Here is a 72,089-nt window from a genome sequence, read left to right as displayed (position 1 = left end):
TCAGAAGTTTGATTGCAATGCAGTGTGCAGTGATGTGATGTGTGTCATATGTTTGCCATAACGCCGGCATGTTGTATCTGAGGACAATGTGGCTGCGAAAGGGTCTGTAAAACATACTTTACGGCATCTGGTGGTGGGAAGAAGGGATGGAAAGAGTAGGAGTGAGAAGTGGTTCATCTGATATATCTCATTAGAAGAAGACGGTGGTGTGCCAGCGGTATCGATGCCTACTACGCCAATTTGTGGTTACCTCAACAGACAACAACCATGCGTGGTGATTGCAGACAGCCTTCGTTATGGCATGACAGCTCCAGCTGCAATCTCCTTCTGTGATGAGTGGTGGAAAGCTGAATTGCAGAAGGGGAATGCTTTCCACATGACATGAACATATAAACGTAGCGTGTACTATGGTGTGTTGTGTGTGGTAAGTCCGCTGCCTCTTCAATGCGTGGCTGGAGCCCTTGCACGGAAAAGTATGTCCACTGGTTGAAAAGGTATGTCCACTGGTTGCAAGTAGGTTTCACATTGTTGCTTTGAGTGTGCGGTTTGGCTGCATTGCATATATTGTTAGTTCCATGGGTGTGGTGATTGTTAGAATATCTTACAGTTGTCGGTGCATGGTTGGAGATACTGCAGTGAGCAGTGCTGCTGCGTGTCCAGTGGGTGCAGTGTTGGAATACTGTACGTATAGAAGAGGGTATGGTTGAAGTGGATGCCATATGTGCTTGTGTAGACTGCATTGCGCAGATTAGTAAGTGTTGTACTGCACTCTGTACTATTGCTTGTATGCAGTTACTTCTTACAGTTGTCGCTGCATGGGTGGAGATGCTGCAGTGAGCAGTCCTGCAGTGTGTCCACTGGGTGCAGTTTTGGTATAGTGTCCATATAGAAGAGGGTACGGTCGAACTGGTTCTTATATGTGCTTGGGTAGTCTGCATTGTGCAGATTAGTAAGTGTTGTACTGCACTCTGTACTTTTGCTTGTATGCAGTTACTTCTTACAGTTGTCGCTGAATGGGTGGAGATGCTGCAGTGAGCAGTCCTGCAGTGTGTCCACTGGGTGCAGTTTTGGTATAGTGTCCATATAGAAGAGGGTATGGTTGAACTGGTTCTTATATGTGCTTGGGTAGTCTGCATTGTGCAGATTAGTAAGTGTTGTACTGCACTCTGTACTATTGCTTGTATGCAGTTACTTCTTACAGTTGTCGCTGCATGGGTGGAGATGCTGCAGTGAGCAGTCATGCAGGGTGTCCACTGGGTGCAGTTTTGGTATAGTGTCCATATAGAAGAGGGTACGGTTGAACTGGTTCTTATATGTGCTTGTGTAGTCTGCATTGTGCAGATTAGTAAATGCTCTACTGCACTCTGTACTATTGCTTGTATGGAGTTACTTCTTACAGTTGTCGCTGCATGGGTGGAGATGCTGCAGTGAGCAGTCCTGCAGTGTGTCCACTGGGTGCAGTTTTGCTATAATGTCCATATAGAAGAGGGTACGGTTGAACTGGTTCTTATATGTGCTTGGGTAGTCTTCATTGTGCAGATTAGTAAGTGTTGTAGTGCACTATGCAGTATTGGTTCTATGCACTTACTAGAGAGTTGGAGCAGGACCAATGTTGTCAAGATTTTGTTGTTTGGTTGCCAGTAATACAATGCTTTGTGAATGGAAGTGGGTAGCGGTGCCAACCACAGTGGTATGTTTGTGGAATATGGTAATTGGAACATGTCTGCTTGCATCCCTGTAATATGGTTCAGCGGTTGGGTAGAAGTGCCGGTGCCTATGTTGCCTTTGTGAATTCTGCCACATGGCTACATGATGACCTGCATGGCTCTGCTATGTTGTGGTGGGTGTGGGCAAGGCCTAGACTGTTGGATGCATGGCCGTAGGCCGTAGACCGTAGGCCATGCACCCAAGAGCCTAGAACTACTCCACAGCCACCACAGCATAATGTAGCCATGTAGTCGTTGTAACTCTGCATGTCTTTGAAGGCGGGGAACTTTACACAATGGTTGTGGAGGACATTGTAAACTTGGTAGAACAGCAGAAGTGAGCTGCTATGTGTACATTAGCATATGGTGTAGGTCATTGCATGTGTTGCACATTAGGGAATCCCATGTGACCATTTCCGTTTGCTAGGGTTTGCCCTTTATAAGACTCTTCCTATGTTGTCAAGATTTTGTTGTTTGGTTGCCAATAATACAATGCTTTGTGAATGGAAGTGGGTAGCGGTGGCAAACACAGTGGTATGTTTGTGGATTATGGTAAATGGAACATGTCTGCTTGCATCCCTATATTATGGTGCGGCGGTTGGGTAGAAGTGCCGTGCCTATGTTGCCTTGTGAATTCTGGCACATGGCAACATGGTCGCCTGCGGTTGCCAGTCAAAGGATCGAATCTAAAGAGTCGACAGATCAAAGTATCGACACCAAAGGGTCGACAGGTCAAAGGAGCGGATATTTTTTTTTTTTGTTCACATATTTTTTTTTTTTTGTGGGGGTTCCCCCCCCATCCCCCTTTTTTTTGCTAAAAAACACTTTTTTTACCTAAAGGAAAACCTAGAAAAAAATATATAATTTTTTTTAAAAATCAATCCTTTGACCTGTCGACCCTTTGGTGTCGATCCTTTGACCTGTCGACCCTTTAGATTCGATCCTTTGACTAGACACCGTCGCCTGCATGGCTCTGTTATGTTGTGGTGGGTGTGGGCAAGGCCTAGACTGTTGGATGCATGGCCGAAGGCCGTAGACCGTAGGCCATGCACCCAAGAACGTAGGCCTTCACCACAGACACCACAACATAATGCAGGCATGCAGTTGTAACTCTGCATGTATTTAAAGGTGGTGACTTTTACACAATGGTTGTGGAGGACATTGTAGACTTGGTAGAACAGCAGAAGTGAGCTGCTATGCGTACATTAGGATATGGTGTAGGTCATTACCTGTGTTGCACATTAGGGAGCCCCATGTGACCATTTCCGTTTGCTAGGGTTTGCCCTTTATAAGACCCTTCCTATGTTGCGTTGGATGCATGGCTGAAGCCTTTGCACCGACAAGTATGTCCACTGGTTGCAAGTAGGTTTGACATTGTCGGTTTGTGTGTGTGGTTTGGCTGCATTGCATAAATTGTTGACTCCATGGGTGTGGTGATTGTTAGAACATCTTACATTTGTCGGTGTCTGGTTGGAGATTCTGCAGTGAGCAGTCCTTCAGCATGTCCACTGGGTGCAGTGTTGGAATACAGTCTGTATAGCAGAGGGTACAGTTGAAGTGGATTTTATATGTGCTTCGGTAGTCTGCCTTACACAGATTAGTAAGTGTTGTATGGCACTCTGCAGTATTGCTTGTATGCAGTTACTAGAGTGTTGGGAGCAGGTCCAATGTTGTGAAGATTTTGTGGCAGGGTTGGCAGTAATACAATGCTATGTGAATGGCAGTGGGTAGAGGTGCCAAACAGCGTGGTATGTGTGTGGATTATGGTAACTGGAACATGTTTGCATGCATCGCTGTATTATGGGGCGGCGGTTGGGTAGAAGTGCCGGTGCCTATGATGCCTTTGTGAATTCTGGAATCTGGCTACATGTTCGCCTGCATGGCTCTGCTATGTTGTGGTGGGGGTGGGCAAGGCCTTAACTGTTGGATGCATGGCCGAAGGCCGTAGGCCATAGGCCATGCACCCAAGAGCATACCCCTTCCCCAGATCCACCACAGCATAATGCAGGTATGCAGTTGTAACTTTGCATGTATTTGAAGTTGTTGACTTTTACACAATGGTTGTGGAGGACATTGTACACTTGATAGAACAGCAGACGTGAGCTAACATCAGCATATGGTTTAGATCATTGAACCTGTTGCACATTAGAGAGCCACATGTGACCATTTGCATTTGCTATGGTTAGGCCCTTATTAGACCCTTGCTTTAGGAAGTGCTTTAAGGTATTGCGTCATGAAAGGAAGTGCTGAGCATCACACATGTAACATATGGACAATGTACACAGCCACCTACATACTGTTCAGCACACCCAATGCAACGTTATGTAGCCATGCATGGAAAAATGTGGCCAGGATGAAAGCTGGCAGGCTCATTTCCTGAAGGGGAGTGCATTGCATATGACATTAGCATTTAAAGACAGGGTGTACTATGGTGTGTTGTGTGTGGTAATGGCCTATCACCTTGGCTGCATGGCTAGAGTGGAAAGGGAAGAAGGACTGTCCCTGCTTTACTGGGGTGCGGCCCTCGCTGTAGCTCAGAAAGCATACGTGTCACATTCTGCCCTTTTAAGCATGGTGGCAATGGAAATGGAACAGTGGGAATTAGCCAATGAGGTGTCGAGGGTGTGTCTCACAGGAAGGACCACTACTACTTTTTACCCATTAGTATGTGTAGTCATGGTGGCAGGCAGAGATGGAGAAACGCTGAGTGCTAATAGTGGGTGATACGTGTGTGCACAATCTGTATAGGTAGGCCGTGCAAAGAGGCATGGCTGCTCATTTTGTGTTGGAAGGAGTGGAGGCTTTCTGGGGGCACGGTCTATGAGGGTAATTTCGGCTGTATGGGTGACCTTTGCAGATGTGTGGCCTCTGTCGGTACTGTAGATCAACACTGTAGATGTTGTTTTACTACATTATGGAGCTCTACATTTGGGGTACATGTTGTGTGGATGTTTGCTCCGTCGCCTAAAGAAGTTGATGGAAGAAGTGATGCAGATTTCTCCCACTGCCAACGTGGTTTTCTCAAGCATACTACCAAGAGGAGCATGGGACCATGCCGATCTAAATTTTCCCCAGCCAGAGGTCGGAAGGTGTTTCATTAACAGAAGCATGTGTCAATTTATGTCCACTGCTGCAATGTTCTCCACCAACTATAACATCATTAATGATCAGAATTTGCAGTGGTTTCATGCAAATGGAATTTTTTGACCAACATTGGCAATGCTGTTTTGTTTTACACTGTGCAAAAAGTGTTGAAGACAACCCTGTAACAATGTAAGGAGACAACCAAAAGAGAAACTCAGATAAAGAGCAAAAACAAAAAAAATAATATTTGTAAGCACGCAAAAAACAAACAAAAAAACACACAAAAATAAACTTCTTTTCTGAGGGAGCACTAAAGATCCAATCCTCTAACCAGTTTCATACTTCTTACACCCACTCCCCCCCTTCCGAGCACGACAACTCTATGGGTTCTGCGGTAGTTTCAGGATTACATGTGTCAATCTGGCCCTTTTCAGGGTGGATGGTAGCCATGGAAATGGGACTGTGCAGGCTAAGGGATTGTTCAATTAAGGTTTCCGGTTGTGGTGTGTACGGAAAACCTGTGGCAGAAGGTCTCTTTGTACAGCGATATGCAGAAGGCTATGGTGGAAGTGTGCAAGGTAAGGGGCAAGCATCCTTTTCAAATGCATGCATTGCATGTACTTGTTTGAAGTTGCTAACATACACTTTGTGTTGCTTTTGTGCAATCATTTTTCATAAGTTTGTAGTAAGTGGGGTGCTGCGGAAAATAATTCTGTGAAGTGTACAAGGTATGTGGCAGGTATCCTGTTAGCATGAATGCAATGTGTGCATGATATGATATTGTATGATATGCCATTTGTAGTGCGCATATATACATGTTTTTGAAGGTGCCACGAGGCAAGGGAGGGGGAACAGAGGGGAGACAGAGACAATGAACCTTCTAGGCCAGGTGTCACTCAGATCACCCAAGTGCATGGGGAGAAGAAAACATGACAATAAGTAGAAATAAGGCCCAATGGTGGCAAGTGCAAGGCTAAGTGCAGACATCATGTGGTGGTGGAACTGTTAGGGATACAGAAAAAAGTCCCCAAGTGCTGGGTTTGCCAGAAAGCCAGTGCAGGGGTGTGACTGGCGGGGGGTCGGTGGTATGGGGCCCTGATCAGAGGGTGGCCAGGTAACCAGTGCAGAATCAGTTTCAGACAGGAAGTCAGCAGCGGAGAGGAGGACAAAAAGCATAGTGAAAGAGAAAGGTTTTGAGGTGCTTCCGGATTCCACAATGGTTCTTCTCAAGTTTCAGGGAGGCGGGGAGGCTGTTGCACAGGGAGGCCCGAGCCAAAGAAAGAGATCTACCACCAACTGGTTGCTTGCAGAAGCAACTGACCCTGAGGGAGTTGGAGGCAGAAGAGGGAAGAGCTGGAGCATGGAGATATTTAGGAAGTGAGAGTTGCAGTTATCGCGGCCCCAGGGCCCAGAAGGCCTTGTGCATAATGCAGAGGGTTTTGATCGTATTCCTCGCAGCTACTGGGAGCCAGTGCAGACATTTCAGTTCCAGAGAGATACGATCCCTCGACTTGAGGCCAAGGACAAGATGCACAGTCATCGTCTGGATGAGTTGCAGAGATTAGAAGCAGGCAGAGTTTGAAAGAGGCTGCTGCAATAGTCCAGCCTAGAGAGAACCACAGCTGTGGAGACAGTGTGCTTTTCAGAACTTGCTTTCGGTTGGTAACATACATTCAGTGCCGGTTTTGGTGTCATAATTTCACAATTTATGTAGGAGATATGTTAGTGGGGGAAAAAGTTGTCGTATTGTTGAAAGGAAAGAAGAGAGTTCCTGTTTCGAAATTACAATGGTTTATATGGGTAAATGGAAACGTTGCAAGCATATCCTCCTAGACCTATCTGCGGCGTTCGACTTGGTCGACCATGACAAATTTTGCGCTACCCTAAACAACAATTTCAATCTATCCAAAGCCGCCACAGATTGGATTAAATCATTCCTCGCAGACAGGAACTCAAGAGTGGACGTTGGGAAAGAATCAGCAGATCCCATACCAGTCCCAATAGGCGTCCCGCAAGGCTCCTGCCCATCCCCGACATTATACAATGCCTACACCAAATTGCTCTTCGCTGCCCTGAATGCCATGGGTGTCATCTACACCAACTTCGCAGATGACACCCAGATCCTCATTCCACTAACAGGCAACTATGAGCAAGATACCTTACTCATCAATAAAATCTATTAATTAATCCAAAATTGGATGGCCAATAATAGCCTATGCCTTAACGACAACAAAATAGAGCTACTCATACTAGGCTCCTCATCCAAAATTGCTTCCCTGCAGCCTGTCTACGCATCGTTCATCATTGACGGCACCACAATACCAGTTATCAAACAAGTTTAAACACTTGGGTGTACCTTGACGCGACTCTAACCATGTCTAAGCAAGTAAAACCTTAGCCTCATCCACCTCCTACACAGCCAAGCTCATATATCTCAGTCGCAAATTCCTAACACCAGAAAACTGCATCACTCTAGCACGAGCACTCATTCTCTCAAAGCTCGATTACTGCAACATCCTGGTCCTAGGAATGTCCAACACTAACCTATCCAAACTCCAACTCATGCAGAACAAAGCCCTCCATGCCGCACTGGGCATAAAAAAAATCCCAGCATATGTCCAACATCAGGAGGCAACATCACTGGCTGCCCATAAAAGCTAGAATACTTTTCAAAGCCCTCAGCATCACCCATAAATGCATTACCCTCAAAGCCCCTAAATACCTCCTCAGCACAATCACTAAGAAAACCCAGACCAGACTCCTTACACCCAACAACAGCGACAACCTCGAAATCCCACGATACAAGAGAGAAAAAGCAGGGGGTAGCAGTTTCAAAGTACTCGCCCCTAAGCACTGGAACGCCCTACCCATCAACATCACAAAGGAAATCTCTTTCCCACACTTTAAAAAATTGCTCAAAACAAGGTTATTTAACCAATTTTAACACAACCCAGTCTCCCTTCTCCCAGACTATCGCTGTATCCTCACTGTATATAAATGTAAATAACTGTATATTTTTGTAGAAATGTAACCAAAACTGTACTTCTTCGTTGGAAAGAGCACTATTATTACTGTACCTGATTTGACTGTAACTACTCCGTGATACCTCAGGGTCTGGGCGTATTATAAATGTAATAAATAAATAAATATAAATAAATAAATAAATATACAATTGAAGTGCCACTTGATGGTAGTGGATGGGAGGAAAAACAGTAAGATTTTTAAGAACGTAATGGACGCTCAGTAGCAGATACCGTGTGCACAGGCACTTATAACAGAGCAGTAAACATGCTGCAGAAAAAGTATTCATACCTCCACTTTGTGGTGATGGGTGTTCATGTGGATGAATGTTGATGCACACATCTTGCATTCTTTAACTGAACATTCTACTGGATGTGCTTTCAAATGACATGACACTTGGAGGCTGAGTGTGTAACAGTAAATAGGAAGTGTTGTACAGAAGTGACAGTGTTAGATGCTAACATCTTGGATGCCCTTGGTGGATGCGTGTTTGACTATTTAACAGTACCCAATGAGGTAGTGATGGACAGAAAATAGTGGAAAGGGAAGAAGGACTGCTCCTGCTTTGCTGGGGTGCAGCCCTCGCAGTACTTGGGGAAGCGCATGTGCCACATTCTTTGCTTCTCAGTATGCTGGCCAATGGAAATGGGACTGTGGGGATTGTCCAATCAGGCGCTCAGGGTGTGCGTCACAGGAAAGGGTGGGAATATTTTTTTTCCATTACTCTGTTTAGTAAGGCTGGCAGAGATTGAGAGACACACAGTTTTCATCAAGGGTGATGCCTTTGTGCTAGATCTGTTCCAATATGCCATCGAAAGAGGCTTTTATGGCAATTTTGATTTGGAGGGAGTGGAGGCATTGTGGTGCGGTGTAGATGTCTGCATTTTCGGCGTTGTGCTTGCAGAATGTTGACGAGTGGCCACTTTCACAGCTGTACATATTGTGGTCGTACACTACGAAGCCTTACATTTGGGTTCCATGCCTTCTTCACGTGTGTACCTGCAACTGAAGAAGTTGATGAAAGAAAGCAGTGAAGTGCATTTTTCCCAGCGTGAAGGTGATTTTCTCATGTATACCACCACGAATAGTATGGGACTAGAGGTCGAAAGGGGTCTCATCAACAGAGGCATGTGTGACTTCTTGAGTGCTGCTGGGATGTTCTCTTGTGAGAATGACAACAATGGGCCTTGATATGTGCACTTTTTCAAGGCAAATGGCATTTCTTTGATGACCAGTGGCAATGATATTTTGTTTTACAATCTACAGGCTACACTGAAGACGCGGCTGTAAGAAGGTGAGGCGAACTACAAAAAACAAAAAAAACTTATAAAGACCAGAAAAAATGTGTTTCTATGGAAGCAGCTTTTTTTTTTAAAAAAAAAAAAAGGCTCTTTCTGAGCCAGCACTACAAACTAAACCCCTACTCTGGTTGAAATTTCTTCTCCCACTCCTGTGCACACAGCAAGATAAGTCCGCGGACATCGCGATAGTTGCAGCATTGCACGTGTCACATCTGGCCCTTTTGCAGATGGTGGCCACAGAAATGGCCCCGTGGAGGCTATGGGATGGCCCAATAAGGTTTCTGGGTGTGGTTTGTACGCAGAGACTGTGGCACACAGTGTATTTGTCGCCAAAACTGCAGAAGGTGTGGTTATGGCTGTGTGGTTCACAAGCCACAGCATACGGGTTTTGGGAGAGTTCTGAATACATTGATTTACAGTGAATAGAAAACACTGTGCAGTGGTTGCTCATTTTGGATTTTATCATGTGGCTTTGTACAGATATGGAGTACCTGCAATGCAGTGTCTGAGTTTGGTTTGTCTTTGTGAGACTTTGGTGACGCACGATCATGCCAACATTATTGTTCTTCATTGTGGAGGGAAAAGTTTACAACATGTTACCGGGTTTTCAGTGCCGTTTTCGATGAAGGAGGCACTTGCCCACCTCATGCGTATGTTTGCGATCTCTTGCATAATTTTCTATCACATTACGCATGTCAGAAGGTGCTCAGGTCCTAGGCGCAGGAGCGACGCTGTACCAACCACCCCCTCAATGGTTTCAGTGCCTGCAAAACAGAGCTTACACAGGCCTCTTCAACCAGAGCGGGGAAGGAGGGTTAGGATCTCGATGATTGGATAGGTAGAGGGAGGTTTAGGAATACCGGATAGAGGGATGGGAAGGAGTTATGGATAGGACTGGGGATTTTAGGGTAAACGATGTCTGCACACTTTCCTCAAACTGGCTGATGGAACTGCCGTAGCACCTCTACATGTAAAGGTGCTGCCACCCTCACCTGATCCCTGAACAGAGATGAAGGTGCTCCCTGAGCCTTACAGTAACATACTCAAATTAGCATAGCAACAAACAATTGTTGACATTAGTCCTTGTACATTTTCATGAACACAGTCACATGCACTAGCACACTTAGCTTTGCTTGGGTCTTTCAAGTCCTGTCCTGCAAGGCTGTCAAGTCCTGTGCCACGTCCTTGCAGTCCGAGATTCAGGTCCGAGTCGGGTTCAAACTAAAAGAAAACAAAGGACAAGCATTAGCGATTGTCTTTCGTTCTGCTGAACACACACTCTCTCTCAATCACTCTTCGTAAAACAAACAATCCAGGAATCTTGGAGTGCGCTGCCGCACGTGGCTAAATCTTGCCCCAATGGAACTGTCAGCCCCGAACACGGTCTTCCCTCAGACCGGGTGTCGGAACGCGGCCTTTCCCCAGACCGGGTTCCCCAAGCTAGTGCTTCTCAATCACACGCGCCCTTCCGGCGCTTTTCCCCAAAGATTAATGCACTCTAAACATGCTCTGTTAACAACACAATTTTCCCGTGAAATCCGCCCACTTAGCTTTGCGTGGTGCGCAGGGGCTCAGGAAGGGGGTCGGGGTATGCCCCCTGCGCTTTCCCCAAGATCCCTGACTCTCCCTGGGATGAGCGGCACTTATCTTGTGTCTGCGAGGGGCCGGATCGTGGTTCCTGTGGGCGTTGGCCCCTCGCGTATAGATTCCGGGGAGCTGCTGGGCTCACGTCCTCTCTCCTCGGCGTCTCGAGCACAAGCCCCGTGCCTTGGAGCTTGCGCATGCGCATTCGCCGCGCGCCACACCCAGCGCGGCTTCCTATTGGCTCGCGGGCCCGCGAAGCCTGCTGGGAATTGTAGTTCCGGCGGGCTGAATGCTGGATCAGTCTGCAGAAAGGGCACAACAGCCCTTTAAAGTATGGAAACCCTTTGGGTCCGGGTTTCTTCATGGTCCCTGGCCCCACAGTCCCAATAGTTCCGGGCCCTGGGCCAGTCTTACCCCTGACAGCACTCCCCCTCCCACGGAAGGCAGGTCCCCCAGGTTTTTCAGGGTAGTTTTTGTGGAAGGTGCGCAGCAATCGTGGGGCATGTACATGGTGTGAGGGTTCCCAGGAGCGTTCTTCAGGCCCGTACCCCACCCAGTCGATTAAGTAATAGACCTTGCCATTCATTTTTTTAGAGTTCAGAATTGCTCGGACTTCATATTTCGGCTCCCCCTGTACAAGTACCGGGGGTGTTTTTTGAGTGCGTACCTCTGGCGGGGCTGGTTTCAACAATGACGTATGGAAAGTTGGGTGGATTTTCATCTGAGGGGGCAGGGCCAGTCGGACCGCTACTGGGTTGATTACTTTTTCAATCTTAAATGGGCCTAGATAGCGAGGTTGTAACTTTTTGGGTCCCTCCAATCGTAAATTACGAGTGGACAACCATACCCAATCATTTTTATGGTATACAGGGCTAGCACGTCGATGTTTATCGGCGTAGGTTTTGTACATTTTTTTGGCTTTTACGAGATTATCCTGCACCTCCTTCCAAACCTGCTCTATTCCGATCCGTTGTCCTGCTAATGTAGGCAGTGCCGCTTCTGTTGTAGGGACGGATGTAGGTAATATCCGTGGATGTCTTCCGTACAAGCAGAAAAACGGGGATCGTTTTGTGGAAGAATGAACAGCATTATTATATGCCATTTCTGCTAGCCAAGTATGTTGAACCCATGTTGTCTCCCGTCCTGCGGCTAAGCAACGCAGGAACTGTTCAAGCCCCTGGTTCACGCGTTCGGTTTGGCCGTCCGTCTCGGGATGATATCCCGAGGATAACCGAACTTCCATACCAATGATGTTACAAAATTCACGCCAGAACCTGGAGGTGAACTGTGGACCCCTATCTGTGATTATACGGCAGGGAAGGCCATGTAGCCGAACCACGTTTTGCAGGAATAATTCCGCGATTTCTTTAGCTGTTGGAACCCCTTTACAGGGGATGAAATGGGCCATTTTTGAAAAGGCATCCACTACCACCAGTATGGAGGTAAACCCCTGCACTTGTGGAAATTCAACTATTAGGTCCATGGTTACTGTATGCCAAGGAATAGTTGGTGTTGGCAGGGGACGTAGGAGGCCTGCCGGTTTCTGGTGATCGGCTTTGTTCCGCGCGCATACTGTACATTGTCGTACGTATTGTTGGACGTCAAGCCGCCACTTTGGCCACCAAAAATGTCTCCCCACTAGTTCTAGAGTTTTTGTCTTACCGGGATGACCCGCTAGGGAGGAATCGTGACACCAAGACATCGCCTGTTCTTGTAGCTGGGGCGTAGGCAAGTACAATGATTGCCCATGATATGGTAGCCCGTCCAAAATGGTGTGCTGTGGGTCTTGCTTGCACCATTGATGAAGATCATGCACAGAAAGTTCCTTCTGAATGCTTTCAAAGATGCTGGTAGTTAAACCCAGTATGTGCTTCGGAGATACTATTGGCCGAGACACGATTTTTATTTCCTCAGAGACCTTATCAGGATAGCGGGACAAAATGTCAGCTTTCCGATTGTTTGTTCCTGGTCTGTATGTGATTATAAAGTCAAATTCCGCGAAATATTGGGCCCAACGCAATTGACGTGGACTCAAGGTCTTGGCAGTCCTAATAAACTGAAGATTGCGATGGTCTGTAATAACCGTCACTGTGTGACGTGCCCCCATTAAGTAGTGCCGCCACTCGCCAAAGGCTGCCTTTATGGCCAATAGTTCCCTGTCTGCAATAATGTAATTGACTTCTGCTGGAAGCAGTTTCCTTGAATAATAGGCCACTGGATGTAAAAGCCCCGTCTGAGGATCACGTTGGGACAGAACAGCTCCCAGCGCATGGCTGGAAGCGTCTGTTTCCACCACAAATGGTTGAGACAAGTCCGGATGTCTTAATACCGGTGCATCGGTAAAGGCCTTCTTGAGCCGTTGAAAACCCTGCTCAGCCAAGGCGTCCCAAATAAATGGGCAGCCCTTGCGAAGAAGTCTCGTGATTGGTGTTACCAACTCAGAGAAATTCTTGACGAACCGTCTGTAGAAGTTTGCAAACCCTAGAAAGGATTGTACGTCTTTGACATTGGTTGGCGGGGGCCAATCAAGAATGGCCTTCACCTTTTTTGTATCCATTTGTACGCCTGTCGGAGTAAGGTAGTACCCCAGGAATTCCACGGTAGTACGGTGGAATTCACATTCCTCGAGTTTGGCATATAGATGGTATTCCCTTAACTTTTGTAAAACAGCGCGTACATGCTGAACATGATCTTCTAGGCTATGGGAATAAATGAGGATGTCATCGATGTACACGACGGCACATACGTCTAAATATTCCCGAAGAACCTCATCTAGGAAATGCTGGAAGGCAGCAGGTGCGTTACAGAGACCAAATGGCATAACCTGATATTCATACAATCCGAATTTTGTTCGGAAGGCGGTTTTCCACTCGTCACCTTCGCGCACCCGCACAAGATGGTAAGCCCCACGAAGATCCAGCTTAGTATAGATAACCGCGTCCCTAACTTGATCTAGAAGGACGGGAATGAGCGGAAGTGGGTAACGGTTTTTGATGGTTATCCGATTCACCCCGCGGTAATCTATGCAAGTCCTGAGTTCACCGGACTTCTTCGGTACGAAGAACAAGGGAGAAGATACTGGAGAGTTAGAGTGTCTAATAAAGCCATTTTGCAAGTTGGCTGTAATATACTCTCGAAGGTGTTCGTTTTCAGCCTCGGTCAAGGCATATATACGGCTGCACGGTAACGTTGCCCCAGGCTCAAGATCGATCCGGCAATCAAATGGCCGATGTGGGGGCAGAGTTTCAGCGGCTTTCTTATTGAAAACGTCTATAAAGTCTGAATACTCTGTGGGTAGTTCTTCTAAACGCACTTCCGGCTGGGCATTAGTAATGCCTGCGAATTGAATGGCCGCAGCCACCGGCTGTTTACAATGCCCCCGACAATAAGGAGAGGAAAAGTTTACCAAACCGGAGGTCCAGCAAACCTGAGGATCGTGCTTTTTCAACCAGGGTAACCCTAAGATAAGGCCAAACTGCGGGGCAGCAATTAAGTCAAAGGCAATGTATTCCCAATGCCCAATACCACAACTCAGGGTCACTAAACGAGTGTTATGTGTGATGGGTCCCGAGCATAGAGGTGTACCATCTACCGCGCGTACGGGCTCAGGTTTTGCCTTTTGTTGGATAGGGATACCCAACCTGGCCGCAAACTGGATATCTATAAAATTACCCGTTGCCCCCGAGTCAATCAACATGGTGACCTCTTTTGATATACCCTGAAAACCAAGACACCCCCTTATCGAAATGTGTGGGGCAAAGTTGGGACTACCTTTTATCGGGGCCCTGCAATCAGTCAGGCTCGACCGGGTGACCCCCACTACCGACGAGCCGAGGCGTTTCCCTGAGTCTTGGGCTTTGTGGGGCATTCTCGAACAAAGTGTCCGGACTTCCCACAGTACATGCATACACCATCCTTTCTTCTCCGTTCTTTTTCTTCTTTTGATAGGGGACCGCGAACCGACCCGATTTGCATTGGCTCGTCTCCATCGGACTTGTCCATTGACCCTCGTGCCCCTTTAAATTGGTCAAACCTGGCTAACGGACGGGACTCTCCTTTTTTCCTATCCCCCCGTCGCTCAGCTTGACGATGATCCAATCGCATCGCCAAATCGATCATATCCGAGCATTCCCGGGGTTGGGGGTCAACCTGAGCTATAAGATCTTTCAAATCATCCCTCAGTCCCTGATAAAATAGGGACATGCATTTATCGCGTGGCCATTCGGCTTCGGCTATTAATCGATTGAACTGAGTGACATAGGTCACTAGTTCCTTATTTCCCTGCCTCAATGTCAGCAACTCCCGATCCTTACACAGGGTAGCAGCCCTACGATTGAATATTTTCTCAAATTCACAGAGAAACTCGTCCCAATCATAAAGGATAGTATTGTCCTTTTGGACTAGAGGATTTGCCCATGCTGCTGCATCTCCTGTGAGATAGGAGATAACAAAAGCAGTCCTAGACTGATTGGATCGGAATGCTGCTGGTTTCGTAAGGAAATGGAGGCGGCATTGCGTAATGAAGGTGGTGAATTTTTGCGGGTCTCCTGCATACCGCTCAGGTGGGGCCAAAGGAATCAGGGGCTCTGGGGTGACTTGAACCTGTACTGGTGCGTGACCCGGCAAAGGTGCTGTCTGCGCGGCCAAACTCCGTACCTGCGCTGACAACGTGGCATAGTCCTGTCTGGACGCCGCTAGCTCGCTTTGCAGGTCCTGCAAAACCTTGGCAATCTCTTCCATTTTGGTAATGGGGGGTGGCTACACCACTCAGGCGCCTGAATATACGTGGGCTTGTGCTTCTGTCAGAAGGTGCTCAGGTCCTAGGCGCAGGAGCGACGCTGTACCAACCACCCCCTCAATGGTTTCAGTGCCTGCAAAACAGAGCTTACACAGGCCTCTTCAACCAGAGCGGGGAAGGAGGGTTAGGATCTCGATGATTGGATAGGTAGAGGGAGGTTTAGGAATACCGGATAGAGGGATGGGAAGGAGTTATGGATAGGACTGGGGATTTTAGGGTAAACGATGTCTGCACACTTTCCTCAAACTGGCTGATGGAACTGCCGTAGCACCTCTACATGTAAAGGTGCTGCCACCCTCACCTGATCCCTGAACAGAGATGAAGGTGCTCCCTGAGCCTTACAGTAACATACTCAAATTAGCATAGCAACAAACAATTGTTGACATTAGTCCTTGTACATTTTCATGAACACAGTCACATGCACTAGCACACTTAGCTTTGCTTGGGTCTTTCAAGTCCTGTCCTGCAAGGCTGTCAAGTCCTGTGCCACGTCCTTGCAGTCCGAGATTCAGGTCCGAGTCGGGTTCAAACTAAAAGAAAACAAAGGACAAGCATTAGCGATTGTCTTTCGTTCTGCTGAACACACACTCTCTCTCAATCACTCTTCGTAAAACAAACAATCCAGGAATCTTGGAGTGCGCTGCCGCACGTGGCTAAATCTTGCCCCAATGGAACTGTCAGCCCCGAACACGGTCTTCCCTCAGACCGGGTGTCGGAACGCGGCCTTTCCCCAGACCGGGTTCCCCAAGCTAGTGCTTCTCAATCACACGCGCCCTTCCGGCGCTTTTCCCCAAAGATTAATGCACTCTAAACATGCTCTGTTAACAACACAATTTTCCCGTGAAATCCGCCCACTTAGCTTTGCGTGGTGCGCAGGGGCTCAGGAAGGGGGTCGGGGTATGCCCCCTGCGCTTTCCCCAAGATCCCTGACTCTCCCTGGGATGAGCGGCACTTATCTTGTGTCTGCGAGGGGCCGGATCGTGGTTCCTGTGGGCGTTGGCCCCTCGCGTATAGATTCCGGGGAGCTGCTGGGCTCACGTCCTCTCTCCTCGGCGTCTCGAGCACAAGCCCCGTGCCTTGGAGCTTGCGCATGCGCATTCGCCGCGCGCCACACCCAGCGCGGCTTCCTATTGGCTCGCGGGCCCGCGAAGCCTGCTGGGAATTGTAGTTCCGGCGGGCTGAATGCTGGATCAGTCTGCAGAAAGGGCACAACAGCCCTTTAAAGTATGGAAACCCTTTGGGTCCGGGTTTCTTCATGGTCCCTGGCCCCACAGTCCCAATAGTTCCGGGCCCTGGGCCAGTCTTACCCCTGACAACGCAGACACAGATGTGTGGCTGAGTTATTTTTCATTTGGTACGGAAATGGAGAAAGCATGGTACATTGTGAAGAATTCTATTTGTGCCTTTTTATGACATGTGACAATGTCGTACTTCCAAAATGGAAACATGACGGTTCACACCACAAAGAGTTTTTCCCACAAATAGCGTTCATCTCACTATTCCTGCCATTCTGATTTTTGCAAGACCTATCCAAAATGCCTTGTTGCCCTTCTTGGAAGTACAGAAAAGATTTTTTGTAGTAGTTATTGCACAGTTACACACTTCCAAACATACAGCAACCCAGAAAAAATAAAACTCTTTTACAGCCAGCCCTTTCTACTCAACTCAGTACAATGTTTTTTCACAGAGCCATGCCTCCCTTTATGTAGCGCACATTCTGTGGAGCGTATACTGTGTGCGGCGCCCTGCAGCCGTTGATTGGCAATTCCTTTTTTCACCTCTTAACTGAGCTTTTTTCATTGAACATTTTTCCTTTTCCAGTTGGATTCTATTTATGTTCGTATTGTAACACACGACACAGAAGGAAAGGAAGGGAAGGGTCGGTATGGAAGGGGCACCACCTACTGGGATAACATAGGGCACGTGCAGAGAGAGGAAATGTTGGGTGGCCCTCGCTTAAATAGGCGGCAGTCATTGTCATGCTCCCGGACCGACCCTTCCCAAGCACTTCCAAGTAGTTACCCTCAGTAGAGTAGCGCATCACAGTACATGCACAATAAAATGACCTTTGCCAGGTAAGAGTCTGCAGAGCAGCATGTGGTTTGTAAGGATGTTTTAAGGATACTGCCCTACAGGAGTGTCCCTGTTGTTGGCAAGAGCAGATGTGGACAATGCTGTACATGAATTTAACCTACTCCACTGTTGGAAGGGCAGAACCCTGCCCACCGGTGCCTTGTGTTTCGATTGCAGTTCGTCACATGCAGTACAGACACTTCATGGTACCATTCACAGAGATGAATACATTCTGAAATACAAGAATGCTTACAACAAGGAGAAACACACCTTCATTACGTGAAGCAGGAAGATAATTATTCAGTGCACCCTATGCGGCTGCAGTACTTTTCAATCCACAGCTGATATCCTTTGCGATCTGAAGAATCTGCTGTTTGCTTACTTGTCTTTACATGAACTTATATGTGATTAATCAAGCCACAAAAGCTTTGCCATTTTGCACACTCACTACAGAGGTCACACCTGCAGTTAACTGTTTTCTCCAACTCTACGACCTGCTGGCGAACCAATGACACTTTACGTCATGGTGCTTGCTGCAGAGGCGCTGTGTCTGTTTCATGGGTCATGGAAAGGCAAGCTGCACATCAATCAAATTAATGCAACATTTGCCACACCCAGCGTACACTAGAGGTTGCTGTTCCTTGTTTCCAGTGGGCATCATACAGCCAGGAGTGCTGCAGCCATAAATTGGTAGGTTTGCACAGCAAACCACGTAGTCGCCAGGACTGCTTGAAATGCGGTAGCCTACCGTATGAATCCATAGGCCTGGCGACAGGGACGGTGTTACCGGCACACAGAGGATGCCCTACACGTGCATAGCTGTGCAATGGACAGACTTGCGCTCCTACAACTAATTAAAAGTGCATTAAAATATGCGTCCATGTGGCCAGTACTGGAGTTCTACGAATACCTGCAATATGATTGCAAATATGCCGGCCAAGAGCAGTCTCTCTAGGAAACCTCCATATTGTTTACCTGCAGCCACCTCAAACAGTAATGTGCCCCACAAACCTGCTATGCAATGTTAAATGTTAACACAAAAAGAAAAAACAACTCGCACACTCACCAACACTTAACATGTACACCTCTCATTTCTAAGATATACAGACACTATTAGGAAAGGGAAGGGGTAACACAAATGGATACATACATAGGGGAATTTGGGCTTTCCACACGTTCATCATGAGGGCAGCCAAATGTTGTTAACGGGACATTATGGTTAAGTTGTGCTACTGAAACCAGTACACTACAGCAACGTTCTGGTACAGTGCCCTCATAAAAAACTATGCAATTCACTAACAAAAAACCTTGTTAAAGGGACGTTATGGTTAAGTTGCTCTACTAAAAACCTATCCCCTTTACTGAAAAGACTTTGCTAAAGGATGGTTCTGATGTGATGTCATGTTTGATGTCATGGGTGTTAGTCTTATCAGTGCACAGTGGTGGCGCAAGTTATGGTTGCTTAGCTTATCATAACTGGCGAATTTCTGGGGTTTTTCAGTTTTATTTGTAACTATAATAAGGAGAGGTTGTTATTAGTGCAAAGTAAGTATAATGGTCCTTTCATGTAATTGTTGCACTGAATTTAATAGGTTTTTGTTAGGGCAACTGAACCATAACGTCCCTGTAACAACGTTGTTTGTCAGTGAATTTGATAGGTTTTTAGTAGGACACTGTAACCAGAACCGTCCTTTAGCATCGTTTTTTCAGTAAAGGGGGTAGGTTTTTTGTAGTACAACTTAACCATAACATCCCCTTAACAAGGTTTTTTGTTATTGAGTATATACATATATCCATATATATTACAAAAAAAGTATATGGCCCACTCTGAATTTTTTTGCAAAGTTTGGTGAGGTTTGGTCTGTGGGGGAGCAAAGTTATAGGGGGGTTCTTTTTTTCCCATAGACTGAATGGGGAAAAAACTTTGCTCACGCCTACAGCCCAAACCGCTGGACCGATTTTCACCAAATGTGTGGCAGGAGCAGTGACTTGGTCCCGAAAGCATGCTTTTGTAAATTTGGTGAAAATCCGTTCAGTAGTTTTTTTTTAAATGACCAAAAAGTAGGTCACAAAAAATTTGTGATATCTATGTCCGCTCCGCGGACACATTTCCCTGTTCGCTCCGTGGACAGGTCACTGTTTGGCTAATCGGCTTGTGTCATGTCTGCGGGCATGTAACGTGTTTGCTGATTGGCTGGAATGAAGCGTGAGGTGCGTCGTATTGTTTCGATGCACCCGCCATCTTGGATCCGTGGACAGCACGGTGACAAACGGGGGAGAAATAAAACTTTGGCAAGTGTGTTGGTGTGTAAGAGTGTTTGGGGAGGGTGGGTGAGTAAGAGATGGGTCAAATGCTGTCTTTATTTAGGTGGCAGGCACCCACGATGTGTTTGTCATGTCCGCGGACAGCCACGCTGTCCGCGGACATGACAAAATGAATGCAGTAGCCCATATAGCCAGTTAAGATATTTGATTCTATGGGTGTGATATGCTGCGGTGGTTGTGGCCAGGGCTAGAGTTTTGTTTGCATGGCTGTTTGATTGTATGTGTATGATCTATGGGATTGATATGCTGCGGTGGTGGTGGCCAGGGCCTAGAGTCTTGAGTGCATGTCTGTTTGATTCTATGTGTGTGATCTATGGGTGTGATATGCTGCGGTGGTGGTGGCCAGGGCCTAGAGTCTTGGGTGCATGGCCGAAGGCCGTAGGCCGTAAGCCATGCACCCAACACTCTAGGCCCTGGACACAACCACCGCAGCATATCTGTTACGATGGGTCTCCGACGCGGTTTATTATGGAACCGCTGGCGGCTTCAACCAAAGTTGCGGCTGTGTTCCTCCAACATGGCGCCTATACTCGGTGTCAATGGTCTAGTTGTCAGGACGGGAGACGGAAGCGAAGCTCCACCTCCCATCCCGGAAACACTACAAGAATCCACGGCTCCTGGACAACAACGCGTTGCTACTGCTATCAGAGGCTTCGCTTCGTGAGTTGCCGCTAGGAACCTCACACTACTATTGCCTTAGAACCTTTGCATCTACTAACCCTTGATTTCTCTCCTTTCCTTTTCGAGCAGGGAAGCCCCTCCTCCTCTGTCACCCACGCTTGCATTATCGACTCCATTCGACCACCGGTGTGTCTCAGCCTCCACTCATGTAAGCTTCTTTCCGCTTTACACCCGGTAATCAGATATATAGTTCAGACCTTTCTAAATTACTCTTTCCTTATTCCTCCCAAAGAAACCCAGTTTTTCAGCTTACCATCCTGCTCCTTATCAGAACCCCGTCTGGGATCCATCTTTAAAGGCACACACTGTTACAAACAGCGATCGGAAATCCTCTGCCGACACCCAGTCCCTACCACTTGCAGGTATTATAATTCTCATCCAACCCTCATAGGAAGTCCGACACCATTACCTTCGCTAACTTCTATACGTTTATTCCCAGATCTCTCCTGAGCCTGATACTTCATAGACAACAACTTACTTACCATTAGAAGACTTCATCCCGCAAGATCTTTGAGAGTTTGAAACCAGCTTTGCACCCAACGCTCTCTACCGGCAGCCGGGTTTTCTCCCCCACGAGGGTTTCCCGGGAGTCTCCTTTCGATACCTGAGTTAGAAGGGGTCGGAAGCAGGTTCCAAGTAGATCTATCCATTCTTCATGTTTGGACGAAGACAAGGTAGGCCTTGTTGTATTGTTTTTGCCGACGAGTTCGCATGTGGGGATTTTTCCAGAGAGTAAAAAGTTAAAGAGTAACAGTTAGCAACGCCTGAAAAAAAAAGAAAAAAAATAATAAAGCTCTGGAGGACTCACAGGGGATACTCGACGGGCATTAACAATGGAACAACAGCTACAACAAATGATGGCCACCATGCAGACCCTTTCTGCAGAGGTCCAGCAGTTAAAATTGGAAAATACTGCATTACGACAGCAAGGGGGACAGACAGCCCGAAGCTCAGAAGTCCCTCCCGGGCCTTTACCAGGCGGTCGATTTGATGGCAATCCCCAAGCCGTGAAAGAATTCCTTGAATCTTGCACAGTGCAGTTTGCCTTTAAGGCAGCCTTTTTTCCCACGGACAGAGACAAAGTGGGCCATATGATTGCACAAATGACAGGAGCAGCCTTAGCATGGGCCACTCCTTTAGTCACCAATAACAACCCCATTTTGGACTCTTATCCGGCATTTTGCAACAGTATCCGCAGCATGTTCAGCAGACAAGAGGTGGTTGTCGCATCTCAGGAAAGGCTCCTTGACTTAAAACAAGGGAACCTGGATATCCTAGCCTATATAACTACTTTTAAAAGGATGGCCGCCGACACCTCTTGGGCAGACGATGCACTGATTACTCTCTTTAGAAGAGGGTTATCGGAAGAACTAAAAGACGAAGTGTCTCGAGTTCCGAGACCTCCCAACCTGACTGAATTTATTGCTCTAGTGATGCAGTTAGATTATAGACTCCAGGAAAGGAACAGAGAAAAGCGAAAAGGAAAGAATCCTAGATACCATATGGAATCTTTTTTTTCTCCTCATAAATCGAATACTAGCGAGGAGCCCATGCAATTAGGTAACGCAAGGGGTCCTCTCTCTCCTGCAGAACGTACACGGAGAAAGACACAAGGATTGTGTATGTACTGTGGATCAAACAGTCATACTGTTAAAGAATGTACGGTTGCACCCCCGAGGAAACCGGGAAACGCCAATGCCCGACCGTAAAGGGGACAATGGCTTCGGGTTCTTTAACTACTATTAGTCCCCTTCCAAATTACACTATCAGTCCTTCTACCCTAGCAGATGGAAACACCATGATTACTTTAAGTGTTTCATTAGCTTGGGATAACATGTGTCTTGTTAACGTGCCCGCCTTAATAGACAGCGGAGCCGCGGGCAACTTTATTGATGATGTTTGGGCTAAGAAACATGCTATCCCACGTACTACCAAGACCGTAGCCATCCCCGTGGAAAGCGTCGACGGTAGCCCTCTTATATCTGGGCCTAATAAGGATCACACAAGAGCCTTAAAGATGACGGTGGTCTCCCATCATGAGAACATTGAGCTAGACATCATTAAGACCGCTCATTATCCGGTCATTCTAGGTATCCCGTGGTTAAGGGTCCACAACCCCTACATCAACTGGACGGCGGGTACTCTTTTCTTAGGTTCCGAACATTGTGTTCATGGTCACTTTTTAGCGAAACCCCCTTCACCAAATCCGGAGCAGGAGGCAGGGATTGCCAATACTATTGTAAATGAAGTCTCTTCCCTACCAGCAGAATATCATTCATTCCGTTCTATCTTCTCTCAGTCTGAGTTTTCAGAACTTCCCCCTCACCGGAGGGACGATTGTGCGATAGACCTCATCCCAGATCGTCCACTCCCTTTCGGGAGAATGTATATCCTATCAGCCAAAGAAAAGGAAGTACTAAAAAAATATCTACACACACATATCAAGAACGGTCTGATTTCCGAGTCCACTTCCCCCGCAGCAGCTTCATTGTTTTTTATACCAAAAAAAGACACCACCGAGCTCCGTCCTTGCATCGACTTTAGGGGTTTAAACAAAATCACCATCCCGGACAAATATCCCATGCCTCTCATTCCCGATATATTAGAAGCAGTACAAGGAGCCAAAGTTTACACCAAGCTTGACTTAAGAGGAGCCTACCACCTAATTCGAATAAAGGCTGGGGATGAATGGAAGACGGCTTTTCGCACGCCGTTTGGTCATTATCAGTATCAAGTCATGCCGTTTGGATTTATGAATGCCCCAGCAGTTTTTCAAAGATTTATGGATCACATTATGTTATCATTTATCTGGATGACATCTTGATTTTTTCTTCTACCTGGAAAGAACATGTTTTACATGTAAAGGAAGTGTTAACACGACTGCAACAGAATCATCTGTTCTGTAAACTGGAGAAGTGTGAGTTTCACAAAACCACCATTTCTTACTTAGGCTACGTTCTTGCTCAACAAGGTATTGCAATGGATCCTGACAAGATATCGGCAATCACGGAATGGCCCTCTCCTCGATCTATTAAAGACATTCAACGATTTCTAGGTTTCGCCAACTTTTATAGAAGATTCATCCCTCATTTCTCCTTGATGACCAAACCCTTAACGTATCTGCTGAAAAAAGACATCCCATTTGTTTGGGCCGCTGAGACACAGAGATCATTTGAACAACTCAAGATTCTTTTTACTCAGGCTCCTATTTTACAAGTACCAGATCAAAGTCGAAGATTCATTGTGGAGTCCGACGCATCCCAGTATGCCTTAGGGGCCGTCTTACTTCAACCAGACGAGCAGAACATAGAAAGACCAGTGGCTTATTTATCTAAAACTCTCTCACCGGCTGAACTGCACTACACGGTGTTGGAGAAAGAACTCCTAGCCATCAAATGGGCTTTTGAAGAATGGCGTCACCTTGTTCTAGGGGCCCAACACCCTATAGAGGTCAGGACTGACCATCATAACCTCTGATCTTTACAGTACACACAAACCTGCAATAGTCGGCAGGCCCGATGGGCCTATTTCTTTTCTCCGTATCGGATCAAATTTACTTTTGTTCCAGGAAACTCCAATTTGAAAGCAGATGCTTTATCCAGAAAGACTCCTCAAGAAAAGGTCCCTTTTAAACCCGAACCTATGTTTCCAAGGACAATGTCCATATCTGTAGTTCGTCTCTTTCTACAAAGACTGGAAAATAAATCCAAAGACCTCGAGATCCTAGACTCTACCCTACTGTCGACTTATGGATTAACGAGAAGCCAGGGTCTTCTGTTCAAAGGAGAAAAAGTCTACATTCCTGATCCCGAACTCCAAAAAGAGGTGTTACGATTATGCCATGATTCTCAAGCGGCAGGACATCGAGGGTTTACTAATACCCTGGAACTCATTCAGAGACATTTTTGGTGGCCTTCGGTACGCACTGATGTGCGAGACTATCTCGCTTCCTGCACTGTCTGTCTACAAACCAAGACACCTCGGTGTTCCCCTTTGGGGGAATTGGTGACACCTCTACTACCAGTCAAACCCTGGCAGATAATCTCTACTGATTTCATAGTGGACTTACCTCTTTCTAAGGGGTGTAGCACCATCATGGTCACCGTGGACAGTTTAACTAAAATGGCTCATTTTATCCCTTTGCCTACTATTCCCTCAGCAGCCATTATGGCACGGGTTTTTTTTGGAACGCATTTTCGCTCTTCACGGCCTCCCAGAAACTATAATTTCTGATAGAGAACCACAGTATACTTCGAGGTATTGGAAACACATCTGTCAGGCATTGGGAATTTCGAGAGCATTAAGCTCCGGCTTTCATCCGCAAACCAACGGACAGACGGAGAGGCTGAATCAGACCCTGGAAGGGTACCGTCGCTGTTATGTCTCGTCGGCCCAGGACAACTGGAAGGATCTGCTACCCTTAGCAGAATTTGCCTATAACAATACGGCACATTCTTCCATCAAGACCAGTCCCTTCTTTTGCACATATGGATTTCATCCTTCAGTTTTTCCTCATGTGACCTCCACCCTTACCAAATTCCCGGACATCGACGCTTTGATCGATACCATTCACCGAGGTCATATCAAAGCAGGTCTGGCCCTACAAGAAGCCCAGACCAGGAGCAAGAAACAAGCCGACAGACATCGAACTCCTAGCCCACAATTCAACATCGGGGATCATGTGTGGCTGGCCAGCAAGTTTCTCCCCAGGCGACTCATTCCCTCTAAACTGTCACCCAAATATTTCGGTCCTTTTCCCATCATTGCCAGATTCGGACCGGTAGCCTTCAAACTGAGGCTCCCTAGGTCTTGGAGTCGCATTCATCCCACCTTTCACGTCTCACAACTAAAGCCAGATGTTCGTAACCAATTCCACCGCTCTACGTGTGGTTCTCCCCCTCCTGTTATGACGGACTCAGGTCCGGAGTATGAGATTTCGGGGATTTGTGACTCCCGTTACCATCGAGGGGTTCTTCAATACCTACTGGACAGTAAGGGTTACACCCCCACCGACCACTCCTGGGAACCTGCATCCGCGGTTCATGCTCCGCGGTTGGTTTGTGCTTTTTATCGCTTCCACCCGGGTAAACCGGGATTTTCCTCCCTTGGAAGGGGGCATACTGTTACGATGGGTCTCCGACGCGGTTTATTATGGAACCGCTGGCGGCTTCAACCAAAGTTGCGGCTGTGTTCCTCCAACATGGCGCCTATACTCGGTGTCAATGGTCTAGTTGTCAGGACGGGAGACGGAAGCGAAGCTCCGCCTCCCATCCCGGAAACACTACAAGAATCCACGGCTCCTGGACAACAACGCGTTGCTACTGCTATCAGAGGCTTCGCTTCGTGAGTTGCCGCTAGGAACCTCACACTACTATTGCCTTAGAACCTTTGCCTCTACTAACCCTTGATTTCTCTCCTTTCCTTTTCGAGCAGGGAAGCCCCTCCTCCTCTGTCACCCACGCTTGCATTATCGACTCCATTCGACCACCGGTGTGTCTCAGCCTCCACTCATGTAAGCTTCTTTCCGCTTTACACCCGGTAATCAGATATATAGTTCAGACCTTTCTAAATTACTCTTTCCTTATTCCTCCCAAAGAAACCCAGTTTTTCAGCTTACCATCCTGCTCCTTATCGGAACCCCGTCTGGGATCCATCTTTAAAGGCACACACTCTTACAAACAGCGATCGGAAATCCTCTGCCGACACCCAGTCCCTACCACTTGCAGGTATTATAATTCTCATCCAACCCTCATAGGAAGTCCGACACCATTACCTTCGCTAACTTCTATACGTTTATTCCCAGATCTCTCCTGAGCCTGATACTTCATAGACAACGACTTACTTACCATTAGAAGACTTCATCCCGCAAGATCTTTGAGAGTTTGAAACCAGCTTTGCACCCAACGCTCTCTACCGGCAGCCGGGTTTACTCCCCCACGAGGGTTTCCCGGGAGTCTCCTTTCGATACCTGAGTTAGAAGGGGTCGGAAGCAGGTTCCAGGTAGATCTATCCATTCTTCATGTTTGGACGAAGGCAAGGTAGGCCTTGTTGTATTGTTTTTGCCGACGAGTTCGCATGTGGGGATTTTTCCAGAGAGTAAAAAGTTAAAGAGTAACAATATCACATCCATAGATCACATCCATAGAATTGAATATCTATGAAATGTTTGTAAATCTACAGTTTATGTACTGTTTCATTTGTATAGTTTATATGTGAAGTTTTGGCTACGTCATGTCATTAAGATTGTAGAATTTGGTAACAAGCACGGCAGTATAACATATACATGGAAGTAAACATTTTGTATTGTGGTGTACGGTTACATGTTTGCTTCAATGGTTGTGTTATGTAACAGTATTTATGAGTTGTATTTATTATAATATACTTAGGGCCTCATTACAACCTTTGCAGAATGGTTTAACGGGTGCCGCTAATGGAGGTGGACCCGTTAAACCCATTCCGCAAGATTACGAGGTTGCCTGGTAAAACCAGGCATCCTTACCGGGTCCCGCGAGGGGACCAGGGAGCTAACAACAGGCCGGTCATAATCAGCCCGGTGTTAGCTCCCTGCACCCATTCCCATTGAGCCCTATGGGGGCTCAAATGGGAATGGGGAAGGTCCGGGCCCGGGTTCCCTGAAGGAGGAATTACCGGGCCCTCCAAACATGGAATGGCCCGGTAATTCGTCATTCAGGGAACCCGTACCCGGACCAGTTTTTGGTGCCAGCCATGCTCTTATTAAGGGCATGGCTACCGCCAAAGTCGTAATGAGGCCCTTACTGTTTGGTTTGGTAACTGGAGCAGATATATTCTTTGTCAATTTCTGTGATAAAAGAAAAGATCATGTTAGTGTAGGTAGTTTATAAAGACTTATAACATTGAATAGTAGACATTTCTGATTCATTTCGACCCTCATATTTAGTAGTTTACAAACCAGTGTACTGTGCCATTTGCTCAGTTTCTGTGTTTGTTGTTTAAATCATTGGGTCTGTGGGAATAAAATCCATGTTGTATTAAAAAAACACTTTTCTTGTTTTGGTACAGTACATTTATTTCTGTGTTTTCAGTGTTTACTTGTTGTTTCTGGCTAATGTTCTATCTGTTGGCTTGTTGCAGATTGTTAGATACTTGTTGTTGAATTGTAATGGGTTATAGTTTTTTTATTTATATTCTCAAGTTGTTAATCTATCTGTTTGGTTGTTGCAGATTCTTGGGGCAGTTAGATACCTGTTGGCGTATTCTAACTGTTTATAGTTTTCTAATTGAAGTTTTATTAATGTTTATGCACAGATTAGTTATTACATTTTGGTTTTAAGAATATTAAATAAGCGTTTATAAGATTTGCTGGTAATCTTTGCTTTAAAGTAATGGTACTATCATTACATTCGAACCATCCACAATTCTTTTTTTTATATATGCAGTGATTTGCATTGGTTGTGGTTCCTGCATGGTAGATTATACCTATGGTTGTGAAGGTTTTCTTACCAAGTGATACTTAACAATGTGTGAATCCAGTCAGCTTGCAGTTGTTTTTGGTACCATTTGCATTGTAACGTAGAAGCATTAGTATTACGTATTTACTATGTGTTTGTATTTGTAAGGTGGAACGATTATCTGAATTGCAGGAAGTACATAATCTGCCATGTATGAAATCTGGAAGATTTAATTTATAGGTATGTTTTTGTTTTCCAGTACTTGTAGTAAGTACATTAGAAATTCTTGTGGATCTTCTTGTGAGTTTATAGTGAATTTGGCCATTCCAGCAAAGTAGTCCAATTCTTTTCTTATTCCATGAACACTATATGTGTTGTCAGGATTATTGCTTGCATTTCTATGAAGGACTAACATTTGCAAACACAATTGATCTGTACTGTGTATGCAAATGTTGTCAACAATTGGTGGCAATTGAAATAGAATATTTATTACTACATTTGTGTAGCAATTTACACCAGTTATATTTGAAAATTTGAATGGAGTAGATAGTTCTGTGTCCAAGTCATTTCTTCGGAGTGTGTGTTGCTTCTTGGAAGAAGTACCTGAGTTACTTTGAGTAATAGATTCTTCTTTGGTTGTAGTAATTGATGAAGTATTAGCTTCTTTTACTCTCTTTGGAGGATTTGCAGTGAGATCCTGTTGCATTTCTGTTTGAAGTAGTTTTCTTTCACAACGTTTTGCTTTTTGTGGAGCAGGATAGGTTTTTAGATAGGGGTGTATAGTGAACGTAGTCTATTGTATTCTAAAATGCAAGGAATAACAGCGTTTACTTTACTTACATCAAGGTTGATTAGAAATAGACCGTCAAGTGTACGTAAGTGTGATATTGCTACGTAGCTCATGCCTTCTTTAAAGACTGTGTTCCCAATATCTATCAATGCTTTATCTAGGGTAAGACCTTGTGATTTGTGAAAGGTGACTGCATATGCTAGAGTTAGAGAAAAGTGTTCTCTGCGTACATACATGTCTTTGAAAAGAAGGAATCGGGCTGTTGAGCTTCCTATCCTTATTTACTTCTGAAAGTTTGTCAAAAAGAATATTGACAAACTGAATGTTGTTGTCACGTGGGTATGTTTGAAAGCCAACAACTGTACCCAGTGCTCCATTAACTAGTCCTTGCTCCACGTCAAGGTAACGTTTAAGCATTACTCTACAGTTTAAAGATCATTTTAATATTTTCTCCAAACCAGCTGTGTTGGAGATAGAATTTGCTAAGGTATTTAGTCTTGTTGTGGCTTGTTGACACATGGGTAGTGTCATACCATGTATGTCTAGTTTGTCTGTGGAGCAAATTTCAGTTATTGGTTGCATTTCTTTTTTCAACATTGTTTCATTGAATTTGGAACAGCTTGCAAGAGTTGGCATCAAGGACATACAATTGACATTTTTGTGTGCTAATTGTTCCATGACAACAGTAGCACATGAGTTATGGCCATAAAGTCCATGGATGTGCCGGGTTTTCAATATTGCTTGTGCTTCTTGAGATAGTACACCAACTCTAATACTTTTTAAAATGTTGGCGTAGGTGAGGTCTGCAGACTGGCGCATGTTTTCTGCTAATTCTCTGTTTTGGGAATGTTGCCAAAGGTTGACATTTCCTATGCTGCCAACAGTTTTATGGCAGAGTTTGTGTCCTAAGGTTTTAAAAATAGGTTCACCTTTCATCGGTGTCAATTGAAGAAGATCTCCGAAAAAAATAATGTGTTTTCCTCCAAAGAGCTCTTCGTACTTTGTTTTAAGTACTTCTTGTAATCTGAGGTGAATCAAAGCCAACATTAGGTTGGAGACCATGCTCACTGCATCTATTGGTAGTATTTTCATTTGTTTTAACACTCTGCATAATTCCATTGCAGCTTCTGTAGAAAGTTTGTAATATTCTAATTTGTTTTGGTGTTCTACTGGAAAGAGTAGTAATCGGTGTGAAGTGACACAGCCTATGTTGTAGGCAGCTAAACCTGTGGGGGCAGTTGCAACAGCTGACAGTTTGTTGTTTGTCAATTGTTGAAGGAACTTGCTGATGATTTTTATTAAGAATGTTTTTCCTGAACCAGCTTCACCACTGAAATATAGTATAATAGGTTCGTAATTTTGGCAGGTACATTCTTTATTTTAATGTTGTACACCATGTGCAATTTCTTTTGTTACTTCTTGAAAAATGATACGCTGCTCTTTGTTCAGTTTTGATTGTAGTACAGTTAAGTCTTCTGTAACTTCTTCATAGTGACACATGGCGTTTTCTACTTCCGCCATAGCTAATTCTGCCTCATTTTCTATTAGTGGCTGTCCCAGTGGTTCTTGACTTCCTGTTACAGAAGGTTGACTACTGTCGGGTGTGTCCTTATGTAGTTTGGCCTGGAGTTCTTTTTGTGTTGCTGTTCATTGTGCAACATTGTTTTGTACTGTGTTAAGTGTACATAGGTTATAGTGCTTTCATTTGCTTTGAAGGCATCTTCATAGGAGTCATCGATATCTAGTATCTCTTCTTCTTTTCTCCATGGTTTAAAAAGTTGTAGCAGGGACATGTAATATAGTTCTTTAGGTTGAGGAGTTTTTAATGACAATTTGATATGATTAATTAAGCTTGGTTTGGTAAGTTTCACTAAGCTGCCTTCACAATTTGTCACTCTGTATCTACCTTTTTTTTCATCAGGTTTTATATTATTTTTGTATGTGAAGTTTTGGGCTATGTGGTATAGACACATGGGGCCTGATTCCGGGTTTGGAGCTAACCATGGAGTAATTAGCTCCATGGTTGCCTCCGAAACCATCCCAAATCCGGCATGGTGAATGGAGTAATTACCAGTCCATTCCAGGGTTGGAAGGACCGGTAATTCCCCATTCACCTTTTGCCCTTCCCCATTCCCATTTCTGCCCCATAGGGCTCAATGGGAATGGGGAAGGAGGTAATTACGGCACCGTAAATTACGGTACCGTAATTACCTTCGAGGTACCTTTGCGGGTCCCGTACTTAACTCCTGCTAAAAGCAGGAGGTAAGGAAGGACCCGCAAAGGGAACTCGGAACATGGAGGTAAGGGATTACCGGCATCGGCACCCTTACCGGTGCCGGTAATCCCTTACCTCCAACCTCGTAATGACCCCCATGGTTTCCAAAGTGGTACTCCTGTTTGGGTAGTATGCGTCTAGTAAATTGTTTTTCAAAATGTCTTGGCTGTTGGGATCATTTCTGGCTATTGGTTTGATGTCGTTGTATGGTTTGAGAACTCTTTTTCTAGATTTAGGAGGACCAAGACTTAGCCATACTAAATTTTCAGATTTTCTATACAAAGCAGTACCAGTTAAACGATCTGCTGCTGCATAGCAGCCAAATTCTCTATGAGAGAGCATTTTTATGCCTAAGCTGTACAATTTCTGAGACAGTGTTTTGTCCGATGATAGGTCATTCCAGAGGTCTTGAAGCTCTGTATTTTCTGCTTTGGTTAAGTAGGCTGTAACATAGCGTGCAACTGCAGTGGAATTGTCTGCAATGTACTGCACATCTATGTTTGCATTCCATAAGAGGGCTATGATTGCATTGCAATCATTAATATATTTTGCTTCTTCTGTTCTTTTTATGTAATATGTGTTCTTAAGTGATTTACCTTTAACACTATGTCGAACTGAAGACATGAAGTTGTTTACTTCACCTGTTTCTGTAACTGGTCTAGGGAAACCAAAGCGGCATTTGGTGTAGTATTTACCTTAGTTTTTGCATTTGCAACGACAATATTTCCCACATTTGTGTCTTTGAAATTGTACAATTGTGATGGAATTTCACAAGTGACATATTTTTTGATAAACTGTAAAACACTGTCTTGTCACTGTCTTGACCAAATTTAGGAGCATCTTTAATCTTTAATCCATAAAAGCATGTGGATATGTGGTGCTCCTCTGGCTTGGTATTCGTTTCTCCAAAAGAAGTGTTGCACTTCTCCGAGAGGAGGAACAGTTTTATTACAAATAAAGTGTAGCATAGCAATGAAGCGATGATGGAAATATCTTGAAACATTAACAGGATCTCGAGAGCAAAGTTCTCCACGTGTTCAGTATATCATTGTTTGTTTTGTTTTTGTTTGATATGTGTAGGAAATCATGTAAGTCTTCCCATGCATATTCTGCACAACTTAATGTAACAAACTAAGTGGGTGGGCCAAGGTTTCTTATCATACAACGTACATCTCCGTGACATCGGAACCAGTACTCTTTAGTACCACACATGTTTGCTAACAGATTTGTAATGCTTGATTGTAAAACCTCATCTTTTTTTGCACTTTTTGTAGTAATTGCGTAGCTGACATATTTTGAAAGTGGGTTCCTGATTTCAATGTGTGTGCAACTCCGTAACATAGAGTTGCTAGTTCACTTTCAAAGAGTAGGTGGAATATGTATTCCACATTTTGTCTAAATCTGGGATCTTCAGAAAACATCCATAATGAGCGGTATTCTGATGCTGTTATTTGAATAGGTCTATCATCGTACCTTCCTCCTTTCCCAGTAGGAAAGAGTAGAGGAAAGGCACGTGCTTCTATACTTTTTTCCCATATGCTGATTGGTGATCCTTTGGTTTGTCGCATTTGGTATGTTTCTAGTGCATCATCTATGGTGTCACTAGAGTGTAATGGATGAATTGTATAATGGACTAAAATATTGGATACTGTAGCAGGATCTAGAAGTTCAAATTGACCAGTTTCTGGTGACTCTTGAATTATTTCAGTTGTTTCCCTTAGGTTTTCTTCAATATTCATTTCTTTGTAGTATTCATTATTGTGTTTTAGATATTGCAAGGCTTGTCTAACTTTATGTAAGACTAGGAGTTGTTGCCAAATATTTTTTTAATTTTTTTAGGTACACCATTTACTAAGACAATTATAGATTGCTCTATTGGACATTGCACTCCCATAGTGTGCACATTTTCTTTTAGATCTTATGGTAAATAAACTACTTTGCCACGAATGCCTTTCACTAATTCAGAGGGATGTAATTTTGCTGTTTTTGGTTGAAGGCGTATTATTGCTTGAAATGGGTGCACTGTTTGAATTATGATACTCTCATATAAATTGAGTTGTTGCAGGGGTTTTGGTAGTTGGAATAATTCCAAGTTATTTGTGATAGCACGTGAAGAAGTTTGGTTGTTGTCAAGTTTTGTAGTGCAGTAACTGCAAATTATTAAGGGGTCAGTTATTTCATATTTGTTTTCTGCTATAAGGTAGAGAGCTAATTCAAACTATTTGGAATATTCATTGTCTTCTATTTTGTATTTAACATATATAGTTTTTGTGTTACTTTTATAAAAAGTTCTGCGGCAACACACACACACATGGTTTGGTACTTCAGCGGATGCACTTTTACATTTTAGTATTTCTTTTTTGTATGTGTGTAGTAGAAGGTTGCCATGTGTACAATTGTTGCTAGTCTGTTGTAAAGCTATTGAATTGTGTAAGTGGCTTTCACTTCCAAAATATTTCCTCTGGATATGCTCTATTTCTTTGAGTAGGTCTTTGGCTGTACCATGTAGAAGATTCTATTAAAATTGGCTAGTGCTAAAGCAGAACTTTTATCACAGTACGGTTTATAGATTTTTTATAGTTGAATGATGTGTTGATATCATTTTGATATGATGGAAGGTGCTTTTGCAAATAGGTCCTGAAATGCAGGATAATGAATGTTCTTGTAGTCCTGTGTATTTGCGCGCTGGACAGGTATCCATATTTTGTCGCAGTTTCATTTTGATTTTGTCTTAGCCTTTCACATACTGATTGAGGAACTAGCATAAAGATTTGAAAGATTTTTTGGCAACCTTACACATTGACCTGCATGGCCATTTGTATACTGGACGTTCTGGTTCAGTCAAATGGAGAGGTGATACTGAGTTTTCTGGGGATATTTTTGTAAGCAGTATATCTTGTTGCATTATGGTATTATTACATTTTCCATACCCTTGTCCACTGCTATGTATGGCAATTGTGTTTGTTTGCTTTTGCTTGTATGCTTCTTCATTGAAATATGGTTCTGTGCTCGTGGTGTAACTCCATTCACCTCCACAGATAGTTAAGAAGTTATTTTTGTTTATATTCCGTTTATTGAGAAGTCTTTTTTGTAGTTTAGTAGTTAGTTTTGTTAATGGTTTCATTCTGTTTAACACTAAAATAAATAACTTCCTTTTGAGAAGGATTGCACTGTCTATCAAAGCTTCTAAGATTAATTTTCTACAATAGTTTTTAAGGGTTGTGCATGATTGATTTGTCTCCTGTTTTTATAAGATTCTGAAGGACTATGTGGCGGAACATTTTTGCTAAAATACTTTTTTTGGTATGGTTACTTGCCACTACGTCAAGATTTATAGGATCACTTTTAGCAGTAGTGTAGCTGAATTCGTGTTAATCCCTTTCTGTTTCGTTTTACATTTTGATAGAGGAGGCAAAGTTTCTGTACTAGAAGCTTGTTTTGTTTCGCTTAATGACTGTATTAGCTGTTTTGTTTGAACTTTTTGTACAAATTCTGCTAGAGATGGATGCTTATTTTGGACACTTTTATTGTCATTTGCTCTATTTCTGCATTGCTTTCTATGGACTTGGTTTTTGGTAGGCATTCTTTGGGGTCTGTTGAAAAAAAAAGAAGGTATGGGTTGGGCTGTTCTGCAATGTATGTGTGCGGTGTGCATGAGTGTCTGAGTATGATGGTAAGGATGTATGTGGTGGTGTGTGATTGTGCATTGGGCAGCTACAATTAGTTGGGAATGCTATTCTTCTATTTGTGTGTTACTATACTGCGGTTCAGATGACAGTAGAAAATGAGCTAGTGGTGAGGAAAAGCACTGATAGTAAATCTAATGGTGTAAAATTAAAACAGTTCTTTGTTTTGTAATACTAACTCCTAGGGGCTGAGTTATGTTATTTGTGTTCCGAAAAAGGGGGATTTGTGTGCCATTCTGCCTGCTAATCCCTGTTTAATAAATGGGTATTTGTGGGCAGAATGGTGCACAAATATCTGTTTTTTTGGTGCACAAATTACATGAATCACCACACAGTGTGTTTGAGTAACAGTAAGAATATTATGGTAGTATTGAACTTACTCTTTTTTGTGGATTGAGCAGGTTTCTTCTGAGTTGTTGTTTGTAGTTCAGATGCTGCTGCTTTTCAGGAGAGTGGTCTTCACTGCAATTGTAAAAGTAAAAAGTTATTAATTTTGTGTGTTTATAGCACTGATGTTAATTTAGATGTTCATTTGTGTGTTTTTGTAGTAGTATTCTTGTTTCATATCTGAACATAGTGTATGCATGCAGTTTCATTTGACTATGTGCAGCCTTTATATTTTATTTACAATATATTAGTTCAATATGCTTTGCAAATGAGTAGACTATTAAGTGTATGAAACTCACTTGGTTTTTTAAGCTGTGTTATAGCATGTTAGGAGAAATAAGAAATAATTATGTATTTATTTAGCAATTGTTATATGCTAAATGGCAGAAACTGTATAGAAAAGCATGGAATGTATGCATTTGCGAAGGTGTGGGTAATAAAGTAGAAGGATGTGATTTACAGGCACTGGTGTTATTGCAGCTGGGAGATTTTCAATGATAGTGTTTATCTGTGTGAGAGTATGAAGATGCATGATCTTTTCCTGGCTGTGTGTAATTTTATAATACATTACTAAGTGTTTTTCCACAATTACACGGTTATTTCTCCCATCTTCTAATATTATAATTTTTTAGATAGGTGTGTGTGTAAAAACATGTTTAGATAGCAGTCAGGTTTGGAAGTGACAGTTGATTATAGCAGATGGGAACAATTACAGTAAGTTCATTTCATAGGTTATACAGGTTAAGTGGCATTACTCTGTTTATATGCATTCATAAGAGTTGTACATGTACTCTGAATAAAATATGCATACCTGTAGTTTGTATTCCTGCCTGTGGATATGCATGCAGCTGTAAGTAGAAATCTTCGAGACTTGTACAGTAGTTTTTGTAGTAGGTGCTTTCCAATGATATGAGACTTGTACTCAGAGTGATCAACAGTACATTTGAAGTGCTGAACTCGATGATGGAGTTAGATGTAGAGGTCTTGGATGTGATTGGTGGATGGTTGCGTGACTGCTTAGCTGTATCCAATGAGGGAATGGCATAGAGAGTGAAGTGGAAAGGGTAGAAGGGCTTTCCAAGGGTTACGAGGTCCGCAGACACCGCGGCTGTCAGCGGACAAGTCGTGCCACATCCGGGGATTTCCAGCAGGGGATCCCTGTAAGGATCAGCAAATCAGATGTTGAGGTTGTGGATTTGTGTTGAAAGAGACTGAGGGCCTCATCACGAGTCTGGCAGTAACCCTTAAATGCGGCAGTAGCGCTATTACCACCGTATTTAAGGGTCCGCTAGATCATGGCCTTGGCGGATTTCTCCCCGGCTCTGAGCTGGAGGGAAATCTGCTGAAATTTCACGCTCTTACCGCCGGCGGGAAATCCGCCGGCGGTATGAGCGTAAAATTTCCCCATTGAGACCAATGGGGAATGGGGAATTCCCGAATGGGCTCAATGAAAATGGGCAATACCTGTTCCGCCGAACCCGTGATCCGGCGCTATTAGCGGCGGGGGGTTCGGCAGTAGGGCTATTAGCACCGGCACTAATAGCGTCGGCGTTACCGCCCAACTCGTGATGAGGCCCTGAGTATTGTGAAGATGGCAAAGGTGGAGAAAGTCAGGGTGTTGGTGCTTGGAGATATGTTTGTGCATGGTTTACAGCAGTATGCTCAATGCAGGCATGTGGCAAACAATTTTGATGTTAAAGAAGTGGAGGTCGTGTGGAGCACTGTGTCTGATTGCAATGTACAGGGAATTGTACAAGTTTGTGAAGATATGGGCAGGATCAACAGTCCCCATGTGGTAGTTTTGCATTATGGTGCTTTCTATTTGGGCTATGTCAGTGCTGCTACTTTGTTGGTAGATTTGGAACACTTGGTTCAAGCAGTAATGAACATCCTTCCAAATGCCAAAGTAATTTTTTCTGGATTAGTACCCAAAGCAATATGGGATAATAGTTCTGTTTTTTGCCCTCAGCAAAACATTGCCAGGTGTGCAATCAACCAAGGCATGTGTGCTTTCTTGCTTAGGGCTGGTATGTTCTTGTGTAATAATGAGAATATTGATTCCAGTAATGCTATTTATTTTAAAGAAGATGGTATTTGCTTATCTTTTATGGGAAATGCCATGCTGTTTTGGAATGTAAGGGTTGCTTTGGAAAAGGTTATGTGAAGATTTTAGGGGTAAAGTAAAAAAAAAATTAAAAAAAAAATACAAAATAACAGGTGTCTGTCAAGCATCTGCAAAAAACCTCCAAAAGACGGCTCTTTTCCGAGCCAACCTCAAAGTGGAAATGGGGTACACTATTTAAATTTAGATTCACCATGCTCAGATTTTCGATATGTCCGCGGACATGGCGGTAGTCCGCGGACATCGCTTATTACATACGGGGATTTTGGGGTGGAGAGGCATGCAAATGAGAATGAGCAGAGCAAGGGTTTGGTCACTAAAGTTTACTGGGTGTGTTGTGTAAGGAGAGAGTTTGTCAAGAAAGTATTTTTCCTGAGAGAAGAACAGATAGCTATGGCTGTGTGTTTCAGAAAACAGATTATCTGGATTTTGGGAGACTCATGGATACATTGGTTGGAGGTGCATGCAGAACGCTGTGGAGTAGCTGCAGATCTTGGATTCCCTCATGTGGAAGGGCACTGGCATGGAGTGTGTGGAATGAAGTAGCTGGACTTGGTACCTCTCTGTGCTAGTTTGGAGACCGAGCATCATCCAGACATAATTATAATTCATTGTGGAGGGAACAGTTTAGGACATGTGTCTGGAATTTCTTTGCAATTTGCAATGAAAGAAGGACTTGGGAAGGTCATGGACATGTTTCCAAATTCCCAAGTAATTTATTCTCTCATTGCGCAGAGACAAATGTGGCTGCGTTCTTCTTCATTTGGTGCACAAATGGAGAAAGCGAGGCGCAATGTCAATAAGGCTGTTTGTGCCTCTCTAAGAGATGTTGGCATGTCCTCTTTTCACAATAAAAATATTATGTTTCGTAGCACATCCATTTTTCACAGAGATGGAGTCCATCTTACTTATGCTGGCAATCAGATTTTTCTGAGAAATGTACAAAATGCATTGCGATCTTTTTTGGAATTACAGCCATCCATTTTGCAGTAGGTGTGGACCCGTTTCAAGTTTTTCAAACACAAAAAAACCCACCAAAAGGCTCTTTTCAGAGCCACCACTTCCTTCCAGAGAAAAGCGCAATGGTTTTGCTTGAGCAGAACCCAAAATTTTAGATGTCTGCGAACTGTCCGCGGATTTCTAAAAAATGCGCAGGGCCCAGCTCCATTTATTTGCCACTTCTATTTTTAAACTGTGAAAGGCAGCTCTGAAAAGAGCCTTTTTTGGGGGGTTTTGTTTTTTATATTATTTATGTTTTTTTACACAGGAAACACTAGGAGAGGAGGGGAAAGGAGGGTAAGGAAGGGACACCAACCACGGAGATAAGAAAGGGCAGGTGGAGAGAGGAAGATGTAGGGTGGGCCGTACTTAGGTAGGTAGCAGGTCTTCTGGTGCTCTGTGACCACAGTCTTGAAAGCACTTCGAAGACTCTCCCCCCTGCAGAGTACTGCATCGCAGTGCATACACAATATTGTGACCCTCGAAACGTAAGGGACAACAGCATCGTGAATGGCCTGTGAGGCAGCTGGAAGGATGCGCTCTCCCACAGGAGTGTCTCTTCTGGTGAGAGGAGCGGAAACGGAGGATGTGGTAGAGGAACTCAACCTACTACATTGATCACAAGGTGCAACCTTGCGAATGGCCCCACCCTGGAACAACCTTAGGTGTCGTTTCATAGATGTCGTACCAAAGCTGTACGAACCAGGCCTCCCATGACTCAGCACCATTTTGCACTGGTTGCAGGTGACCTTGTTCGCATGTGCTTTTGGTACGTCACCATGAATGGTAAATAACCGCCACACCCAAGACTCACAGCGGGTGCTAATAGTATGTACTTCCACTACCTCATCCTCTTCATCCTCCTCTACATCCTCACGCCTGTTCCCCTCTTCAGGCCCTTGGGGAGGTGGTGGTGGTGGAGGGGGTGGGGGTGGTGCTGAGGCAGATGTAGCACCAGGTGGAAGAACAGCAGCCATGGATGCCATCAGGTTTCAGCAAAGGCAGCACAGGCAAAATAGGTTATCTTCAATAGTAGGAAGGCACAATAAAGATTACCTATGGGGTGTGGCCTTTTATAGGGGTGCTGGTGAGCGCTTCGCGGACACCCGTGTCCTCTGCAGACAGATCAATACCCCAAAAATGCTCAAAAAGTTCCAAAAAGTATGTAGAAAGTCTGGGTCATTGTCTGGGACATGTGTAATGGTGAATTTCTACTGTAAAATACTTTGGATTGTCTGAAAAAGTACTTTTAAAATGTTCAGGGACCCGGACAGTGCCCGCAATTCAGGACACATTCTCAGCGTGGGTGCGGTCACATGATGACGTCGTGAACACATCCGTGAAGGGAATGGGTGTCCGCAGGACACCAAATACACAGGAACGGTTGTGCGCGTGAGCGCGGGTGGTCTACGGACAGTGTTCGGGTCCTGAAACTAATTAAAAGTGCGACACAAGTGAGAAGGACAGTTACGAACAGGCGCGATGTTCATAGAACGTGGTACGCATGTGCGTAGATGTTCTACGGACTGTACAGACAGGGATAGTGTCCTTAGGACACCCCATTTCCGTTAAATACGGACATCCAGGACACTGCGCGTGCTCTAAGAACAGTTCCATTTTGCTTGTGTACAGTACGGATAGGCATTGGGTCCTTAGGACCCCTCCATTTTGTTTAAATGATGACATTCAGGACACCTAGTGTGTTCTAAGAACAGTTTGATCTTGCCTGCGGACAGTATGGACAGGTAAAGTGTCCTTAGGACACCCCTATTTTGGATAATTACAGACATCCCGGGCAACGCACGTGTTCTAAGAACAGTTTAATTTTGCTTGCGTATAGCACGGACAGGTATAGTGTCCTTAAGCCACCTCCATTTTGTTTAATTTCGGACATCCCGGACACTGAGTGTGTTCTAAGAACAGTTTCATTTTGCTTGCGTACATCACGGACAGGTATATTGTCCTCAGGACACCCCCATTTTGGTTGATTACGGACATCCCGGACATCGCGTGTGTTATAAGAACAGTTTCATTTTGCTTGCGTAGAGTACGGACAGACATTCTGTCCTTAGGACACCCCTATTTTGGTTAATTACGGACATCCCGGACACCGTGCGTGTTCTAAGGACAGTTTCATTTTGCTTGCCTACAGTACGGACAGGCATAGTGTCCTTAGGACACCCCCATTTTGGTTAACTACCGACATCCCTGATGCCGCGTGTTCTAAGAACAGTTTCATCTTTCCTGCGGACAGTATGGACAGGTATAGTGTCCTTAGGACACCTCCAATTTGGTTAATGGTGGACATTCAGGACACCCAGTGTGTTCTAAGAACAGTTTAATATTGCCTGCGGACAGTACGGACATGTATAGTGTCCTTAGGACACCCCTATTTTGGCTAATTACGGACATCCCGTACAGGTGCGGTGTCCGCGGACAACCCAACTGCCTTTAAAAAAAAATAAGACACAAAGGACTGAATTAAAACACACATACTTTTTTAAATTATATACAGATATAAAATTTAGGAAAGAGAGGGGGAAGCAGAAACTGACACAAACACAGGGGAATTGGGGGTTTGGAGAGGATGGATGGGACAGGGATGAAGGGATGGAACTCTCATCATAATGTTTTTCTTGGTGTTGAGGGTTTTGGGATAGTTGACTGGGATATGGAGAGGGGGGAACAGGTACATGTGGGACAATGATATATATTTTTTTCTTTTATGTGGTCCTCCACAAAATGTTTCAAAGGATTGACATTTCCATGAGCATGTCCATTGTTTGTTCCATTCCCTGCAGACTATTTTGTAATGCCTCTCTTGGTGTATTATTTTCAATGTTTGTATGGTCTGTTAAAAAAAGATATATATGTTAAGTGCACATAAAGTAATGATTATTAATTCGGTTATATAGAGAAGTGTCTACCATTAGTATCAATGTCTTTAGACATTTCCTCACGTGGGAAATTTTCCTCAAGCCATTCCAAAGTACTGGACATTTCTGTGTACAAAATAAATATATATTACTTTTAGTGTACCTAATACAGAAAGTTTACAAATATATAAGAAAAATGAAGTTTACTTACTAGTTTCTGGTAAATTGTATTCTTACTGTTCTGTAGGTCTGCAGTTGCTCCTAGTTGTGTAGTGTTTGTGAGGTAATTATGTTGGAGGCATATCTTTTTTGTTTTGGTATATTCCACTTTAGTACATATGGTATTTAAATGGATGGTTGATGTGTTACATATATAGGTTCCACTTCTTATTTATTATTACATATAATGTGTTTAAGTGCTGCTTTTTGAAATTATGCAGTGTTTATATGGCATGATAGAACAATTTAAGATACCCCCTGAGATTTGGGTAGTGTTGATGTTGTCCGCATCCGTCCGCGGACATAGGTGCAGTCCGCGGACAGCAAAATCACTAGCTGGGGGTTCAGTTTGTTGTATGTTACATGTATATAAAGTAAGGGGATCCTAGTAAACATCTATCAAATTCACACTATGAATATGTATATTCAGTAAAATAAAATTTGATAAAGGGAGGTTATGGTCAAGTTGCGCTATTAAAAACCTGTGAAATTCAGTAAATAAACTTTGTTAAAGGGACGTTATGGTTAAGTTGCACTACTAAAAACCAATGAAATTCAGTAAAAAAAACATTGTTAAAGGGACGTTATGGTTCAAAGTAAAACCGAAAACCCCTTGAAATTCGCTAGTTATGGTAAGCTAAGCAACCATAATTTGCGCACGGTGCATTGCTATGACTAACACCCAGGACATCAAAGATGACATCACATGTTCATTTACTTTTCATGAAAAGTCTGTACAAGGGATTCTTATTATAATATTGACCAAAAAGTGTCAAGGATCAATGGAATAAATATAATGAGCTATGTAGTACATTAAGCAATGCACTGATATAAAAAGCATTCTATCATGAAGTTCTTTACAGTATACTAAGCTACTCATGTATACACATAAGCATTGTGTGCAGCATACATGATGGAGGTGCAATATTCATAATCTTCCCATGTTGAATAGTGAAATGATAAATGCTTTCTTATTAGAGTTTTGCGTACTGTGCAACATGTTATAAGTAGCTAATAAAACCCACTTACTACATATTTTCATTATTACATACAAAACACAAAGACAGAACAACACATACAAATATGAGTATATAAAGGGAAAGTGAAGTACGCAAAAAAAGCAGCAGTAGAACCAGACACCTAACTGTTTATCTTTAACCTAACTTCATAACCTAACTGCTTATCTTTATGCACAGAAATGATTGCTCTGCTTCAAACCTACTACTTCCCTATGTACAAATATCACATGATGTGACTGCACCCTAAAGAAAGTAATGTGAATACAAATATGAGCATATCCGGAGAAAGTACAGTAATAAAAAAACAGCAGACCTATAAAAAAGTGTTGATAACCTTACTAATCATCTTCATACATAGAAAGCATTTCTGTCTTTCAAGCCTGTGTTTTCCCCTATGTATATGTTTCATATGCTGTGAGTGAACCCAAAGTGAATTACTGTAAGAACATATTTGAAGTATAAGTCTACAAATATAGTACTTTTTGAATGTTTATTTCCTGACTGTTACTGGCCTAGATATATCAGCAAAGGAAAAAAGTCAGACATGTGATGTCATCAGTGATGTCATCAATGACATTTGTGATGTCATCTTTGATATCCTGGGTGCTAGTCTTAGCAATGCACGGTGGTGGCGCGAGTTATGGTTGCTTAGCTTACCATAACTGGGGAATTTCAGGTGTTTTTCGGTTTTACTTTGACCATAACATCCCTTTAACCAATTTTTTTAGTGAATTTCATAGGTTTTTAGTAGCGCAACTTAACCATAAAGTCCCTTTAACAAAGTTTTTTTACTGAATATTTATATATATAAATATATATATCACAGTATTGCTTGCTGTATAAACACATGATTGTTACCTCCCCAGAGCCACTTTGGACTACATTGCCTGTGTCAATTTGGGTAAAGCGTACACATTGCCTTTTTATAGGTGGCCCCCTACTTTTGTCTGTGGCCCCCACTGTGCACCCCCTAAATTTGATTTGTGGAGACGCCACTGCAGAGGGCCTGCATGCTTAAGGTTTAGGAAAGGGAGCTGGACCCCGCACCTGACAGGAGGTTCAGGAAGGGGGGCTGGACCCGGCACCTGACAGGGAGGCCCTAGCTTAAGGTTGAGGAAGGGGAGCTGGACCTCGCACCTGACAGGAGGTTCAGGAAGGGGAGCTGGACCCCACACCTGACAGGGAGGCCCTAGCTTAAGGTTGAGGAAGGGGAGCTGGACCCCTCACCTGACAGGGAGGCCCTAGTTTAAGGTTGAGGAAGGGGAGCTGGACCCCGCACCTGACAGGGAGGCCCTAGCTTAAGGTTGAGGAAGGGGAGCTGGACCCCGCACCTGACAGGGAGGCCCTAGCTTAAGCTTGAGAAAGGGGAGCTGGACCGCACACCTGACAGGAGGTTCAGGAAGGGGAGCTGGACCCCATACCTAAAAGGGAGGCCTGAGCTTAAGGTTGAGGAAGGGGAGCTGGACCCCGCACCTGACAGGGAGGCCCTAGCTTAAGGTTGAGAAGGGGAGTTGGACCCTGCACCTGACAGGGAGATCCTACTTTAAGCTTGAGGAAGGGGAGCAGTACCCCACACCTGATAGGGAGGCCCTAGCTTAAGGTTGAGGAAAGGGAGCTGGACCCCGCACCGGACAGGAAGTGTAACGCTCACCTGATTCCCGTAGAGGCGCCGGTCTTGACTGGGCGTATACCGTATCTGCAAAGGTGATGTGTAACACACGGCTGGCTCTTTGGGCTGGACCCCTGTGCACTGTATGTCTGACTTGAAGGGTAAGATGTCTGCAGATAGAAAATATGGGATTAAGGAACTGGGTTATTGAATGTCTCTCTCTTCTTCCCTTTCTCTTCTCCTGTAGAACCCCAAAGGTTAACGCTCTCACCTTAGGTAAGTGAACACCGTGCTCTCCATCTGCCTCGGGGCAGGGTGCTGTAACCAGTTTCTTCACTGGATAAGGGGAGCAGGCCTCTTGACTTCAGAGGACTGCTGTCCGTCGTTTACTGCACGAACGGTAAGTTTCGAGTAATTCTAATGTCTTTAAAGTCTTTAGTAATGATGTTTCTTGTTTTGCAGGGTTCCGGCGATGGCGGATGACGGGCTGAAGTGAGTTGAAGATGGAGCCCGTGTGATGAATAGAAGCGCCTGGAAGCACGTAAGTAAGCGCTTGTTGCCTGCTTCACGATGCGCTCTAACTGTCTTTTTATTTTGCAGGTACAAGTTCGGAGCGGCTGCAGGGTGCCGGAATACCCACTGGGTTAGATGTAGAAAGGAGTAATGGCACGTGAGTATTAACGTTCCCCAATGTCTTTAAACGCACCTTGTTTTGTCTTTCAGATGCGGGATGTAGCGCCGAAGGCGTTGGTGACAGCCGATGGACCAGGTAAGTGAAGAGCTGTCACTGAAGACCGTAATGCTAACCTGTTCTTTCTTGTCTTTATAGGTGTTGCAGAAGACTGGATTCAGGATGGTAAGCCTTTTTCCTTAGGCCCAGGATCAGATGCAGAAGACACGATGTGCGTTCTGCTGCAGAGGATGCAGAATAACGCAAAGCAAGATTCATCCATCGGGTGTGGTTTAAATAGCCTCCTGTAGTGCTTAGTGGTCTCCTTCCACAGCCACGCCTAGGTAAGAAATGAGTTCCTGCTTTCCAGAAGAGTTCCAGTGTTCTGAATCTAGGGAGTGGCTCCTGCCCCACCCAACAGGAAAAGTAGTTCCAAACAGAAGAGGATCAGAGGCTCAACTGGCAGGCAAGTAAGCAGCATGGTCTGCTGCAGGTAAGTCCACCCAAGCATTATGAGCCCGGCGCTTCCAGCGCGGGGACTGGGCATATTTTTGAGCCTGGTGCCACTGGCGCCAGGACTGGGTCCAAAAGGTCCCAATTGGGACTGGTTGGCACTCGGAACCTGGGTTATGGATCTGCTTCCAAGGGAGTTGGGAAAACCCTGACCTTTTGGAAGCAGAGATCATGACAGTACCCCCCCTCAAGGCCCCTCCCAAACTGGGCTTCTCCGGGGGTTTTGGCTTGTCAGGAAATGTTCGGTGAAATCTTTTGATTAGGCGAGGAGCGTGGACATATTCAGCAGGTTCCCAGGATCTCTCTTGGGGGCCGTAGCCTTTCCAGTAAATTAGGTAAAATAGTTTAGATTTGGAGATCTTGGAGTCCAGAATGCTTTTGACTTCAAACTCGAGTTCTCCATCAACTAGGATAGGTTTTGGAGATTTAGTTAGTCGGGTTTGAGGTTGCACGGGTTTTAATAGAGAGACGTGGAAGACCGGATGTATCTTCATGTGCGGGGGCAAGTCCAACTTGACCGCTACTGGGTTTACTATGGTAGTGATGGAATAGGGACCAAGGTATCTTGGGTTGAATGTGCGTGGCCCTTTTAGAGGTAGATATTTGGTGGATAACCAGACTTGATCCCCTACTTGATATTGAGGGGCTTCCTTTCGATGTTGATCTGCTCCTTTCTTGTATTGTTCTTTAGCCCTTTGAAGGTGAGAAACAGCTTCCTTAAAGGCTTGGGTGATTGTCGAATGCAGGTAGTCTACTGCTGGTGTTTCAAGATCTTGGAGGGGATCCAACTCCGAGGTTCGAGGGTGACTGCCGTACAAAAGAAAAAACGGGGTTGTCCCAGTTCCCGAATGGACAGAGTTACTGTAGGCATATTCGGGTATCCAAAGGATGTCTTTCCAAGTTTTTTCAGTTTGTTGCAGCATGCAGCGTAAATACTGTTCCAGAGTTTGATTGGTCCTCTCGGTTTGTCCGTCGGTCTGAGGGTGGTGACTGGTCGATAGTCTCACATCAATTTGAGCCGACCGACAGCAACTTCGCCAAAAATGAGAAATAAATTGACTACCTCGATCCGAAATTAGAACCGAAGGAAAACCGTGCAGTCGGACGATGTTTTCGAGAAATTCTCGGGCCAGAGTTGCTGCTGTTGGCAAGCCTTTGAGCGGAATGAAATGCGCCATCTTGGAGAATAAGTCCACGATTACTAGAATCGTATTGCATCCGGAGCATGGAGGTAGATCGGTGATGAAGTCCATAGAAAGCGTATGCCAAGAGCGAGGTGGGATGTCAATAGGGCGTAAGAGGCCTGCTGGTCTTTCCTTTTGACTCTTGTTTTGGGCGCATACTCCACAGGACATTATAAAGTCTCTGATATCTTTTTTCCAAGACGGCCACCAGAAGAGTAGCGCTTGATCTTTTCTGAGGTCTTGGCCATACCGGGATGTCCTTCCATTAAAGAATCGTGATAACAAGAGATTACTTTTTTCTGTAAATCTGTGCTGGGTAGGTATAATCGTTCTTGGAAATACGATGCCAATTCTGTATGTCTGCTGGAGTTACAAGTTGCCTGGCCTTATCCTTAACTTCCTCTATGGATTCTGTGGCGATTACACCCAGAATTCTTTGTTCGGGAATGATTGGTACAGGTTTAGGGTTGATCAAGTGTTCTTCCACTCCCATCCGAGAAAGGGCATCAGCTTTACCGTTCTTTGTACCAGGTCGATAGGTAATTATGAAGTCAAACTCGGCAAAGAATAATGCCCAACAGAGTTGTCTAGAGGATTGGGCTTTTGCGGTTTTCAAATATTGCAGGTTTCGGTGATCCGTAATCACAGTAACGGTGTGTCGGGCCCTCAGCAGATAATGCCGCCAAGCCTTAAAGGCAAACTTGATAGCCAGAAGTTCCTTGTCAGTAATCGTGTAATTGATTTCAGGAGGCGAGAATTTGCGGGACCAAAATGCCACAGGATGCAACTGATTGGTTACCGGGTCCTTTTGTGATAGAACTGCCCCCATGGCAAGGCTTGACGCATCAGTTTCCACGATGTAGGGGAGTTCGGGGCGAGGGTGTTTTAAGATTGGTGCAGAGATAAATTTAGTCTTCAAATCCTGGAAAGCTTGTTCCGCCTCGGTAGACCATTCAAAACGTTTGTTTTTCTTTAACAAGGCAGTGATGGGCTGGATTATTCGAGAGAATTTGGGGATAAACCTGCGGTAAAAGTTAGCGAAGCCTAACATGCTTTGCACACCTTTTACGGAGGATGGTGATGGCCATTTGAGAACTGCATCGACCTTCTTTGAATCCATACGCACTCCGCCAGGTGATAATATGAATCCCAAGAATTAAACTTCAGTCACGTTGAAAACACATTTTTCCAACTTAGCGAAAAGTTTGTGTTGACGCAATCTTTCGAGGACCATTTTCACGTGTTTCCGATGTTCAGATTCCGATGAAGAATAAACGAGGATGTCGTCAATGTAAACAACAACACACACATCTATGAGCTCTCTGAGGACATCGTTCATAAAATATTGAAAGGCGGCCGGGGCATTGCAAAGTCCGAAGGGCATGACCTGATATTCAAATAGCCCATACTTGGTGCGGAAGGCCGTCTTCCATTCATCGCCCTCTTTTACTCGTACCAAGTGGTAAGCTCCTCTAAGATCCAGCTTTGTATATATGCATGCTTTTCTGACTTGGTCCAGGAGTTCAGGGATCAAAGGTAACGGATATCTATTCTTAACGGTGATCTGGTTCAGGGAGCGATAATCTATACAAGTTCTAAGGTCTCCTTCCTTTTTTGGAACGAAGAACAAAGCTGAAGAAGCAGGGGACTTGGAAGGACGAATAAAGCCATTTGCCAGGTATTGATCCAGGTATTGTCGAAGGTGAAGGTTCTCAGGCTCGGTGAGGGCATAAATTCTACTACAAGGAGGAGTAGATCTAGGTATCAGGTCTATCTGGCAGTCATAAGACCTATGAGGAGGTAGAGAGTTAGCCTGATCCTTCCGGAAAACATCTTGGTATTCTAGGTATTCGGGAGGTAACTGGGGAGTCTCTGAAGAAATTGCTGCCAGTGCAACACCAGGTGGAGGGTGACAAGTAGAGACACATTCTGGAAACTGGACCGTTCTTGCTCGCCAATCGATCAGAGGATTGTGTTTCTCTAACCAAGGTATTCCTAGAATAATCTGAAACTGAGGGGCCTTGATCACATCGAACACGATCTTCTCATGGTGTCCATCTTGACTTACTAGCGTCACCTCTTGAGTGGTATGCGTTACTGGCCCGGAGGCTATCTCCGTACCATCCACCGTAGTAATGACGTCCTTTACAGCCTTGGGACAAAGAGTTAGATTCATCCTCAAAACCATTTCATGATCCACATAATTGCCGATGGCACCGCTGTCGACGTAAGCTTCAATTGCATGTAATCGATCCGGATTATCAGGGCTAATGAGGACCATAGGTATCACGAAATGCGAGGTCACGGAACTGGTTTTCACGCTCGGCAAGAGGACCTCTATTCTTGTCGGGCGAGGTCGTTTCCCTGCTCAGAGTTTGTAACTTTGGTAACTGCAGCTCCTACTGCCTTCTTGGCAGGTTTCACCGGACAGTCTCGAAGAAAGTGCCCTGAGTTTCCGCAATAGAGGCATAATTGCAACTGTTTTCTCCTTTCCCGCTCCTTTTGTGTTAGGGGACCTTTCAGTCCCCCTATTTGCATGGGTTCCCCGGAGTCTACTCCTTTGGAAGGAGTTGGCGGTTTGGAAAATACTCGAGCATCAAACTTGGAACGATCGGCCTTCCTGTTCTGCAGTCTGTGATCTATTTGAACGACTAAGTCTATATAGTCCGAACAATCTTGTGGGGGATTCACTACTTGGGCTAACACATCTTTGAGCTCTCCAGGTAGACCTCTATAAAATAGCGTAATCCTTTTGTCCTCAGGCCATTGAGTTTCCACTATCAGTCTGTTGAAAGACGCAATATAAGCCAAAAGGTCTTGATTACCTTGTCGCAACGAAAGAAGCTCATTGTCCAAGGCCTGCCCCTGTGAATGTCTTGCGAACAGTTTTTCCATACTGAGCTGAAAAGCTTGAAAATCATGGAGGACCGGATCATCTTGATTTACTAGAGGGATCGACCACTCTGCCGCATTGCCACTAAGGTACGAAAGCACGAAAGCTACTTTAGCTTGATCAGTTGGAAAGGCTGCTGGCCGGCATAAGAAATGCAACCGGCACTGATTGATAAATACTGCAAACCTCTTTGGGTCACCAGAAAATCGTTCGGGCGGAGCCAGAGGTACATTCCCAGGTAGGTTGATCTGCACTGGATTCATAGAGGATGTAGAAGGAAGATTTCCCCCAGATGCGGGTAACGGGGTCTGTCCGGCTTGTGACTGTAGCAATTGTCTAGCGAGATCATCTGTTCGCTCCTTGGAAATAATCAGTTCCCTTCTTAGAGCGTTCGTTTCCTGACGGGCTGCATGCACTTCTGCCCTTAGTTCCCCAAGTAACTGGGCTAGCTGGTCGGTATCCGAGGTTTCCATAGCGCCTGGACGGGAGTTTTGTGGTAGGCTTTGCGTTCTGTAACGCTCACCTGATTCCCGTAGAGGCGCCGGTCTTGACTGGGCGTATACCGTATCTGCAAAGGTGATGTGTAACACACGGCTGGCTCTTTGGGCTGGACCTCTGTGCACTGTATGTCTGACTTGAAGGGTAAGATGTCTGCAGATAGAAAATATGGGATTAAGGAACTGGGTTATTGAATGTCTCTCTCTTCTTCCCTTTCTCTTCTCCTGTAGAACCCCAAAGGTTAACGCTCTCACCTTAGATAAGTGAACACCGTGCTCTCCATCTGCCTCGGGGCAGGGTGCTGTAACCAGTTTCTTCACTGGATAAGGGGAGCAGGCCTCTTGACTTCAGAGGACTGCTGTCCGTCGTTTACTGCACGAACGGTAAGTTTCGAGTAATTCTAATGTCTTTAAAGTCTTTAGTAATGATGTTTCTTGTTTTGCAGGGTTCCGGCGATGGCGGATGACGGGCTGAAGTGAGTTGAAGATGGAGCCCGTGTGATGAATAGAAGCGCCTGGAAGCACGTAAGTAAGCGCTTGTTGCCTGCTTCACGATGCGCTCTAACTGTCTTTTTATTTTGCAGGTACAAGTTCGGAGTGGCTGCTGGGTGCCGGAATACCCACTGGGTTAGATGTGGAAAGGAGTAATGGCACATGAGTATTAAAGTTCCCCAATGTCTTTAAATGCACCTTGTTGTGTCTTTCAGATGCATGATGCAGCGCCGAAGGCGTTGGTGACAGCCGATGGACCAGGTAAGTGAAGAGCTGTCACTGAAGACCGTAATGCTAACCTGTTCTTTCTTGTCTTTATAGGTGTTGCAGAAGACTGGATTCAGGATGGTAAGCCTTTTTCCTTAGGCCCAGGATCAGATGCAGAAGACACGATGAGCGTTCTGCTGCAGAGGATGCAGAATAATGCAAAGCAAGATTCATCCATCGGGTGTGGTTTAAATAGCCTCCTGTAGTGCTTAGGTGTCTCCTTCCACAGCCACGCCTAGGTAAGAAAAGAGTTCCTGCTTTCCAGAAGAGTTCCAGTGTTCTGAATCTAGGGAGTGGCTCCTGCCCCACCCAACAGGAAAAGTAGTTCCAAACAGAAGAGGATCAGAGGCTCAACTGGCAGGCAAGTAAGCAGCATGGTCTGCTGCAGGTAAGTCCACCCAAGCATTATGAGCCCTGCGCTTCCAGCGCTGGGACTGGGCATATTTATGAGCCTGGTGCCACTGGCGCCAGGACTGGGTCCAAAAGGTCCCAATTGGGACTGGTTGGCACTCGGAACCTGGGTTATGGATCTGCTTCCAAGGGAGTTGGGAAAACCCTGACCTTTTGGAAGCAGAGATCATGACAGGAAGGCCCTATCTTACGCTTGAGGAAGGGGAGCTGGACCGCGCACCTGACAGGAGGTTCAGGAAGGGGAGTTGGACCCTGCACCTGACAGGGAGATCCTACTTTAAGCTTGAGGAAGGGGAGCAGTACCCCACACCTGATAGGGAGGCCCTAGCGTAAGGTTGAGGAAAGGGAGCTGGACCCGGCACCTGACAGGGAGGCCCTAGCTTAAGGTTGAGGAAAGGGAGCAGGACCCGGCACCTGACAGGGAGGCCCTAGCTTAAGGTTGAGGAAAGGGAGCTGGACCCGGCACCTGACAGGGAGGCCCTAGCTTAAGGTTGAGGAAGGGGAGCTCGACCCCACACCTGACAGGAAGGCCCTAGCTTATGCTTGAGGAAGGGGAGCTGGACCCCGCACCGGACAGGAAGGCCCTAGCTTATGCTTGAGGAAGGGGAGCTGGTCCGCGCACCTGACAGGAGGTTCAGGAAGGGTAGCTGGACCCCACACCTAAAAGGGAGGCATGAGCTTAAGGTTGAGGAAGGGGAGTTGGACCCTGCACCTGACATGGAGAACCTAGTTTAAGGTTGAGGAAAGGGAGCTGGACCCGGCACCTGACAGGGAGGCCCTAGCTTAAGGTTGAGGAAAGGGAGCTGGACTCGGCACCTGACAGGGAGGCCCTAGCTTAAGGTTGAGGAAGGGGAGCTGGACCCCACACCTGACAGGGGGGCCCTAGCTTAGGGTTGAGGAAGGGGAGCTCAACCCCACACCTGACAGGAAGGCCCTAGCTTAGGGTTGAGGAAAGGGAGCTGGACCCGGCACCTGACAGGAGGTTCAGGAAGGGTAGCTGGACTCCACACCTAAAAGGGAGGCATGAGCTTAAGGTTGAGGAATGGGAGTTGGACCCTGCACCTGACAGGGAGATCCTAGTTTAAGGTTGAGGAAGGGGAGCAGTACCCCACACCTGACAGGGAGGCCCTAGCTTCAGGTTGAGGAAGGGAAAGGTTGGGGAAGGAGAGTTTGACTTCCTTCTGAAGGGGGGGGGGCTGTCTATTTAGGTTGAGAAAGGGGGGCTGCAGGGGCATTGCACATGCGAAGCAACATGTTGAAACCTGTATTAACACTGATCCCGTGGGCTGTCAGAGTGGGCACTCGGCCAGAGCCTGGCATTGCATTGGAATTTCATGTGCCCATGCGAGGAGCTATTGATGTTTTACTACTGACCCCAAGCTGGCACTGTGCCCATGTGAGGCAGAAGAAGGGCTGCAATATTCAGCACGTGGCACTATATAAAGCACAATTAATATACCTAGCACGACATGCCAGTGGAACAACGGGCCGGCCTGTACATCTGCCCTTGATAAATTGGGTAACTGCTCAAAACACAATCCAGATGGCATGTGGCTCAGCCAGGCACAGGAGATACCCCCCTTGCCATTCAATTTCACAGCTGGCCGTGGGTGCCCAGGGACCCAGGCGATGCCAGTCCAGGCAGGACAGGAGAAGCTGGACCCATGTAGTCACTGGCAGCCCGAGCGTTTCATCATGATGCCCTCTTGGCATCGCCCCAGTTCAGCTGCCAATTTGCTGCTGCCATTAGGAAGCTGTTAATCTAGTCAGAGAACCCAGATTGGGAAAAGCCACATTAACACAAACACAATCTGCCGAGCTAATCATCCGTCACCATTACAGCCCGCGCCGTGCTCCCCAGAAGAAGAGAGGGAAGGGAAGGAGGTGGGCCGCAGCTGCTCCGCAGTTCTGCTGATTTCCCAGACATATCATAATGTCCTGAGCCACTGCTGTATCCTCGACACAGACGAACAAGGCCATCCATTCTCTGCACCACGTGTGGTGCAGAATTAGCCTCAGCAGGCATCCTGCATGCTGCTAACCCTGCACTGCTTATCCAAAGCTGGGAGTATATTAGCCTCAGGCTAGAAGCAAAGTGGCTAACCCTGCACTTCTTATCCAAGGCTGGGAGTATATTAGCCTCAGGCCAGAAGCAAAGTGGCCCACCCTGCACTTCTTATCCAAGGCTGGGAGTATATTAGCCTCAGGCCTGAAGCAATGTGGCCAACCCTGCACTGCTTATCCAAAGCTGGGAGTATATTAGCCTCAGGCCAGAAGCAAAGTGGCCAACCCTGCACTTCTTATCCAAGGCTGGGAGTATATTAGCCTCAGGCCAGAAGCAAAGTGGCCCACCCTGCACTTATTATCCAAGGCTGGGAGTATATTAGCCGCAGGCTAGAAGCAATGTGGCCAACCCTGCATTGCTTATCCAAGGCCGGGAGTATATAAGCCTCAGGCCAGAAGCAAAGTGGACAACCCTGCACTGCTTATCCAAGGCTTGGAGTATATTAGCCTCAGGCTAGAAGCAAAGTGGCCATCCTTCCTCTGCTTATCCAAGGCTGGGAGTATATTAGCCTCAGGCCAGAAGCAAAGTGGCCAACCCTGCACTTCTTATCCAAGGCTGGGAGTATATTAGCCTCAGGCCAGAAGCAAAGTGGCCAACCCTGCACTGCTTATCCAAAGCTGGGAGTATATTAGCCTCAGGCTAGAAGCAAAGTGGCCAACCCTGCCTGCTTATCCAAAGCTGGGAGTATATTAGCCTCAGGCTAGAAGCAAAGTGGCCAACCCTGCCTGCTTATCCAAGGCTGGGAGTATATTAGCCTCAGGTTGGAAGCAAAGTGGCCAACCTTGCACTGCGTATCCAAGGCTGGGAGTATATTAGCCTCAGGCCAGAAGCAAAGTGGCCAACCTTGCACTGCGTATCCAAGGCTGGGAGTATATTAGCCTCAGGCCAGAAGCAAAGTGGCCAACCCTGCACTGCTTATCCAAGGCTTGGAGTATATTAGCCTCAGGCCAGAAGCAAAGTGGCCAACCCTGCACTGCTTATCCAAGGCTGGGAGTATATTAGCCTCAGGCTAGAAGCAAAGTGGCCAACCTTGCCCTGCTTATCCACGGCTGGGAGTATATTAGCCTCAGGCTAGAAGCAAAGTGCCCAACCTTGCACTGCTTATCCAAGGCTGGGAGTATATTAGCATCAGGCCAGAAGCAAAGGGGACAACCTTGCACTGCTTATCCAAGGCTGGGAGTATATAAGCCTCAGGCTAGAAGCAAAGTAGACAACCCTGCACTGCTTATCCAAGGCTTGGAGTATATTAGCCTCAGGCTAGAAGCAAAGTGGCCAACCTTGCACTGCTTATCCAAGGCTGGGAGTATATTAGCCTCAGGCTAGAAGCAAAGTGGCCAACCCTGCACTGCTTATCTAAGGCTGGGAGTATATTAGCCTCAGGCTGGAAGCAAAGTGGCCAACCTTGCACTGCTTATCCAAGGCTGGGAATATATTAGCCGCAGGCCTGAAGCAATGTGGCCAACCCTGCATTGCTTATCCAAGGCTGGGAGTATATTAGCCTCAGGCCAGAAGCAAAGTGGCCAACCCTGCACTGCTTATCCAAGGCTTGGAGTATATTAGCCTCAGGCCAGAAGCAAAGTGGCCAACCCTGCACTGCTTATCCAAGGCTGGGAGTATATTAGCCTCAGGCTAGAAGCAAAGTGGCCAACCTTGCACTGCTTATCCACGACTGGGAGTATATTAGCCTCAGGCTAGAAGCAAAGTGCCCAACCTTGCACTGCTTATCCAAGGCTGGGAGTATATTAGCCTTTGGCTAGAAGCAAAGTGGCCAACCTTGCACTGCTTATCTAAGGCTGTGAGTATATTAGCCTCAGGCTAGAAGCAAAGTGGCCAACCTTGCACTGCTTATCCAAGGCTGGGAATATATGAGCATCAGGCCAGAAGCAAAGGGGACAACCTTGCACTGCTTATCCAAGGCTTGGAGCATATTAGCCTCAGGCTAGAAGCAAAGTGGCCAACCTTGCACTGCTTATCCAAGGCTGGGAGTATATTAGCCTCAGGCTAGAAGCAAAGTGGCCAACCCTGCACTGCTTATCTAAGGCTGGAAGTATATTAGCCGCAGGCCTGAAGCAATGTGGCCAACCCTGCATTGCTTATCCAAGGCTGGGAGTATATTAGCCTCAGGCCAGAAGCAAAGTGGCCAACCCTGCACTGCTTATCCAAGGCTTGGAGCATATTAGCCTCAGGCTAGAAGCAAAGTGGCCAACCTTGCACTGCTTATCCAAGGCTGGGAGTATATTAGCCTCAGGCTAGAAGCAAAGTGGCCAACCTTGCACTGCTTATCCAAGGCTGGGAGTATATTAGCCTCAGGCTAGAAGCAAAGTGGCCAACCTTGCACTGCTTATCCAAGGCTGGGAGTATATTAGCCTCAGGCTAGAAGCAAAGTGCCCAACCTTGCACTGCTTATCCACGGCTGGGAGTATATTAGCCTCAGGCTAGAAGCAAAGTGCCCAACCTTGCACTGCTTATCTAAGGCTGGGAGTATATTAGCCTCAGGCTAGAAGCAAAGTGTCCAACCTTGCACTGCTTATCTAAGGCGGGCAGTATATTAGCCTCAGGCTAGAGGCAAAGTTCACAACCTTGCCCTGCTTATCCAAGCCTGGTAGTATATTAGCCTCAGGCCTGAAGCAAAGTGGCCAATCCTGCACTGCTTATCCAAGGCTGGGAGTATATTAGCCTCAGGCCTGAAGCAAAGTGGCCATCCTTCCTCTGCTTATCCAAGGCTAGGAGTATATTAGCCTCAGGCTAGAAGCAAGTGGACAACCTTGCACTGTTTATCCAAGGCTGGGAGTATATTAGCCTCAGGCTAGAAGCAAAGTGGCCAATCTTGCACTGCTTATCCAAGGCTGGGAGTATATTAGCCTCAGGCTAGAAGCAAAGTGGCCATTCTTGCACTGCTTATCCAAGGCTGGGAGTATATTAGCCTCAGGCTGGAAGCAATGTGGCCAACTTTCCACTGATTATCCGAGGCTGGGAGTATATTAGCCTCAGGCTAGAAGCAAAGTTCACAACCTTGCACTGCTTATCCAAGGCTAGGAGTATATTAGCCTCCGGCCTGAAGCAAAGTGGCCAAACTAGCACGGTTTATCCAAGGCTGGGAGTATATTTTTTATTTTTATTATTTTTTTGTTTTTATTGGTTTCGAAAAACCTTTAAAAAGTTCAAAAACAAAATTACAACACATCATAAGAACCCACACCCTCCCTCCAAGAAGTCCACAACTATGTCTTAGTTTCTATCGATTGCACTAAGTGGCCTATTGGAGGTGACACAGAAGCCCTGCAGTGGGATTTTTTACCACTTAAGATGTGGAATTCGTTTCAGCAAGGCAAGTTTTCAAGTCTTTCAAGAACGTTACTAACCCAAACATGACTTTTCGTTTTGAACCATCAAACATGGATTTCCACCAGTCATCAGCAAAGTAAGTTCGGCGCCCCACAAAGAGAGGTCCAAACAGTTTGGTTCATTGTGATCGAAACTTCGGGCAAAACAGAGTTAGGTGTTTAAGAGTCTCTGTAGATTTTTTGCAAAAGCGACAATTTAGATTAGAATTTCCAATCAGGGTCCAAGTTCTTGTACGATCTTTGGTGAAGTAAAGATTAAGTTGAAATTGTAGGGATAGTAATCTAGAGTTTTGGACTGGCGATTGGAGCAAGTAAGGCTGTAGTTTGTCATACACTCTTGCTTCGAAGGGGGCATCTTTCATAAGGCGAGAGCTTGCTCTGTTTACATAGGTTAGATGCCAGTCTGTTCTCCATAACTTTAGCTTCGCTTTGTCAGGAATTTCCAGCAAGGTTGTGATCTTTATATTGTTTGCATCAAGTACTTCAAGACATAGGGCCTCATTACGAGGTTGGAGGTAGCCATGGACCTATTAGCTCCATGGTTGCCTCCAAAACCCTTCCAACTCCGTCCTGGTGAATGGAGCAATTACTGGTCCATTCCGAGGTCGGAGGGACCGGTAATTCCCCATTCACCAGGGCCATTCCCCATTCCCATTTGAGCCCCCATGGGGCTCAATGGAAATGGGGATGGCGCTAATAACGGTACCGCAAATTGCGGTACCGTTATTAGCTCTAGAGTCCCTTTGTTGCTCCCGTCCTTAACTCCTGCAAAAACCAGGCGTTAAGGAAGGACCCGCAAAGGGAACTCGTAGTAGGGAGTTAAGGGATTTACCGGTGCCCTTACCGGTGCCGGTAATCCCTTACCTCCCACCTCGTAATGAGGCCCATAGTTTACTCCATTTGGAGAGAACCGTATAGTACGGATCGGTGTTTGGTTTAAGTAAAATTTTGAATTGTGGTGCTGGATTTGTTATTAGGCTCTTCCTATAGAGGGTTAATATGTTCCAACACACCCTAGCTTGTATATATATCAAGCCCAGTTCATATCTTATATTGCAAGTGGGGCAGCCCTTAGGAAGATGCAATGCTCTTGTCCAGAAGTTGTTCTCCAGTGTATTTCACAAGTCATATGGGCAGCCGAACATATTTTCTGCACCATAGATGAGTGCCGGAACAGCCTTTTGTCGATAGAAATCTAGCATAGGCTTTATAGAGAATTTTCCAAATTGTTTGTTAATGGTGGTGGCTTGGCAGGCTGGCTGTTGACATTTCCTTTTTGTTGCCTCAACCCAGGGACCATCATTTATATTAGAATTTATCAAAGAACCCAGGTACTTAATGTAGGGCGAAGTTCTAAGAGTTGTTTTTTCAAGATGCCAGGCCTGTTGTTTGCTTTCTCTTTTCTAGGTTGACAGATTACAGAGGATCAATATTTCGCATTTTTGCTTATTGATGCAAAGCCCGTTTTTGCTGAGATACGTTTCTAGGGCATCCAGCCTACGTTGAAGTCCAATAGGCGTGGCATCTAAAAGGATGAAGTCATCTGCATATATGAGCCAGCCTATATGCGATCCATGAATTTGGGAGGAAAAGCTGCCACCACGTTGAAGTGTCTCCGATATCTGAAATGAAGAGATTGAAGATAATGGCCGCCAAAGGGCAGCCCTGTTTCACACCTTTAGTTCTAATTAGAGATGATAGAGTGCCCCCTCGATCAAGTCTGATTTGGGTGGTCGTGTTGGAGTGCAATTCTTTTATTGCTGCAAGAAGTCTAGATGGGCACTTCCAGGCTTCTAATTTGTCCTACAAAGTTGGATGATTTACACTGTCGAAAGCATGTGAAAAATCAATTGCCGCCATGTAGATTGTAGAGTTGATTCTGCTGGTTTCCATTTTTAATAGGTTCAACAGGAGAGTATTGAGGCCACATCCGACGCCTTTCACAAAGCCACCTTGCCGACAGTCAATGTGGTTGTATTCAGTTGACCAAACTAGCAACATTTGTTGTAATTGGCTTGCATATATTTTTCCCAGTACGTCGAGAAGGGCAATGGGTCGATAGTCTCTTGGGTCAGATCTGTTGCCTTTTTTAAAAATGGGTACAATGATGGCGTTTTTTACAATTTTGGTGTCGCACATTTAGTTGTTATTCTTTCGAACAGTGTGATTGAAAAGTCTGCCCATGCATCAGGGTTTAGTTTTAGAGTGTAATTCGTGAGGCCGTCTGGTCCTGGAGCTCTCGAAGCACTAGATTTATTGATTGAGCTCAGTATGTTGGCTTTGACAAACTTCAGCTCCCAGATGCTAATGATTATTACACCTGTCAAAGGTGACATAGGCTGATCTTGACTGTTCTCTATGGGTTAGTAAACATTGGCACTAGTTAACATTGGCTGTGCGGAACTATCAATGATATAGAAAGCGCTATACAAATGCCAAGCAGCATAACATAACAGTATGTTAGTGCATATTGTAGTGCAACATTTATGATAGTCAACGTTATGGAGGGGTAGGTAGAGTGGCGAGGGCTTTCTGGAGTAGAGTGATTGCTCTACCCCCACCCATGCCACACTTACAGTTTTGTTGGTGTCTGTTAGCTGCTGGCTTCCTTTGCTTCCCCTGCGGACACCGGCAGACACCTTGGAGCCGCCAGTGCTGGAGCCGCCCTTTGCCTTAGGGACCTTAGCCGCAGGTCTGGCAGGCAGAGGGCTGCCTGGGGTCGCCGTGCTGGTAAAGATGGTTCACTCAAGCTCATAACTGAGTATCTTCTCGTTGAGCCCTTAAGAAACACAATACTATTGCACTGTTACTCATCTCTTTGGAGATAATCATGTATTGCAAGTTTCCAATCGATAGGAAATATCGTGAGGCCATGATGTTTGCGTTGTGGTGTTATAGATGTTTAAAGTCATTTTCAGCATATCATGGTCGCTGTGTTCCATCTTGGTGACCTCTAAATGACTAGCCTTTATTAGGAAGGATTCGGAAACAAAGAAGTAATCCAGTATTGAGAACTGCTGGTCTCGGCTCCATGTAGGGTTAGCTGGGATGTCACCAAACAGATTCCCGTTCAGGAGTACTAGTTTGCGGGAGTCCATTTCCGAACACCATGTATGAGCAGCTTGTTCGTTGCCCTTTTTGTTATGAGACTTTGTTGTGATGTTAATGTCCAGATTGAGACAGTCGATGTTTAGATCTCCACGAATTTTTATTTGTGCGACACATGAATTTTCTAGTATCATGTCTATAATGGTGGTAACTTGATCAATGAATGGTACAATTCTGGTAGCGGTCTGGTTCCAGTAAAGATTGATGATATACAGGAACTCAGGCTCGCGAGGACCGGGTATCATCACTTTAGCCATCTGAATGTAAGGGGAGACGTTCCTTGTCTCAACAATTCTGAGGCCAGGGTCTTTTTTCACAGCTATTAGAAGCCCAGCCATTGGTCTTCCTTTTGGCGGCTTAAGCGCAGGATTTAGAGCTATCTCAAACAAAGGTGAGATAGGGCATTCAGTTAGCCAAGTTTCTTGAAGACATATCAAGACTAGGTCGCACATCCATGGTGTGTGAAACAGGTGGATGAAACCACGCGTATTCCAAGATCCGAAGGTTATAGACTGGCTTTCACACTGTTTCTGGAATTACTTACTCTGTTTCCTGTTAAGGGTAGAAGCTAGACATGCCCAGTTTCCACTGTCAGATGTACATCCTGTCGATGTCTCATGGGAAGCTGTATCGGACTTTGTGTTTAAGCCCTCAATGGTTATTTTTATTTTCTCGTCCGCTGTGAGGTAGGCTTTCTCCATAATTTTAATTGTGGAGTCTGTTTCGGATAATGCAAGAGACTCTCGACCTGCTTGGGCTCTTTCTTTTGTGTCCATTGTAGATGCCCTCACAGGATTTTCAGGGACTTTGGATCACACACCGTTTAGTGAGGGGTCAGATGACGAAGCAACTTGGGGCTTAAAGTATAAATCAAATCCCAAGAACAGCAGCGCTGGTCATGCTTCCAGTAATATGTCCCGTATTATTCTTGAAGCAAGATGCAGGGTCACCATGTTGTTTCTTCTTTCTGAGTGGAATTCCACAATTTTCAGATCGTCTGGAAGAATTGTTCTCAGACTAGGCACAAGGTGGAAAAGCCTAGTAATATACTGACTGTGATGCTGGAAATGCATCGGAGGGACAGGGCCTCTGTATCCTTGTACTTTACTGCTTTTTATTGTGTGTTCTGGCATGTTTTCCGCACAGGAGTTCATGTGGGACTCCTGGCGGTGCAGCTCTCTCTTTTGGTTTGGTGAACAGACCCATGGGATACCCTTATGGCGCCCATGGGTGGGGGGTACAACCCTGTGCCCCTAGTGTATGTTTTTGGGCACCTATGTGTGGCCCACAGAGCAGGGTATGGGCTGGTGGCAGCTCCATGCTGAATTTGACAGGTGCTCTGAGTATCCTCCATTTTGGGATAGCCAGGCCCTGCCATTGGAATCAGCTGATTCCTGATAGGAAACAAGATGGCCCCTGTGGCCTCTTGCTTTCTATTGCCTGTTACCTTGTTTTCCCAAAGTCCTGGGAAGCCCTGACGCTGCCCCTTCTCCCTGGCCGGCTGTTGGGTGGAAGTTCCATATATGGTGTTGTTGTGAAGTCCAGGCCAGACTGGCTGGAACCTTCCCAATGACTGTATGTTGTGGGTACACCCTGTGGGTAGGACCTGGGTGAATGGAGTGTGTGACGAATATGCATTCTGTGTTGTGGGTGTCTAGTATCTGGTGTTTGACACAATGACTGAGACAGCCCTGCCCGAAACTGGTATGAATGCTGTGTGGAGTGTTGAATGGCTGGGTACTTGTCCCAATACACATACCTTGTTGTGAGTGTCTGGAGAGAAGTGAATGGCCTGAATGCACTATGCGCCTGATTGGCTGCCTGCTTGCATGAATGCCCTTCGGACTGACTGGTTGCCTGAGTGTGACCCAGCAGAATGAATGGGAGATCAACTAGTATATTTGGGGGCCTCTCGCTGCTAGAATTCGTGTTCAGAAGCTGAAGAGTAACTGGAGTGAAACTGAAGCTTGACCTTGAAGCCCTGCTGGAAGAGAAGAATTGCTGTTGCTCTCCTTCACAATCTGAAAACTGCTGTGTCTCCAAAGAATGACCCTGGAAGGACCTGGTAAGGCGCCCTCTTCCTGAGCTACGAGGGACCATCGTCCACCAGCTGACCTTTGCCAAAGCTCCCTGGTAGACAGACATACGACAGGCTGCAGACCCGAGACGGGGACTGCTGTGGAATCCCAAGGCGAAGCGCCTGGACTGTTGTCCGCCACTGTCGATGACCGCCATCACCGACCGGAGCCCCCTTGCTCCTGTTTGCCTAAGAATTTCATTTGATCCAAGGACGCTCTCGTCCGCATCGTCGCCGCTGTATCCTGCTGGAGAAAGCCTGACCGTCGACGCACCGAGGAGCATCCGCCGGTGGGTTTCCCGCCACCTAATGACCACAGAGACGCCGAGGACTGGACGCCCTTGCTGGGCCACAGTTCTTCATCATCTATTTGCGGTCCAGAACTATCGTCACTGAGGTGCCCCGCACGCCCCTTCCTTGCAGGACGTCAACGCTCCGTCGTCGACGAGCACCGTTAGGAACGAAGCTGCCACTTCACAGCTGTAGTTCACCCTTTTCTCCGTCAGACGTTCGACGACCCATGACTCCTGCCTTAAAGGGAAGGCACTAAAGAAGGCCGTCGATTCCCTGCTGAGGAACACTACAACGCCAGGTACTTTGGGGTTGCAGAACTATTGGGAAGTCTATTGTGAACAATATATGGATTGGGCTTGTATCTTTATTCTACAGGTTGCCCAGGTGGGGGGATCTACACACAGAGCTGTGTCTAACGGTAGTGACCAGTATTCTGCCAATTGTTCAACCGTCTTGCTTTCCTTCCTCTCTCTACTGCTGATTTCCTCTTTATTGATCTGTGTGATATTTTGACAGTATAGCTGATGCACTTTAATGAGATCTGATAATAGTTGTGGTACCACTGCAGAACTGTATATATTTACCATTGTTGATTTTCTGAGCACAAAGAGAGTTATTATGATAGTGTACACAACCTTGAATATTTATTATATAAAGACTGTGTTTTAACCGATACAGTTTGCAGACATTCCTTTGTGGGTGCTTGGGGACTACACCGTACTTAAGAACCAGCCTGCATTACCTCCTGAGAAGCTAGCCCTTGATTGCTCGACCACATACCAATAATAGAGAATCTTGACTGGGGTCCTCTGTGCCTCTCCTCTACCATATAGTGAGCGGAAGTACAGACACCCCCCTCCAGTCTTTACACTGATGATTAAAAATCACATCGTCCCATGAGTCTACTCTTTCCAGAATCAGTTTTTCATATACACAAACCTTTTTCATGATTTTAGAGTTTGTCGTGTTACGTTTTGTGGTAGACTGTGTTACATCAGAAGTGTAAACACGAAGGTTAGAAAAGTCTTGTGTGGGGGGCCTCGAGTGGAAATGTAACATCTTGTTGATTTTGCAGGAGGCATAAATTACCTTAGATGGATGAGGTACGCAATCGGTGGCAAAAACCTTCATGGCCCTCATTTTCGCTCGCTTTCCCCCATTGTCAAAAAGGGGTAGCCCATTTGTGCGTTCTTGTTTATGGCCTAGGTGGCTGATTTCATTAGCGTACAGGTTCTCTGTGGATTCGGTGATGAAGGAGCTCTTGGTGACTTGACAAGTAAGGGCTTGACTTGAATGATGCTGCATATTTTTGAATGCGCAGTTTCAGTTGAATCAGAGGCTAAACTCTTGGTCAGACAAGCCTGCTCTGTTTGAGGGACCTCGTCTTCATCCTCATATGTCGATAGATTGATCAGGTCAGATTCATCGTTCTGGAGCCTGTCAGTAGGAGTAGAATCGACATTTGAGCTTAAGGCTTCACACACCAATTTCGGTTTCTGAAAACTAGTTTCCTTACACCCAGTGTTATTGTGGACAGTTAGGTTTACAGTTTTTATGTTGCGTGGACATTTTCTGGAACCATTTCCATGCTGAATTTTGGTCACTGGTTGATTTTTGGATATTTTTTGGGTGGCTAGAGTTTTTCCAAAAGCAAAGGTGGTAATTGGAGTCGCTGAATGTTGAGCTCCCTTAAAGATGTCAAAGACCTCCAAGGTCTTAAGGGAGCTCACGTCTACCGGGCCTGTTACATCATTGCCGCCTTTGGCACTTTTACCGAGGATCAAGGAGGCAGTGCTTGAAGATGAAGGCATTTGAGGGTTTGAAAGGGCGGGATTGCTAGATTGGTGACTGTTTACCAGCGCCTCGCAAAGGAGGATATGTTTTGCAGTGCTGATTCCTTATCAGGACTGTCTGACGCAGCTGAATCAGGGTTTAAGGGGAGACGTGTCGAGCTTGTCAGCATAGGTGCTAGCTGTAATTATTTTTTTTTGGGTTGAGAGTCATTAGATGACAAGGCAACTGTAGGTGGCAAATTGGCACCTAGGATCGAGACGGTCTTTGTCGTTTTAGTTGTGTGCTTCTCAAGTACAATCGACTTGGGCGGAGGTTTGTTCAAGCAACACAAACTGTCGTGAGCATCCGCCATAAGAACCGCGGTCTTAGTTGGCTCTGGTAGAGGGAGCGCAAAGAGCCCATGCGTTACTATTGGGTCACAAGTTACAGGAGGCGTTGCCATCAGACCACGGTCAACTGGAACGGGCTTAGTGTTGAATGTGGTTGCAACATACACCAGTTCTTTCTCTTGTGAGGCAATGCCTCCATGTCAGTGATTTACGTGTGGTGCTCGGGTTTTGTCCTGAAAAGTTTCAAAGCTTCTTTAGCTACTTCTGCAGGACGTTTTTTGCCCTTATTGTCATTTTTGGTTTGGCCAGAAATAACCTTTGTCATGGAATCCATTTTGCTGTTTACGGTAATTAACTCTTCTTTGCAGACAGTACCTTTCCTCCCCACATCGTTTAGTTTACTTTTAAGAAGTGCAGTCAATGTTGTGAGATCTTTAATATTCGTATTAATATGTTTGTAAAGTGTAATGAAGGGAGCTATAGATATGCCTGAAGATCTCTGGCCAGGAGTAAGTCTCTGGAGGTTGTGGCGTTCAGATTGTTGCTTGCCTGCTTGTGCAGATAGTGTCGTCTGCTTGTCCTGATTTTTGGATAGGGGTGCTCCATTATTGAGGAGTCAGTAGATGAAATGTCTGATACAGAGGAGTCTGAAGTCCGATGGTCAGTGGTCTCCATGGGTTGGAGTCCGGGTTCAGATGCAGAGGGCACAAGGCCATTTTTTGGTAGGCACTGCGCTGCTCTAAAGCCGAATTTCGGCTTTTTCCTCTGGGAACATTGCATGGTGGATGAGCTGCTGGCTCGGTTCTGCCTGCGTTTCGCGCCAGCAGTGTGTCTGATTATACGTTTAGCCAGAAGGTCAGGACCTGCAGCCCGAGCGTAAGGTGTTTTCGTTTGAGGAGTACATAGAGGATTTGCTTGGGCTACGATTTCTGCTTCGTAATTTTGCAGAGCCTTGTTAATCTGGGCTAAATCAAATATCAACTTATCTGCAATATCTATAGAATTGCGGTGATTCTCTGTGATATGTACAGGGAGTAGTGCACTCGTAAATTTGGGATGGTCAGAGGAAAAAGGGTTGCAGAGGACAAGGCAGTTTGATTAGCCTGAGAATCAACAGGCAGAATGATATCATGGAAAACCTCGTCACTGAAGACACCAACAGCTCTTTCCTGGAAGTTAGTCGAGGCGCTAAGATATATTGAGCGGCCGGGCTTAGGTGAAACCATGTCTTGAGCCAAGTCTACAGTTGGATGTGGATCAAGCTCCTCACTACAGCCTGACAGTGTTAAATTGTCGAAATGTGGCAGCTCCGTCGGCCTGTCTAAGTAGGAGATAGATGGGCGGGGTTCCAAGAGGGCCGCATTGGCTAATTTTGCTTCGGGATTGGTGTGATATCTTCTGACCCCGGGGCAGGCCAAGTCTATGTCTACTGATTGCACGGCACCCTCCAAATGTTTTGTTATGAGCGTAGTTACTGCCAAATCAGGGGATCCACTTTGTTCTGGAAAAGAACAGTCAGGAAGTGTATTGGGGTTAGGGACCTGAGAGGACTTGGCGTTTATCAAAAGCACACTTCCGTTTTCAGTTCCGCTGTCAGAGCAGCATGTAACTGAGGACGCACAAGACATGGAGTTCATACAATCATCTCCATCTACTTCAAAAGCTGCAGCGTCACGGCCGCAGAGGTGCGACAAACTTACTTGATCCTGAGGAGTTCCGCGTCGCTGGGAAGCTGGTAGATATGTTGCGTCCCGCAGCTCTTCAAGAGGTTTAATCTTTTTTGTTTGAGCGCGCGTTTTGGATAATGTCTGTAATGAAGCTGGAATGTCAGGCGCTTCTAAAAGGCGACTCATTATCACTTGCTATGGGTGGGAGGGGAACTGGGGCTCTGCTGACTCCGCCCACTCGCCAAACAGCTAAACAGAAACAACTCGCCCTTTCTCCTAAGGGCTTACCTGGGAGTATATTAGCCTCATGCCTGAAGCAAAGTGGCCAAACCTGCACTGCTTATCCAAGGCTGGGAGTATATTAACCTCAGGCTGGAAGTAATGTGGCCATCCTTCCACTGCTTATCCAAGGCTGGGAGTATATTAGCCTCAGGCCTGAAGCAATGTGGCCAACCCTGCACTGCTTATCCAAGGCCGGGAGTATATTAGCCTCATGCCTGAAGCAAAGTGGCCAAACCTGCACTGCTTATCCAAGGCTGGGAGTATATTTGCCTGAGGCCTGAAGCAATGTGGCCAGCCCTGCACTGCTTATCCAAGGCTGGGAGTATATTAGCCTCAGGCTGGAAGCAATGTGGCCAACGATCCACTTATTATCCATGGCTGGAAGTATATTAACCTCAGGCTGGAAGTAATGTGGCCATCCTTCCACTGCTTATCCAAGGCTGGGAGTATATTAGCCTCAGGCTGGAAGCAAAGTGGCCAACCCTGCACTGCTTATCCAAGGCTGGGAGTATATTAGCCTCAGGCTGGAAGCAAAGTGGCCAGCCCTGCACTGCTTATCCAAGGCTGGGAGTATATTAGCCTCAGGCCTGAAGCAATGTGGCCAACCCTGCACTGCTTATCCAAGGCTCGGACTCTATTAGCCTCAAGCCTGAAGCAATGTGGCCAACCCTGCACTGCTTATCCAAGGCCGGGAGTATATTAGCCTCAGGCCTGAAGCAATGTGGCCAACCCTGCACTGCTTATCCAAGGCCGGGAGTATATTAGCCTCAGCCCTGAAGCAATGTGGCCAACCCTGCACTGCTTATCCAAGGCTCGGACTCTAGTAGCCTCAGGCCTGAAGCAATGTGGCCAACCCTGCACTGCTTATCCAAGGCCCGGACTCTATTAGCCTCAGGCCTGAAGCAATGTGGCCAACCCTGCACTGCTTATCCAAGGCCGGGAGTATATTAGCCTCAGGCCTGAAGCAATGTGGCCAACCTTGCACTGCTTATCCAAGGCTGGGAGTATATGAGCATCAGGCCAGAAGCAAAGGGGACAACCTTGCACTGCTTATCCAAGGCTTGGATTATATTAGCCTCAGGCTAGAAGCAAAGTGGCCAACCTTGCACTGCTTATCCAAGGCTGGGAGTATATTAGCCTCAGGCTAGAAGCAAAGTGGCCAACCCTGCACTGCTTATCTAAGGCTGGGAGTATATTAGCCTCAGGCTGGAAGCAAAGTGGCCAACTTTGCACTGCTTATCTAAGGTTGGGAGTATATTAGCCTCAGGCTAGAAGCAAAGTGGCTAACCCTGCACTTCATATCCAAGGCTGGGAGTATATTAGCCTCAGGCTGGAAGCAGCGTGGGAATTTAATGTTCCTGAAGTCACTTCACATTCAAAGTCCAGAACATCAAGTCCACATCTACTCTCCCTATTCTTATATTTATATATAAAGCATAGAGGGGCTGCCTCCTAGGAAGAATGCCCACTTTACTGATTCTGATGCCTACATTGCACCAAGAAACACTTGTGTATAGGTGCTTTACAAATGCCATATCATATTATATCACATCATGCATCATGGAGGGGGTGCCTACTGTCCTAATGTATATGCACAGGGAGAATAGCTACTGTACTTAATCTAATGCATGACGCATGTGGGAGTGTAACATTGCTTACACTAATGCAAAGGCTGATTTCCCTTTATGCATAGGAAGAATATGCGCTGTGCTAAATCTAATGCACAATGCATACGGAAGTGCATAGTGACTTTTACTAATGCAAACACACGTAGGCTGAACGCCCATATGCACCATGAGAATGTCTACTGTACTTAATCTAATGCATAAAAAATGGGGGAGTTCATAATGACTTGTACTTATGCAAACCGCATCGGCAGAATGTCCACTGTACGTATCCTAATAGATCTGCATAGGGAGAATATCTACTGTACTTATTCGTCTGCATAAAGCATATGGAGATGTACTACTGTAATTAATCTAATGCATAAGCATTGTGGGAGTAGCTAATGTACTTATACGTATGTGGAAATCTTAGGAAATGCCTACTGAACGTATTCTAATACGTAAAGCATAGTGATAACACTTACTCGAGGTATTCAGATGCATAAAGCATACGGAGAGTGCACGCTCTACTTAAACTAATGTGAACATTTTAGGGGATAGATTTACTTATTTTAATCCATAAAGCACAGGGAGGATGCGCACTACTTATTCACAGGAATGTCTACTGTAGGTACTATGAAGCACGTAGAGGTAACTGAAAGTTTAGTGCACTTTATCTGTTTCACAGAACATCTGACAATTATTTCTTGTGCTTTTCTGGATGTGAAGAAAGTCAGGAGAATGACTGCAGTAAATGTGAATCACAGAGTGTTAGGAGAATGACTGCTGTACTTAATCTGAAGCAAAGGGTGTAAGGAGACTTCCCCTGTGCTTAAAATGAAGCATACAGTGTAAGGAGAATTCATACTGTACTTAATCTGAATCAAAGGGTGTAAGGAGACTTCCCCTGTGCTTAAATTGAAGCATACGGTGTAAGGAGAATGACTGCTGTACTTAATCTGAAGCAAAGGGTGTAAGGAGACTTCCCCTGTGCTTAAAATGAAGCATACAGTGTAAGGAGAATTCCTACTGTACTTAATCTGAAGCAACGTTTGTAAGGAGACTTCCCCTGTGCTTAAATTGAAGCATACGGTGTAAGGAGAATGACTGCTGTACTTAATCTGAAGCAAAGTTTGTAAGGAGACTTCCCCTGTGCTTAAAATGAAGCATACGGTGTAAGGAGAATGACTGCTGTACTTAATCTGAAGCACAGGGTGTAATGAGACTTCCCTCGTGCTTACAATTAAGCATACAGCGTAAGGAGAATTCCTACTGTACTTAATCTGAAGCAAAGTGTGTAAGGAGACGTCCCCTGTGCTTACAATGAAGCATACAGTGTAAGGAGAATGCCTGTTGTGCTTAGTGTTAAGCACATGGAGTTTACTGAAAGTTTAGTGCACTTTTTTGTTTAACGAGATATCTGACAATTGTTTACTGCGCGTTTCTGGATATCATGAAAGTCGTACATTCGCACAAGATGGAATGGAAGCCGAGGGGTGCGGCAAAGGGCGAAACTCCGGGGGCGAGACCTCGGCGAGCGACTGCGCCCAGTGAGGAAGGATTTGTTGATGGTTGGAGCTTTCTCGAGGGATAGTTTCCAGAGCGCTTTGAGAAGGAGCTTGAACAAAGTCGTGCGATTCGGGGGAGAAGGTTTCTCGACAAGGACAGTAAAGCAGAGACATGAGAAGCGCCACCCACTGGAGCGTGCAGGCAACGCTCCTAGAATCACACGTTAAAATGCCTCGACAGAGAAGTGTAACATGATGGGGGCACTTTGCCAGGGGAACAGGAGTTCCATGTCTAACAAAACAGACGGATTTCAAAATGTCTGCACCACCTCATTAAAGCACTTCAATGGTGTTCATGTCCGTCCTTACACTTCGTGCTTTGGGTTAGACCGCATTCTGCTTACTTTCCCGCCATCAAGTATGTGCAGTGGACAACAGTCAGACATTCTGTGAAACGGATTCAGGATATTCAGCTTTGGCCAAACCCTATCTGCTTCACTTCCGGTGTAGTGGGCAGTCACTCTGCATGGTGTGTGCAATGGACATTCACTCTGCATGTGGGCTTGCTTCACTTCCCGTGCAGTGGGCAGTCACTTAGCATGGTGTGTGCAGTGGACATTCACTCTGCATGTGGGCTTGCTTCACTTCCCGTGCAGTGGGCAGTCACTTAGCATGGTGTGTGCAGTGGATATTCACTCTGCATGGTGGGCTTAATTCACTTCCGGTGCAACGGGCATTCACTCTGCATGGGGGGCTTGCTTCACTTCCGTGCGTTCACTCTGCATGGTGGGCTTGCTTCACTTCCGGTGTAGCGGACATTCACTCTGCATGGTGGGCTTGCTTCACTTCCGGTGCAGTGGGCAGTCACTCTCCATGGTGTGTGCAGTGGACTTGCTTCACTTCCGGTGCATGGTGTGTGCAGTGGACTTGCTTCACTTCCGGTGCAGTGGGCAGTCACTTGGCATGGTGTGTGCAGTGGACATTCACTCTGCATGGGGGGCTTGCTTCACTTCCGTGCATTCACTACGCATGGTGGGCTTGCTTCACTTCCGGTGTAGTGGACATTCACTCTGCATGGTGGGCTTGCTTCACTTCCGGTGCAGTGGCCAGTCACTCTCCATGGTGTGTGCAGTGGACTTGCTTCACTTCCGGTGCATGGTGTGTGCAGTGAACTTGCTTCACTTCCGGTGCAGTGGGCAGTCACTCCGCATGGTGTGTGCAGTGGACATTCACTCTGCATGGTGGGCTTGCTACACTTCCGTGCTCTGCATGGAGGGCTTGCTCTACTTCCGGTGCAGTGGGCAGTTACTCTGCATGGTGTGTGCAGTGGACATTCACTCTGCATGGTGGGCTTCCTACACTTCCGTGCTCTGCATGGCGGGCTTGCTTCACTTCCGGTGCAGTGGGCAGTCACTCTGCATGGTGTGTGCAGTGGACATTCACTCTGCATGGTGGGCTTGCTACACTTCCGTGCTCTGCATGGTGGGCTTGCTTCACTTCCGGTGCAGTGGGCAGTCATTCTGCATGGTGTGTGCAGTGGGCATTCGCTCTGCATGGTGGGCTTGCTACACTTCCGTGCTCTGCATGGTGGGCTTGCTTCACTTCCGGTGCAGTGGGCAGTCACTCTGCATGGTATGTGCAGTGGACATTCACTCTGCATGTTGGCCTTGCTTCACTGCTCTGCATGGGGGGCTTGCTACACTTCCGTGCTCTGCATGGAGGGCTTGCTCTACTTCCGGCGCAGTGGGCAGTCACTCTGCATGGCGTGCTTACATTTAAGCAGAGCTGGGGGGCTCCTTACACGCACAGTGTGCGTGCTCCATACACATTAAGTACTGTGGGGCTTCGCCGTGCACTCAGTGATTCAGAGAGATGGAAGCCAGTAATCCGTCTCCTTACACTCCGCCCATGGGGAGCCCACAGCTAGCACAGTTAACTGCACCCTACCCGCTCATCTGTGGCCCGTGAGAGTCTTCTGATTACAGGCAGGTGTTGATGCTATACACGCATGCCGCTCCATAGGAGAGCTCTACCTGTAGCCTGGAGGTGTTAACTCGCAGATCCTTGACACGCATGTGCCAGACCCTGGCACGGGCTAGCTTTCTGCCAACCGTCCTCTAGGCACCTCGGCAAGCAGGATGGGTCACTGGCCTGCAAATCACGGCTCAGTGACCGCAATCTACGGAACTCAGCTTTGAAATGAAATCAAGCGGCGACCGATCATTAGGTTTGGGTTATTTCCATCCTTATTTAAATTACTGGGACCAATTCACAAAAGACAATGATAAGTGGAGCAAATGAACCCATGCGAAACGTGAAACTGATTGGTTTAGAAATGCGCATGCATTATGATGCATACACGTAGCCCATGCAAGTATGCGCTTTGCACATTGCACTAATTTATTTATTTATTTATTTATTTCCATTTATAAAGTGCACAACTGCCCTAGGACATCGTGGCGCTGTTACATCATATTCACTTGGGTGCAGGCAAAAGCAGAGTACCGTTCCCGTTCAGGGTCATAACGTATTAGGCGATAAGCGGGTCATACATAATGGGCGATAGACAGTTCCTTGGTTACAGTTAAACAAACAGTTATTTGAATAATATGGTTTTCAGAGACTTTCTAAATGCTAGGAGTGATGTTTCCTTCGTGAATTTGGGGGGTAGTAGGTTCCAGGATTTTGGTGCCAATACTTCAAAGCTAGTAGCACCGGCTTTGGCTCTGTTAAAGACAGGGACCGCAAGTTGGTCAGAGTAGAGTTCTCGCTTGGGTCTGAGTGATTGTGCAGGGTGTATCCGGTCAGCTAGGTATTGGGCGCTGATTGGGAAAGACATCTGTGTGTGATTGTGAGCGCCTTGAACAATATGCGTTCTTTGATAGGGAGCCAGTGGGCATCTTGTCTGGCCTGGGAGATATGCTGTCTCCTGGGGATACTGAGAGCAGCTCGGAGAGCATTATTTTGTGCAATTTGTAGCCTGTTAATGTTCTTGGCAGAAGTACCTAGCAGAAGGACATTGCAATAGTCCAGTTTGGCTCCTATGGTGGCTCTGGCAATGTTGAGACAGTTCTTGGCAGAGAGGTAGGGTTTTACCGCGTTGAT

Source organism: Ambystoma mexicanum, chromosome 9 (genome assembly GCF_040938575.1).
Source record: "Ambystoma mexicanum isolate Mex_15411 chromosome 9, UKY_AmexF1_1, whole genome shotgun sequence".
NCBI classification, from domain to species: Eukaryota; Metazoa; Chordata; class Amphibia; order Caudata; family Ambystomatidae; genus Ambystoma; species Ambystoma mexicanum.
This window is presented reverse-complemented; position numbering follows the sequence as displayed.